The sequence below is a fragment of the Arachis ipaensis genome, chromosome B10 (assembly GCF_059453495.1).
Source record: "Arachis ipaensis isolate K30076 ecotype BB chromosome B10, ASM5945349v1, whole genome shotgun sequence".
Classification (NCBI taxonomy): Eukaryota; Viridiplantae; Streptophyta; class Magnoliopsida; order Fabales; family Fabaceae; genus Arachis; species Arachis ipaensis.
This window is the reverse complement of record NC_142435.1, coordinates 132685148-132757236: the sequence shown is the minus strand read 5'-3', so window position 1 is coordinate 132757236 and position 72089 is coordinate 132685148. Positions and strand designations below refer to the sequence as shown.

General features: G+C 36.5%; 3 protein-coding genes across 5 annotated transcripts; 1 reads left to right on the top strand and 2 right to left on the bottom strand.

Moving 5' to 3' along the window:
• Positions 1–26628: 26628 nt before the first annotated feature.
• On the top strand, positions 26629–40728 carry ABA3 (molybdenum cofactor sulfurase (LOS5) (ABA3)). Of its 2 annotated transcripts, none has more exons than XM_016324579.3 (22): positions 26629–26888; positions 27080–27178; positions 27544–27602; positions 28002–28162; positions 28675–28826; positions 28904–29030; positions 29697–29802; positions 29875–29920; positions 30481–30519; positions 30607–30763; positions 31865–31967; positions 33157–33273; positions 33442–33519; positions 33622–33723; positions 34487–34559; positions 34636–34746; positions 36367–36431; positions 37464–37615; positions 38119–38351; positions 38670–38806; positions 38958–39068; positions 39421–40728. In XM_016324579.3, exons 1-22 carry the CDS (start codon positions 26777–26779, stop codon positions 39529–39531), a joined length of 2451 nt encoding a protein of 816 aa, XP_016180065.1. In that variant the 5' UTR covers positions 26629–26776; the 3' UTR covers positions 39532–40728. The 2 variants fall into 2 exon arrangements, with proteins under 2 accessions (XP_016180065.1, XP_016180066.1); XM_016324580.3 differs by having other exon boundaries at positions 27994–28162.
• Positions 40729–41503: 775 nt separating this feature from the next.
• On the bottom strand, positions 41504–45371 carry LOC107621058 (U-box domain-containing protein 35). The gene is made up of 10 exons (XM_016323101.3): positions 44711–45371; positions 44459–44565; positions 44216–44337; positions 43892–44079; positions 43738–43801; positions 43351–43648; positions 43122–43223; positions 42615–43043; positions 41770–42525; positions 41504–41657 (listed from the first exon to the last, which is right to left on the bottom strand). Exons 1-10 carry the CDS (start codon positions 44895–44897, stop codon positions 41637–41639), a joined length of 2274 nt encoding a protein of 757 aa, XP_016178587.2. The 5' UTR covers positions 44898–45371; the 3' UTR covers positions 41504–41636.
• Positions 45372–46553: 1182 nt separating this feature from the next.
• On the bottom strand, positions 46554–49359 carry LOC107624113 (protein kinase C-like zinc finger protein). Of its 2 annotated transcripts, none has more exons than XM_016326574.3 (4): positions 49100–49359; positions 48333–48453; positions 47752–48231; positions 46554–47521 (listed from the first exon to the last, which is right to left on the bottom strand). In XM_016326574.3, the coding sequence occupies exons 2-4, from the start codon at positions 48426–48428 to the stop codon at positions 46934–46936; spliced, it is 1164 nt and encodes a 387-aa protein (XP_016182060.1). In that variant the 5' UTR covers positions 48429–48453; positions 49100–49359; the 3' UTR covers positions 46554–46933. The 2 variants fall into 2 exon arrangements, with proteins under 2 accessions (XP_016182060.1, XP_020969111.1); XM_021113452.2 differs by having other exon boundaries at positions 49093–49228.
• Positions 49360–72089: the final 22730 nt, after the last annotated feature.

Below are 72089 nucleotides of genomic sequence, written 5' to 3'. Positions count from 1 at the left end.
GAATTTTAAAAGGGTTGCATACGCGACCACTTGCACGCGACGTGGCCATTCCTTCCGAGATTGGTTCCTTGCGTACGCGAGCAAGGGATGCATACGCGAGCAAGGAAAAATCAGCCCTTGCGTACGCGAGTAATATGCTTGCGTATGCGAACCCCCTGTTTTCAGCAATTAAGATTATGTGTTTTAAAACTAAATTTGGAACTTCTAAATCTCAAATTTCATTTCTTTGGCTCTAGAACTTATTAGTAGCCTAGAAATAAATTGAAGTTAGGAATAGGTGGTAACTTGGAGGTGAAGAAAGTGTAAGAAGTGATGATTTAGGTATGAGAAAATAGGTGGCATAATTATATATATATTACTTGAATTATGAAGTGGCTAAAGAAAAGAATAAATTTTGCATCTGAGTACTCTTTCTCGAAAGTGCGACCCCAGGAGATGGTGGAAGGTGAGGATCTCCTTCTTTGTTCCTTTTTGTATTGTAAAATCGCCCCCAGCGAGATGGTAGAAGGTTAGGATCCCCTCCTTTGTTCCTCCTGGGCATATGAGAACATACCTCCTAGGTAGATGCAAGGGTTGTGGTTTTGCCCCACTTGCTCCAGGTTAGTTAGTATAGGGGCTCCCGGGTAGACGCAAGGGTTGTGGTTTTTTATTTAATTTTATTTAATTTTATTTTTATTTTTTTAATAAAAAAGAGAATAAGAATATGAAAAGAAGAGCTTGTGGTGGTAATTAAAAAGGGAAATTAAAAAAAATCAGAAGGTAAGAGTGAATGAGAGGAGAAGAAAAAATAAAAACTAAAAAGGACATTAATGAAATTAAGTTTGTTAACAGAATTAATTCAAAATTAATTTTTGTTAGTTTTGTCAAATGAATTTTTTTTAGTATTAGAATAATTTTAATATGTTCCGAGTAATGTTATCAGCGTTTAAATATTTAATTGTTATATGTTTTGTTTTTTTAACTATTTGATTATTATAACAATGATGCACTGTTAGTATAAAATGTTTTACACAGTCGTGCAATCACAATTGTTTTTTTAAATGATCATTCACACAGTCAATGTAAAATATAATTATTTTTGCTAATATGACGTGATGTGATTTAATGCACATATAAAATAGTTTTACTCTGACAGTTCATCAAAATTAAATTCAATTCTATAACAATACGCTCATATAATTAATAGTGTGCTCAATTGAATTTATGACTATTTGGATTTTTCTTTCTTTAATAAAAAATATGTTTTATATTATTATTATCTATCACTAATTAATTTAAAATTTGATAACAAATTTTAATGTTAATTTTTTATATTTAAATTTTAGATATTTTTTATTATTTAATTTTTATATTGTACTCAAATAAAATTATAAGATTTTTTATTTAATTTGTGTATTTTTAAATTTTATATTTTAAATATAATTATATTTTTATATATTTATTTATAAATTTATATAATATTATAATTCGATTATTTAAGTGAACTGATAGACTCAACGAACGGACTGGTTCTTTTTTCAGAACCTTGCCCTCAACTTCATTTCACTTGATATACTTTTTTTGGTGCTGGAAAGAGAAAAAAAAAAGAACAGAGGACAAGAAAAAAAAAGAGATTTAAGCTATGTCTTGCCGCAGGAGAGGCAACCAATCATTTAAAGGTTGGAGCCATGTGAGTCGATGATGCACCACTATTTCGTGGTACATTTTGTATTTAATTGAGTGGATTTTATCCTCTAAATTCACATTTATTCATATAATTCGCATGTTTTACATTTTCTTTCCTAATTCTGGTGTTATGATTGAAAACATGCTTCTTTGGCCTTAAATTACTAATTTTAATTCTCTCTTACTACCATTTGATGCCTTGATATGTGTGTTAAGTGTTTTCAAAGTTTATAGGGCACGAATGGCTTAGAGGATGGAAAGGAAGCATGCAAAAGTGGAAGGAATACAAGAAATTGAAGGAATTGCTGAATTGTCAAGCCTGTCCTCTTCGTACTAAATCGACCATAACTTGAGCTACAGAGGTCCAAATGAGGCGGTTCCAGTTGCGTCGGAAAGCTAACATCCGGAGTTTCGAAATGATATACAACTTGGCATAGTTTCCATGCTGTTAAGTGATGCGCACACGTGGATCATGCGTACGTGTGACCTTGCGAAAGTTCAATTGATGCGTATGCGTGGATGACGCGTACGCGTGACAGAGCCACGTCCTGGACGTATTAGAAATTACTGGGGGCAATTTTTGGGCTCCTTTTGGCCCAGTTTTAAGCCCGAAAAACACAGATTAGAAGCTGCAGAGTGGGGGAATCACAACAATCATTCACATAATTTTAGGTTTAGATGTAGTTTCTAGAGAGAGAGGCTCTCTCCTCTCTCTAGGTTTTAGGATTCTTAGTTTTATTTCTTCTCCAATTCAGATTTCTACTTTACTTTAATTTAGTTTCTCTTCTACTCTTATTAGTTCTAGCGTTCTAGTTTATTTATTTCCCTTATTAATTACTTTATGTTGCTACTTTAGTTTATAAATTCTCATGTTAAATTTGATTTTCTATTTAATGCAATTTGAAGTATTTCATATTTATTGCTTCTTCTATTATTTGTGAGTCATTGATGTTTGCAATTGGTTGTTTGGATTTAATATCCCTTGCTAGTTTTCTATGTTTTTATGTTATGCCTTCCAAATATTTGATAAAATGCTTAATTGGATTTTAGTGTAGATTTCTCTCCTCTTGGCTTTGGTTGAGTAATTGGAGACTCTTGAGTTATCAAACTCCTTTGTTGATTGATAATTGAAAGTTGCTAGTTGATTTGGATCCCTGTAAAGCTAGTCTTTCGTTAGGAGTTGTCTAGGACTTGAGGAATCAAATTGATTCATCCACTTGACTTTCCTTCATAGTTAGAGGTTAACTAAGTGGGAGCAATGGACAATTGATGTCACAACTGATAAGGATAGCTAGGATAGGACTTCTAGTTCTCATACCTTGCCAAGAGCTTTATTAGCTATTAGCTTAATTCTTGCAATTTACTTTTTTTGTTCCTTATTCAAAACCCCAAAAAGATACTTTTCCATAACCAATAATAACTGCACCTCCCTACAATTCCTTGAAAGATGACTCGAGGTTTGAATACTTCGGTTATTATTTTTATAGGGGTTTGTTACTTGTGACAACCAAATTTTTGTATGAAAGGATTCTTTGTTGGTTTAGAAACTATACTTGCAAAGAGGTTTCATTTGTGAAATTCTAGACCGTCAAAAATCCGTTCATCAAAATGGCGCCGTTGCCGGGGAATCGCAAACGTGTGCCTTATTATTGGTTATTGTAAATATTTGCTTTTTGCTTGTTTGTTAGTCTTTGTTAGTTTTAGGATTTAGTTGCTTATTTTTATTAATTTTTGCTTTTATTTGCTACTATGAATTCTCACCCATTTGGCTATGAGTTTGGTTCAACTTATATTGCAGGAAATGAAAGCTATAATGAGAACATACATCAAGGATGAGACAATCAAAGGGGGGAGGAGCCTCAAGCTTACGGACAACCTTCTTGGCAATAACCTCCTCCGGTCTCATACATGTATAACTTCAATCCTAATGCATACCAATCAAATGGATGTGGTAGTCCTTCTTGTACGTGTCACCAACCACCACCACATGCCTATGGACCACCTCCTCAACATAACTCTGAACCATCATACTCACAAGCCCCTTTCCACCATTCGCCTCCATATGACCCCAGTCCATATCCACCTAACCAATCACCATATGAACCATATGAACCATACATAGACCCACCCAAATTCCAACACAATTACCCCCAAGAACCACCACCTCAATATTCACCATCTCCATATCCTTACCAAGAAGAACCACTTTCCTACTATGAATCTTTTCTCCCAAATAATGAACCCTCCTATCCACCCCAACCTCCACTGAATGGCAACACCCTTAGTGTTATTCGCCAAGGGCAAATAAAGCTTCAAACCACACTTACCTCTACTCTCACTAGTCTCACCTCTACTCTCCAAATTCTTATATCCCGTGTGGATGCATCAATCCAAGAGCAACATGATCCCAATTATGCTATTGACACGGAACCAGAGAGAAGGGATCGGCTTAGGGACTTAATGGATCGGGTTCACGCACCCATACTTCAAAAGAAGCACGAGGAGGCCCAAAATGTGGAAGTAGAGACCCTTGAAGATGAAGGAGTAGCTGAAGAATTGGTGAGAGAAGACATCAAGGAGGAGTTTGAGTTTGTATTAGAGCAAGTGGAGAAAGCCGAAATTATAGAAGAAGAGGAAGTGGTTGACGACTTAGGAGATGCGGAACCTCCATGGGAAACTCAAGTCATAGAGCCTCCTTCCAAGACGTTTGAAATTGATGTTGAGGAGGGTGTACAACCTCCAAGGCATATCATGGTTGAAGACTTTGAAGGGGATGATCAAAAGATGAATTCAATCATTGATGAATTCTTATCTACAATTGAACCCTCTCCCACTAGACTTGACATGGAGACTAAAGAAGAAGGGGCACAACCTCCCATGTCCTTAGTAAGTGATGAAGAAAAGATTGAATTGGAAGAAAGCTACCAAGAGGAAGAGGTTGAAATTGAAGAAGCTTGCAAAGAGGTGGAAGTTGTCAAGGAAGAGCCCAAGAGAATGGAGCTTGAAATTACCTTGCCAAAGTTGTTGGAGACCTCTCCCCCAAAGCCATTACCATCCAATACAACATTCAAGTGGGTAAAATTCATATCCCCTAGCTTTCTCATTCCACTTGAATTTGGTTTGCTTGAGACAGATGGACAACTCAGAGCTCTTTGTGGTTTTAAGAGTAAAAGGGAGATGTTTAGTGGTTGGCATCACAATCTTGGTTCGTTATGGTTGGATGTTCAAGGTCTAAGTGCAATGGTTGGTATAAGTCTCAATTGAATGGGTCTAGGAGGTTGTTTGGGTGCTTCAATGAGAATTCCAAGGCCAAACCACCCGGATGAAATCATGATGATCAACTTAAAGACGGGTGTCGAAACAAGATTTGGGATCCGGAAATACATGAGGATCAATTTTGGGAGCTCAGAGCTTGTGAAGAACTCCATCAAATCTTGGGGAATTTATCTGGTATTGATAGACCTTATTGAAAGTCCAAGCATTGGTGAAAGTTTCAGGATCAGTTCAAGCACAAGCCACCATGACAAGGAGCTCACAAAATGTCCAACTTAAAGACTTTAACTAAAAGTGCTACGTGGGAGACAACCCACCATGGTACGATCTTTCATTTTTATCATTAGTTTTATTTTATTTTATTTTTTATCAGTGTTCATTCATAATTTCTGCATAATTACCTGCATTCTTCATATAAAAAAAAGTGCAAACGACGCATAAGCGTCGATGACGCGCACGCGTCAGATGGAAGTTTAAGTTTATGAAACTGACCCGAGAGTTACGCTGGAGTCGTGCTAGTAAGGTGCCTGGTGCACGAGCCAACCCACGCGTACGTGTGACGCGTGTGTGTCACCTTCAATTTGGTCAATCCATGCGTAAGCATCAACGACGCGTACGCGTGGATGGAAAATTGGCGTAAATGGTGTCTTGACCCGAGAGTTGTGCGGGAAGGAGGCTGGTGTCGTGCGTCTGGCATGATGAGATGTCACACGTACGCGTGACCGACGCTTACGCGTCGCCTCTTCTTCTGCACACCCACGCGTACGCGTGGGCGACGCTTACGTGTCACGTCGCAGATTCTATTCCTCCCATTTTTTCTCTCATTTCTTATTCTCTCCTCTTCCTCTCTCACTTCCTTCTCCTTTCACCTCTCCTCCTTATTCTCTTTTATTTTCTCTTACTTATTGTATTTACATACCTTCATTCACTGCATTTTAATTTTGTGCATATTTTTATTTTCTTTTCTAAGTTCCTATTTTACCATTGGTGTTAAATGTTCTTATTCAACTGTTGCATCTTTTCTTCCATTATTCTGATGCTTTGTGACTTGTTTTATACGATTGGGCAATATTATTTAAGTCAATGCTAATCTTTTATGACACTTGTATTCCGTTTGCATTGATATGCACTTATACTGTCTTTCATTACCCACACTCTCTTCCCCATTGTTGCAATTCTTGCACTATTGATATGCCATCTGCTTCTACTGTCTTCTCACTTGCATGTTGTAGCTACCATGTAATTGAGACCCTCATTATTTGGCATTCACCCAACTATATTTTATTTGTTTTTTATCTTTATTTTTGGGTTATTTTTCTTCCCTTTTCTCTTTTTTCAGGATGGCCATCAAGAAATGAAACGGAAAACTTTTACATGGGGCGACAGACAAGTCCATTGCACAGCCTTTGGGGGAAAGCATCAGTTGGAGCAACCCGTCCACTTGCACATCTCAGCATGCACCGAGGACGGTGCAATCTTTAAGTGTGGGGAGGTCGATACCGACTTTCGTGGGTTAGTTATTTTCTTCTCAACACCAATGTTTTATTTTCTTTGTTAGTTCATTGTTGCATTTGCATGTTTGATTGCATGTTTGCTTGATTTCGTGCATATTCTACCATTACTTGGTTGAAGTGAGAATTCTTTTTCAAGAAACTTTTTATAGCATTTCACTAATTTGAATTAAAATTTTTATTAAACTTGCTTGAAGAAATTTATTTTGGAACATGGTTTAGAGCTCGAACACACAAAACCCAGTAAGATTTTGAGTCTATTCAATTGGTTGCATTTTATCAACTAATATTTTATTTTTTGGTGTGTGTTGTTCTCTCTAAAATTGTAATCTATGTCCTGCTTAATTCTATATTTCCATTATTTGATGTATGCATGCACTTACATGATTGAGACCTTATTTCACTGAGCTTATATACCCATATGGCCTTAACATTTTTATTATCCCTTGCAAACCAATGTTGAGCCTTTAACCCCATTTATTCTTTACTTTAGCTCATCACTAACTCTAAGCATAAAACAATAATGTTCTTAATTTGAATCCTTGGTTAGCTTAGACTAGTGAGAGTGTTCATGATTTAAGTGTGGGGAAGTTGGGTTTGGAAACATTTGGTTTAAGAATTGGGTGTTGTATATCTTTATGAAAATGTGAAAGAAATGTTTAGGACATGTTCATGCATTCAATAATTTAATCATATGCATTGAGAAAAACAAAAGAAAAAAAATAAAAAAATAAAAATAAAATTAAAAAGAAAAAAAGGAGAAAAAGAAAAGAAAAAGAGTAAATAATAAAAGGGGACAAAATACCCCAAAGTAAATTGTGATATAGCAATGCATATGTATTGTACTCAAAATCGAATGCATGAATATGTGGTAAACATAGTAAATGGGTAGTTAGATTTTGTATTGTGATTACATGGATTGTCTTAAGTTAGGTGGGAAATTTAAGTTAATTAAGGATTCAGATTTTAGTCCACTTGGCCAAATACAATCCTACCTTGACCCTGACCCCATTACAACCCTTAAACGACCTCTTGATATGTGTATTTGTGCATCAAATTATTTGTTGATTGGTAGAAGAAAGGCAAGCCTTAGAAAGCAAGGTTAGTAGAGAATTGAGAGAATCGAACCTTAAACACATGAGTGATTAGAGTGTATACACTTCTGGTGAGGGTTCGATACTCGATTCTTTGTTCCCGGCTTTCATGAGCTATTTTCTTCTGCAAGTTTACTTGTACTTTATTTTGTGATTTGAATTAGTGGAATCCAGTTTATGTTTGTCTTGGAGAATTTGTTTACTTTTAACCAAGTAGGTAAAAGCATTTTTGCATGTAGTTGCACTTATATAGATAGGTTGCATTTCATAATTTCTACCATTTCCTCTTCACTGCTTTGTAGCTTCTTCTGAGCTTAGCATGAGGACATGCTAATGTTTAAGTGTGGGGAGATTTGATGCACCACTATTTCGTGGTACATTTTATACTTAATTGAGTGGATTTTATCCACTAAACTCACACTTATTCATTTAATTCGCATGTTTTACATTTTTCTTCCTAATTATGTGCTATGATTGAAAACATGCTTCTATGGCCTTAAATTACTAATTTTAATTCTCTCTTACTACCATTCGATGCCTTGATATGTGTGTTAAGTGTTTCCAAGGTTTATAGGGCAGGAATGGCTTAGAGGATGGAAAGGAAGCATGCAAAAGTGGAAGGAATACAAGAAATTGAAGGAATTGCTGAGCTGTCAAGCCTGACCTCTTTGTACTAAATCAACCATAACTTGAGCTACAGAGGTCCGAATGAGGCAGTTTCAGTTGCGTTGGAAAGCTAACATTCGGGGCTTCGAAATGATATACAATTTGCCATAGTTTCCATGCTGTTAGGCGACGCCCATGCGTGGATCACGCGTACACGTGACCTTGCGAAAGTTCAACTGACGCGTACGCGTGGCCGACGCGTACGCGTGACAGAGCCACGTGCTGGACATATCAGAAATCACTGGGTGCGATTTCTGGGCTCCTTTTGGCTCAGTTTTAAGCCCGAAAAACACAGATTAGAAGCTACAGAGTGGGGGAATCACGACAATCATTCACACAACTGTCATTCACATAATTTTAGGTTTAGATGTAATTTCTAGAGAGAGAGGCTCTCTCCTCTCTCTAGGTTTTAGGATTCTTAGTTTTATTTCTTCTCCAATTCAGAATTCTACTTTACTTTAATTTAGTTTCTCTTCTACTCTTATTAGTTCTAGCATTCTAGTTTATTTATTTCCCTTATTAATTACTTTATGTTGCTACTTTAGTTTATGAATTCTCATGTTAGATTTGATTTTCTATTTAATTTAATTTGAAGTATTTCATATTTATTGCTTCTTCTATTATTTGTGAGTCATTGATGTTTGCAATTGGTTGTTTGGATTTAATATCCCTTGCTAGTTTTCTATGTTTTTATGTTATGCCTTCCAAATGTTTGATAAAATGCTTAATTGGATTTTAGTGTAGATTTCTCTCCTCTTGGCTTTGGTTGAGTAATTGGAGACTCTTGAGTTATCAAACTCCTTTGTTGATTGATAATTGAAAGTTGCTAGTTGATTTGGATCCCTCTAAAGCTAGTCTTTCCTTAGGAGTTGTCTAGGACTTGAGGAATCAAATTGATTCATCCACTTGACTTTCCTTCATAGTTAGAGGTTAACTAAGTGGGAGCAATGGACAATTGATGTCACAATTGATAAGGATAGCTAGGATAGGACTTCTAGTTCTCATACCTTTCCAAGAGCTTTATTAGCTATTAGCTTAATTCTTGCAATTTACTTTTCTTGTTCCTTATTCAAAACCCCAAAAAAATGCTTTTCCATAACCAATAATAACTACACCTCCCTGCAATTCCTTGAGAGATGACCCGAGGTTTGAATACTTCGGTTATTATTTTTATAGGGGTTTGTTACTTGTGACAACCAAATTTTTGTATGAAAGGATTCTTTGTTGGTTTAGAAACTATACTTGGAACGAGGTTTCATTTGTGAAATTCTAAACGTTCAAAAATCCGTTCATCGGTTAATCACTATCACAAAGAGTGCCAAATTGTTGGGAAAACTCAACAGAGATTCGAACAAGAACCTGTTTAACAGCGAAAGGATCAAAAATAAAATTTTCACAACCTGTGCAATTAAATAGGCAATACTAAAGATATTCCAAGCAGCAAATATAATGGTAGAAATTAAATAACCAGACACTAGAATTTTAACGTGAAAAAGCCTCTAAAAGAGGAACAAAAAACCCACGGGACCTAGTTTAGTAAAATCTTCCACTATCAAAATAATGGGTACATAATCAGTCTTCTTAGTGACACTAGGACATCTCAACAATCAACAAAATATATCATCAAAACTGATGGAATCAACATAAACTCTCCACATGGTGGGTATCTCAAATAAGACAAAAGAGAAGGTAATACAACTAGTAAGTTTACCAGTTAAATCGGATCAAAATAGCATGCCCTTTTTCCCCAATTTCCTTCTTCGCTCTGTCGAAGCTTTTTGCGTGCTTTGTTTTACTTTCTTTCAAAATTGAAAGAAGCCTCTCTCTTTCTATCTCTCTCTCTCTCTCTCTCTCTCTCTCGTGGCTTTTGACACTTTCTTTCTTTATTTATTTTTATTTTTATTTTGTTTTAAAGGTTGTGTGGGCCCCACTTGAGGTTGAGGACCCACCAACAAATCTCTCCCTCACCAACTCAAATAGGGATAGGCTGCTCCATCAAACCCGCATTCTCTTTGTAGGAATCAAACTCACTGTAGGTAAATTCTTAGTCATCATATCTGAACCATTATTATCAATATGGATCTTCTCAAGTGCACATGACTTCATCTTAAGTGCTTGACGTATCCAATGATACCTCAACTCTATGTGCTTCGATCTGGAATGAAACATCGGATTGTTGTTAAGATGGATAGCACTATGATTGTCACAAAATAACACAAATTTCTCTTAATTGATGCCTAACTCTTGTAGAAATTTCTTCATACACAAGAGTTCCTTAGAAGCTTCAACAACAGCAATGTATTCTGCCTCTGTAGTAGACAAAGTGTAAACCCCGTAAAATTAGCGAATAATTAGTCAATAAATTAAATTTTAATAAAGAAAATTGGAAATATGAATTTTATATTAAAATAGGAAAGAACTAATTAAAACAAGAATTTTGACACTAATTTCAAAGAATTTGGCTCAAGATTGGGCCAAACCAGTCGAACCGGACTCAAACCGGGCCTGTTGACCCAACCAACTCCTTTAAATTAGTGAGCATCAGCACATTCTTCTTCTTCCTCAATGAGGAACCCGTGGAGCATGCAAGGAAAGGGGGAAAGGTTCCAAACCCTCATTTACATAATCAAACTACCATAACTTTTGATCCGGAGCTCCGATCGCTGCACCGTTTGCGGTCACGCGACCACAACGTTGAGCTCTACAAAGCCCAGTACATTCTAAGGTTAGGAAGTCACATTTTCTTCCTCAATTTTCCCATTTCCAGTTTCGAAATTCTTGGACTTTGGTATTGAGATTTTGTATAATTTTGGTGTTTAGGATCAAATTAACTTGGTGGTCTTGCCGAGTCTTGTCCCAATTTTCCATTGGTAAGGTGAGAATCCTAGAACATTAGTTAATTCTTTAATTTGTGTGTTGGGTATTAAATTTTGGATATATATGTGGTAATGTGAATTAGGTTGGTGTATATATAAATTGGAGCTTGATTGAATACATTGGAGGCTTGGTGAAGTTTGGGTATCATTGCTTGGGAAATTTTGGATCTTTGGGACTGTGTTTGGTGCCTTGGTGGTGTCTCGGGTTATACGTGGAAATCAGCCAAGGTATGGTTTAGGTTTCACGTATTTAATATATAATGTTCTATGAAAACTTAGGCTAGATGACTGATAAACCACTATTTCATGGTTTATCTTGTGCTCAATTGAGTGGTTTTTACCAACTCTTTACCCACTTATTCATAGTATTTGCATGGTTTTATATTTCCTTCCTAATTATGTGTTTTGATTGAAAACATGCTTCTTTGATCTTATATTTGCTTATTATTAATCCTCACTTATTACCATTAGATGCCTTGATATGTGTGTTAAGTGTTTTCAGATATTATAAGGCAGGAATGGCTTGGAGGATGGGAAGAAAGCATGCAAAAGTGGAAGGGAAGCAAGAAGTTGGAGAAATTGCTAAGCTGTCCAGCCTGACCTCTCTGCACTCAAACGGCTATAACTTTAGCTACAGAGGCCCAAACGACGCGGTTCTAGTTGCATTGGAAAGCTAACGTCCGGGACTTTGATTTGATATATAATATGATATAGTTTCCCTGACGCTAGGCAACGCGACCGCGTGATCCATGCGGCCGCGTCGCAGTGCCGGAAATCCAGCGTGGCGAAATTCGAAACCAGCAAATTCTGGACTGTTTTTGACCCAGTTTGCGGCCCAGAAAACACAGATTAGAGACTATAAAGTGGGGGAATACATCTATTCATGAGAAGGCTCTCATATTCACAATTTTAGGAGTAGATGTAGTTTTTAGAGAGAGAGGTTCTCTCCTCTCTCTTAGGATTAGGATTTAGGATTTCTCTTAGTTTTAGGAGTGACTCTCAATCCCAAGTTCTTTATTTTTATTTATTTTTCCAATTTAAATTATGAATTCCCCTGTTATGATTTGAACATTTTATTTAATATAATTCAAAGTATTTCAGACTTATGATTGCTCTCTTTAATTTATTAATGCCCTGTGTTTATCCAAATTATTTTCATTCAAGTAGAATTTCTCCCCTTTTGGCTTTGGTTAAATAATTGGTGACTCTTGAGTTATCAAACTCATTGTTGATTGAGAATTGGAATTCTTCAAGAATTAATTCATTCACTTAACTTACCTTCATAGTTAGAGGTTAATAAAGTGGGAGAAAAATTCAATTCTCATTACAATTGATAAGGATAACTGGGATAGGACCTCCAGTCTTCATACCTTGCCAAGAGTTTATTTTATTATTACTATTTTATTTTATTCTTTTTGTGCAACATACTACTTCCTTACTTCCAAAACCCCCAATTTACAATCTTCATAACCAATAATAAGAACATACTTCCCTGCAATTCCTTGAGAAGACGACCCGAGGTTTGAATACTCGGTTATCAATTTCTAAAGGGGTTTGTTACTTGTGACAACCAAAAAGTTTGTATGAAAGGACTTTTGAAGGTTTAGAAACTATACTTGCAACGAGGATTTATCCGCAAATTTCTAGACCACGCAAAAGTTCTCTCATCAAAATGGCACCGTTGCCGGGGAATTGCAAACGTGTGCCTTATTATTGGTTATTGTAAATATTTTATTTTTGCTTGTTTATTTGTTTTTATTTTTATTTTTGCTTTTTCTTAAGTTAAGAGGTTATTGGTTTTTATTTTAAAATTTTTATTTTATCTTATCTTATTTCAAAAATCAAATTTCAAAATTTAAATTAAAAAAAAATCAAATTTCAAAATTCAATTTTAAAAATTTTAAAAATTTAATTTTCAAATTAAAAATTTAAATAACCTTTTAATTTCAATTTGTTTTTTTTTTTAATTTCTATTTACTATGAACTCTCACCCCTTTGGCTATGAGTCTGGTTACAATAATGTTGCAGGAAGAAGAAATTACAATGAGAATTGGAACAATCAAAGATGGGAGGAGCCACAAGGATTTGATCAACCCTCATGGCAACAACCACCCCTAGTGAACTATCAACAACCACCACCATATGCCTATGAACCCTTTCCTCAACATGACTTTGGACCACCATACTCACAAGCCCCTTTCCGCCATTCACCTCCATATGACCCTAACCCTCAACCACCATACCAACCACCTTATGAGCCATATGAACCATATATAGAACCACCCCAATTCCAATCCAATCACTCCCAACCACCACCAATTTCTTTTGTATCATGTCCAAGTCCGGCAACCCGAGAAGCAGAGGATCGCCTAAGGAAACAGTAATTAAATTTCAAACAACCATTCAACAACTGGAGCAAGTATTAATTCAATGGGCTTCTAGACGCTCAAATACACAAGGATCAGCCACAGCCCCATGTGAACAGTCTAACGAAGAGCGTAGCATGAAGAAGATACTAGAGGCTCCAGTGGACAAGACAGAGCATGAATTCATACTAGAACAAGTAGAAGAAGCTGTCATTGTTCAAGAAGAAGAGTGGGTTGAAGACTTAGGAGATGCAGAACCTCCATGGGAAAGTCCAGTCATAGAACCCCTTCCAAGACGTTTGAAATTGATGCTGAGGAGGGTGTACAACCTCCAAGGCATATCACAGTTGAAGACTTGGAAGAGGTTGATCAAGAGATGGAGATTCAAGAAGAAGAAGCACAACCTCCCATGCCCTTGGAAAGCAATGAAGAGAAGATTGAATTGGAAGAAAGCTACCAAGAGGAAGAGGTTGAATTGGAAGAAGCTTGCAAAGAGGTGGTAATTATCAGAGAAGAGCACAAGGGAGTGGAGCTTGCAATTTCATTAAAAATACCTCCCCCTAAGTTGCCATCATCCTTCACAACATTCAAGTGGGTAAAATTCATATCCCATAGCTTTCTAATCCCACTTGAATATGGGCTACTGGAGACGGATGGTCAACTTAGAGCTCTTTGTGATATTAAGAGTAAGAGGAAGATGGCCAGTGGTAAGAATTGTCCTGCAAGGTTCATCATGGTTGAAAGCTTTAAGTTCAAACGCAAGGGTTGGTATAAAGCTCAACTGAATGGGTCTAAGAAGCTGTTTGGTCGCTGCAGTGAGAATTCAGATCACCTTTCACCCGGCTGGAAAAATGCAGATTGAGACAAAAACGGGTGTAAAAGTAAAGTTTGGGATCCTGGAATCTGTTCTGGCATTTGTCACCCCGGGAGCCTAAGAATCTGTTTGAAGCTTCTTAAGGGCTTTACATGCTTAGTTTGGGATCCCGGAGGACATTGGAATCACAAACATTGGTGGAGATTCCTGGATGAGTTCAAGCACAAGCCTCCATAACAAAGGACTCCCCAAATGTCCAACTTAAGGACTTTAACTAAAAGTGCTAGGTGGGAGACAACCCACCATGGTATGATCGTTCATTTTTCATTTTCATTTAGTTTTATTTGTTTTCGAGTTTTATTTTATTTTATTGAACCTGGAGTTTTGCATCACATTCATATTAACACTGCATTCTTCATTTTTCATATTACAAAAAAAAAAGTGAGCACGCGACGCGATCGCATCAGCGACGCATCCGCGTCGCAAGGAGATGGGAGACAATATTAATATGAACAGAGAGTTTCGCAGGAGCAGTGCTGGAGGCGTGCCAATGGCACAAATCACCCCACGCGACCGCATCGCTGACGCGACCACGTCATATGGGAATAATAGCCTCCCACGCGACCGCGTCACCCACGCGACCGCGTGACCTGAAATCGGCGTAAAAAGGGTGCATGGCCGAAAGTTGTGCTGGAGTTGGGCTGGACTCGTGCTGACAGCCCAAGCCCTCCCACGCGAACGCGTGCCCCACGCGTCCGCGTGCCCCATGCGTCCGCGTCATATTGGAAAAAAGGCCACTCACGCGATCGCTTGCCCCACGCGACCGCGTCACCCTGGATTTTGGCAATACTAAGATTTGAACAGAGAGTTGTGCGACCGCGAGGCTGCACTCGTGCCACTAGCACAAATCAAGTCACGCAATCGCGTGCCCCACGTGTCCGTGTCACCCAACCTTATCGCGCACCACGCGACCGCGTCGCCAGCGTCGCACAACCTATCCAGATTAGTGCCAATTTTCTTATCTTTTCTTCTTCGAATCCTTATTCTTCTTATCTTTTTTTATTTCTTTCTTCTTCCTTTCTTATTTTCTCTCACTTCCATTCTATTTTATTTAATTTATTTGCATACTTTCATTCATTGCATATTTTTATTTTTCTAAAATTATTATTGGTGTTCACATGTTCTTATTCAACTGTTATATCTTTTCTGGTATTATCTTGGTGCTTCATGACTTGTTTTATTCTAATTGGGTATTATTATTCATAAGTCAATGCTAATTTTTATAATACTGATATTCCTTTTGCATTGATATGTATTTACACTATTTTGCATTACCCACTTTCTTCCCCATTGTTGCAATTTTTGCACCACTAGTATGCAATGTGCTTCTACTGTTTTCTCACTTGCATGTTGTAGCTACCATGCAATTAAAACCCTTATTATCTAGAATTAACACCCATCTTTTATTTTCTATCTTTATTTTTGGGTTACTTTTTCTTTTCCCTCTTCTTTCAGGACGGCCACCACGAAGGGAGCGGAAAAACTTCTTATGGGGAGACAGACAAGTCCATCTGCACAATCCTTAGAGAAAAGCAACAGTTGAAACAACCCGTCCACCTGCACATCTCAGCATGCACCGAGGACGGTGCAATCTTTAAGTGTGGGGAGGTCGATACCGATCTCCATGGGTTAGTTATTTCCTGACTCAACACCAAAATTTTTAATTTATTTGTTTGTTCATTGTTGCATTTGCATGTTTGATTGCATATTTGTTTGATTTTTTTTTGCATATTTTACCACTTGGTTGAAGTAATATTTTCTTTTTCAAGAAACCTTTTAGAGCATTTCACTAATTTGAATAAAATTTAATATTACACTTGTTTGAAGAAATATTATACTGGAACATGGTTTAGAGCTCGAACACACAAAACCTGTGAGATTTTTGAGCCTATTTGAATTGGTTGCATTTTACCAACCAATATTTTATTTTTGATGTGTGTTTTTCTCTCTAAAATTGTGATCTTTGTCTTGCTTGATTCTATATTTCCATTGTTTAATGTATGCATGCACTTACATGATTGAGGCATTTGTTTCACTGAGCTTACATACCCATATGGCCTTACCTTTCATTATCCTTTGCAAACCAATTTGAGCCTATTATACCCCTTTGTTCCTTACTTTAGCACATCATTAACTCTAAGCAAAAAATAATAATGTCCTTAATTTGAATCCTTAGTTAGCTTAGACTAGTGAGAGTGCTCATAAATTAAGTGTGGGGAAGCGAATTTGGAAACAATTGGTTTGAGAATTGAGTATGTTAGAATTTTCTGAAAATGTGAAAAAAATGTTTAGGACATGATTCATGCATCCAATAATTTAATCATATGCATTGAGAAAAATAAAAGAAAAAAAAAGAGAGAAAAAGAAAAGAAAAAGAGCAAATAAGTAAGAGGGGACAAAATGCCCCAAAGTTAAATGTTGAAAGCAATGCATATGTACTGTACTTGAAATTTGAATGCATGAATACATGGAAAACATGGTTAATGGAAAGTTGGGTTTTTTGTATTATGATTACATGGATTGTTTAAGTTAGGTGGAAAGTTTAAGTTAATTAAGGATTCAGATTTTAGTCCACTTGGCCAAATACAATCCTACCTTGACCCTAACCCCATTACAACCCTTAAAAGACCTCTTGATATGTGTATTTATGCATTAAATTTGTGTTGATTGTTAGATGAAGAGCAAGCCTTAGAAAGCAAGGATAGTAGAGAATTGAGAGAATCGAACCTTAAACACTTGAGTGATTAGAGTGTATACACTACCAGTGAGGGTTCGATGCTCAATTCCTTGTTCCCTACTTTCATAAGCTATTTTCTTCTTACAAGTCTATTTGTGCTTCATTTTTATGATTTGAATTAATGAAATCCAGTTCATATTTGTTCTTGAAAGATTTGTTTATTTTTAACCAAGTAGGTAGAAACATCTTAGCATGTAGTTACATTCATAGGTTGCATTTCATACCATTCCTTTTCATCTTTATAGCTTCTCTTGAGCTTAGCATGAGGACATGCTAGTGTTTAAGTGTGGGGAGGTTGATAAACCACTATTTCATGGTTTATCTTGTGCTCAATTGAGTGGTTTTTACCAACTCTTTACCCACTTATTCATACTATTTGCATGGTTTTATATTTCCTTCCTAATTATGTGTTTTGATTGAAAACATGCTTCTTTGATCTTATATTTGCTTATTATTAATCCTCTCTTATTACCATTAGATGCCTTGATATGTGTGTTAAGTGTTTTCAGATATTATAAGGCAGGAATGGCTTGGAGGATGGGAAGAAAGCATGCAAAAGTGGAAGGGATGCAAGAAGTTGGAGAAATTGCTAAGCTGTCCAGCCTGACCTCTCTGCACTCAAACGGCTATAACTTTAGCTACAAAGGCACAAACGATGCGGTTTCAGTTGCGTTGGAAAGCTAACGTCCGGGGCTTCGATTTGATATATAATATGATATAGTTTCCCTGACGCTAGGCGACGCGACCGTGTGATCCATGCGGCCGCGTCGCAGTGCCGGAAATCCAGTGTGGCAAAATTCGAAACCAGCGAATTCTGGACTGTTTTTGACCCAGTTTGCGGCCCAGAAAACACAGATTAGAGGCTATAAAGTGGGGGAATACATCCATTCATGAGAAGACTCTCATATTCACAATTTTAGGAGTAGATGTAGTTTTTAGAGAGAGAGGTTCTCTCCTCTCTCTTAGGATTAGGATTTAGGATTTCTCTTAGTTTTAGGAGTGACTCTCAATCCCAGGTTCTTTATTTTTATTTATTTTTCCAATTTAATTTATGAATTCCCCTGTTATGATTTGAACATTTTATTTAATATAATTCGAAGTATTTCAGACTTATGATTGCTCTCTTTAATTTATTAATGCCCTGTGTTTATCCAAATTATTTTCATTCAAGTAGAATTTCTCCCCTTTTGGCTTTGGTTAAATAATTGGTGACTCTTGAGTTATCAAACTCATTGTTGATTGAGAATTGGAATTCTTCAAGAATTAATTCATCCACTTAACTTACCTTCATAGTTAGAGGTTAATAAAGTGGGAGAAAAATCCAATTCTCATTACAATTGATAAGGATAATTGGGATAGGACCTCCAGTCTTCATACCTTGCCAAGAGTTTATTTTATTATTACTATTTTATTTTATTCTTTTTGTGCAACATACTGCTTCCTTACTTCCAAAACCCCCAATTTACAATCTTCATAACCAATAATAAGAACATACTTCCCTGCAATTCCTTGAGAAGACGACCCGATGTTTGAATACTCGGTTATCAATTTCTAAAGGGGTTTGTTACTTGTGACAACCAAAATATTTGTATGAAAGGACTTTTGAAGGTTTAAAAACTATACTTGCAACGAGGATTTATCCGCAAATTTCTAGACCATGCAAAAGTTCTCTCATCAATGACCATAGGATAAGAATGAATATATGTGTATGTTGGATGGTTTAGTGCCTTGATGATAATTGTGAACTAGGTTGAGAGTTGGGTGTTATTGGATATTAGGTATGGAAAATGGACCGCTAAATGATGCTATGATGATAATTGCCATGTTGATAATAATGAATTTGTATAGGTAATGACTTATTGACGTTCTTATTGATATAAGTGTGAAGTTCATATACTAGAGTTGCTTAAATTGGAGTTTAATGGGTGGTGGAAGGATGTGAAGTGATGGGTTGTGATATTGCTTGAGTTGGTGCTGAATTTAGGCATGATAGGTTGATTTTGAAAGGTGGCTTGATAAAAATTTGAGGTTTGAGGTTTTGTGTAAAATTGATTTTTGGCCGAACTTCGATGAGCCATAACTTGGCTTTCGGACTCCCAAATGGTTTCAAACTTATTTCATATGAAAATTGGGTCTGTGAAGTTTACGCCGTTTGAAGAACGGAAGAAAAATATTTTGAAACGAAAAGTTATGCGCGTCGAAAGTTTGGTGGGCAAAATTAAAATTCTGCAGCACTTAACCAAATTTTCTTCTCTACAGAATTTGCGTACGCGGACCCTGCACGCGACGCGGCCAACCCATGCGGGTTTGGCGTCTCGCGTACACGAGTAGGAGTATGCGTACGCGACTAGTGAATTTTAAAAGGGTTGCATACGCGACCACTTGCACGCGACGCGGCCATTCCTTCCGAGATTGGTTCCTTGCGTACGCGAGCAAGGGATGCATACGCGAGCAAGGAAAAATCAGCCCTTGCGTACGCGAGTAATATGCTTGCGTATGCGAACCCCCTGTTTTCAGCAATTAAGATTATGTGTTTTAAAACTAAATTTGGAACTTCTAAATCTCAAATTTCATTTCTTTGGCTCTAGAACTTATTAGTAGCCTAGAAATAAATTGAAGTTAGGAATAGGTGGTAACTTGGAGGTGAAGAAAGTGTAAGAAGTGATGATTTAGGTATGAGAAAATAGGTGGCATAATTATATATATATTACTTGAATTATGAAGTGGCTAAAGAAAAGAATAAATTTTGCATCTGAGTACTCTTTCTCGAAAGTGCGACCCCAGGAGATGGTGGAAGGTGAGGATCTCCTTCTTTGTTCCTTTTTGTATTGTAAAATCGCCCCCAGCGAGATGGTAGAAGGTTAGGATCCCCTCCTTTGTTCCTCTTGGGCATATGAGAACATACCTCCTAGGTAGATGCAAGGGTTGTGGTTTTGCCCCACTTGCTCCAGGTTAGTTAGTATAGGGGCTCCCCGGGTAGACGCAAGGGTTGTGGTTTCGCCCCACTTACTCCGGGTTATGATAAACTATGTATAAAGATGCAAACATATTATGTATAAAGTGACTTTACAGCCATAATGAATGGTTATGAGATGTTAATAAATGAATGTGAAATGATTATCTGAGATACGAGTTTCCCTGGATAAAGTACCGTGGCTTGCCACCACGTGTTCCAGGTCAAAACTCGATACTTTGTTGACCCTACGTTAGGGTGACCGGACACGTATAAATTCCCGGGAATGGTAACCCCCCTTTTGAGTAAAGTTATATATGTATGTATGTATTATGAATGAAATGAGAAAAAGCTATGCGTAAACTCATGGGGATGCGCGACGTGGGACAGTCCAAGGGTTTAGCAAACCGGACTTGTCGGATTGGCTTGATAACCAACAGATGAGCCTTATCAGCCATAGGACAGGCATACATCATGTGCATTTTGTTTGTTTGTTTGCTATGCATTACTTAGGAATGCCTAACTGAATATATTATGTTAAATTGTTATATTTACTACTTGCACTACCTGTTTCCTACTTGTGCTTGCAATTGTCGTTTGTCTGTCTTTGCAAACTCACCAGAGATGGAGGAACGGAGAAAGGGTGGACAGGTTTAGTGTTAAGATTAAGTTTAAGCTAGGTTTAGAATTCCCTAGATAACTACCCTTTTATGGTTTCTGTTTAGTACTTTAAGCTTTATAATCTGAGTGTCGGCATTCTAGGATTGCCTCTGCATTCCCAGGACCTTATATCTTATATGCGTGGCACCTTTTACCATGTCGAGAACCTCTGGTTCTCATTCCATGCTGTGTTATTATTTTTCAAATGCAGGTCGAAAGGCCCCTCGCTTGACGTCTGGAGGTTCTGCAGTGAAGTGGTTTCTTTTGGGGTTTTTTTTGATCTTTTGATATGTGTATATGTAGATTCCCCTCTGATATACTTGTTTATTTTGCTCCTCCTAGAGGATTATGGAGAACTAGGGTTTTATATATGTATTTTGGATATCGGGTTATGTTTATATGTATGTAAATACTCTCCAGCCAGCCTTAGCTTCGCAGGCTGAGTTAGGAGCTTGTTATTTTGTACCCTTGACCCTCTACTCTTGTCATTTGTATATATATGCTAATGAACCTTAGTTTTCTTCTCACGCAAGTAATCACGTTTCCTGAGCATTGCGCTTTTATATTTTGCGATTTTTGTTTCACCTGTTTTTCAAGGCTCCTAGTTTATTATATTCTTTCTGCTATTATATGTATATATTTTATTTTTAGAGGTCGTAACTCCTCGCCACCTCTGTTTTACATCCTAGGTGTAAAGCTCTCTGTGGTAGGGTGTTACACAAAGCAACATATTTCTGAAGTCGAGATTGCCACGACACAGCTCCCTTACAAAAGTAATCATATAACCCGAAGTAGACTTTCTTGAATCAAGATCCACAGCCATATCCGCATCTGTGTAACCATCCAACACAGATTGGCCACTCTCAAAGCATAAGCAAACTCTAGAAGTGCCATTAAGATATCTAAGAATCCACTTCATTGCTTGCCAGTGTTCCTTGGCAGGATTAGAGAGAAACTGACTAACAACTTCAACGGCATGAGCAATATCCGGCCTTGTGCAAACCATAGCATACATCAAATTGCCAATTACAGATGCATATGGAATCTTCTTTATTTCTTCTTTCTCTTTCTCACTTGTAGGACATTGCCATAACTCAGCTTGAAATGACTAGTAAGTGGAGTACTAACAGGTTTGGAATTACTCATGCTAAACCTCTCTAAAAGCTTCTCAATGTACTTCTGTTGCGAAAACCACAGTTTCCCATTCTTCCTATCACAAGTGATACTCATGCCAAGAATTTTTTTTGCAGGACCCAAATCCTTCATAGCAAAGGATATGTTCAAGTCTTTCTTAAGACTTTCAATTTTCTTAGTGTCATGACCAACAATTAACATGTCATCAACGTAAAGCAAGAGAATTATAAAATCACCATAAAAGAATTTCTTAACATACACACAATGATCTGAAGAAGTCTTACTATACCCATGACCTTCCATGAAGGAATCAAACTTCGTGTACCACTTGTCTTGGCACTTGCTTCAGCCCATCTAAGCTATTCTTCAACTTGCATACAAGATGCTCCTTTCTTTTAACCTAGAAACTCTCTGGTTGCTTCATATAAATTTCTTTATCTATGTCACCATGAAGGAATGCAGTCTTCACATCAAGCTGCTCAACCTCTAAATTCAACCTAGCTACCAATCCAAGAACAACTCGAATAGAGGACATCTTCACAACTCGAGAGAAAATCTCCTCAAAATCAATACATTTCTTTTGCTCAAAGCCTTTCACAACCAATCGAGTTTTGTACCTTAGCCGTGAGACATTTTCATCCGCTTTCAATTTGAACACCCATTTATTCTTGAATGCTCTCTTACCCTTCGGTAGCATCACCAATTCAAATGTATGATTCTCATGCAAGGATTTTATTTCTTCTTACAAGGCCTTCAACCAATCTTCCTTATGCTCATCAGATATAGCTTCCTGGTAGCTCTCTAGCTCTCCAGTCTCAGTGTTCATCATATACTCATGAAGAGAGTATTTCGGAGAAGGATGACGCTCTCTAGTAGATCTTTTCAATTCAGTCACAACTGGTGGTTCTGGTAGAACTTCAACATCTGGTGGAACTTCTGCATCTGGCACCTCAGATTGAGGTGTAAGTTCATCATGCAAATCATCACCAACATTATCAACTTGTACATCTCCCTCATCAACAGGAGGTCTAGTGGAAGGACCAGGTTTATCATTAGCAGAACGTCTAACAGTTATTAGCTTATCTGTCTTCTCAAGATCTTCAATAGTTTGGGCTTCAAGAAAAATCACACCTCGACTTCTAATTATCTTTTTGCTCACCGAATCCCATAATCTATAACCAAAGTCTTCGTGACCATAACCCATGAAGATACACTATTTTGACTTTTCATCAAGTTTGGACCTTTCATCTCTTGGAATGTGAATAAAAAGCCCTACAATCGAACACTCGCAAGTGACTATAGGAAACATCTTTCCCTCTCCAAACTTTCTCTGGAACATCACCATTAAGTGGAACTGAAGGAAAAAGGTTGATCAGATCTACTGTAGTCCTCATCCCTTCACCCCAAAAGGATTTAGGCAACTTTGCATGAGAGAGCATACACCTGACTCTATCATTGATAGTGAGATTCATTCTCTCTGCAACTCCATTATGTTGAGGAGTCTTAGGAACCGTCTTCTCAAACTTGATCCCATGTCCTTTATAATACTCTTCAAATGGACCCCTGTATTCACTATCATTATCTGCTCGAACACATTTCAATATCCTTCTTGTTCCTCTTTCAACACTTGCATGAAAGTGTTTGAAGATACTGAGCACCTGGTCTTTAGATTTTAAAACAAAAGCCCACACTTTTCGAGAATAATCATCAATAAAAGTAACAAAATATGATGCACTACCTAGTGTCTTCGCATCTATAGTGCAAACATCAGTGTGAACTAAATCTAGAACACGTGATCTCTTATGAAGTCCATAACTATGAAATGATACTCTAGCATGCTTTCCAACAAAACAATGAGTACAAGTATTTAAAATTGTACCTTTTATTGGAAGTGAGTGCTTCTTAGCTAAAACGCTTAGTCCTTTCTCGCTCAAGTGACCAAGACGTATGTGCCACTAATCAGAAGAGGAATCATTAGCTACATTCACCTCTTCTTTGCACAATTTTACTTGCAACCGGTAGAGAGCAGTGAGACTATTGTCTTCTTTAGCAACAATGAGAGCCCCTTTAGTAATCTTGCATTTTTCACTACCAAAGAAAGTGCAATACCTCTCTTGATCCAATGCCTTCACTGAAATAAGATTGAACCGCATATCTGGCACATGCCTAACATTCTTCAACTACAACTTGCATCCCATGTTGGTTTCAAGCCACATATCACCCATACCAATGATATCACACACTCCTTTATCTCCAAATTTGATCTTGCCAAAATTTTCAGCAGTATAGGAAGTGAAAAATTCACGTCTCGGAATGAGTGACATGACATGAGGCACCAGAGTCCATAATCCAAGTGAAATCATCACAGACAAGATTCACATAATTTTCATCTTATGTGATAAGAACATTTTCATAAACAATAGCAGCAGTCTCTTTATCACTATCTTTATCTTTGTCTTTGTTTTTTCTCCTTGATTGTTCTCTTTTCAAGAACCTACAATACCTCTTGATATGCCCCGACTTGCCACAATGGTGACAAATGAACTCTTTTCTTGGTTTGTGCTTTCCTCTTGACTTGCTTTGACACTCTGACTTGTCAGAACTGTGAGATTTTCTACTTTGACTTTTCTCACGTGACTCTGAAACAAGTGCTTCTGACTGGAAGGAGGCATTAGTCAAACCTTGCTCTCTTCTTCTAGCTTTTTCATTCAACATGCTCTCTTTAACCATTGCTAACGTCAATTTTCCTTTTAGAGCTGAGTTAGTCAGTGTCACAATCAGAACTTCCAAACTATCAGGCAAACAGCTCAACAACAACAAAGCTTGCAACTCATCATTTAAAGTGATGTCATTATTTGTCAGTTGGTTCACTGTCTCCTGAAAAGTGCTAAAGTGCTCCAGCATTAATTTACCTTTAATATACTTCATATTGACAAGCTTCCTAATAAAAAATACTTTGTTTTGCACATTCTTCCTCTCATATAACTCCTTCAATTTTTTTCACATATTCTCGGTATTCGTTTCGGTGTCAACATGTGGATACGCGCTAGAATCAAGCCATTGCCTAATCAAAGCAACTGTCTTCTGATTCAACTTCTTCCATTCAACATCGGATTTAGTACCTTTGGATTTATCCCCTTCCACAGGATCATACAAGTCCTTACTATACAACATATCTTCCATGAGGTTCTTCCAAATCGAGTAATTTTGGGAATTCAGTTTGACCATATTTGGTCAATGAGTAGTTTCCTCCATTTAATCAGCACAAAGATAAACAACCAAAGCTCTAGATACCATTTTGTTGGAAAAACTAACAGAGGTTCAAACAAGAACCTGTCTAACAATGGAAGCACTAAAAATAATTTTTTCACAACTTGTGCGATTAAATAGGCAATACCAAAGATACTCCAAGCAACAAATATAATGGCAGAAATTAAATAATCAGACACCAGAATTTTAACGTGAGAAAACTCTCAAAAGAGGGATAAAAAAATCCATGGGACCTAGTCCAATAAAATCTTCCACTATCAAAATAATGGGTACACAATCAGTCTTCCTAGTGACACTAGGGCATCTCAACAATTAACAAAATACATTATCAAAACTGATGGAATCAACATAAATTCTCCACAAAGTGGGTATCTCAAATCAGACAAAAGAGAAGACAATACAACTAGTAAGTTATATCTTAATGTTCATCTCTATACTAAGAATAACATACTAATATTTCATGAAAATTGGAGCAAGTTTACCAGTTCAATCGGATCAAAATGGCATGCCCTTTAAAAAGCCTCTCTCTCTCTCAACTAAATTGATTAAGAGTGTATTCCAAAAAATTTTAACAAATTTTATCAAATCAATTTTAAATGCCAGGGTTCTTTTTTTGTTTTGATTCTCTTCATAAAGTATAAAATTTTTTGAGCAACTATAATATTTTCTGGTATCTCTCATCTAGCAATGAATCCTTCTTGTAGAGAACCAATAAACTCATGAAAAAACGGTTGAAGTCTATTCACAAAAACCTTGATCATCAGCTTATAAAAATATTGTACAAATTAATCGGTCTAAGATCCTTCAATATATTAGATAGCGTTTGTTTTAAAGTATTGGGACAGAAATTAGGAGACTGAGACTCAGTATTTTATTTATTAGTCCAAAAATTGGTATTAAATCCTAAAATTTCAGTACTTCCAAAAAATAAGAATACAAGAGACTGAAATTTTTGGAGATAGAAACTGAAATTCTAATAACATTTTATACCTAAAATATTTTTATTTCAATTAATTAATTCTAATTTTACTCTTTATACAAATTAAATTAAAATTTTATTCTTATTTTAATCTCTATCTTCTACTTTATACTAAATACAATACTAAAACTTATTTTAATTTTTATCTTTAAATTTCTGTCTTTCAATTTTTATCCCTCCTTCGAAAGCTATTGTATTTTTTTTTTTTTCATCTTTCTTCTTATTTTGTATTTTCTCTAACTATCCAAACAAAGGCAATTAGACCACGTAAGTCAGGTCCAACACATTACACTTTACACAACTCTATCACAAGTACATGCATTAAATTTCAATTAAATCATTATTAAAATATCTCATCACCGATACTCTAATACAGATTTGAGATTTCTCATTGATTTCCCATTAATAAAATCATAAATATTTAGAAGATAATAAAAATTAATTTAAATTAATTTATTTTATATTTTTAATTATTTTTAAAATAAATATATAATATTAAATATAATAAATATATAATTTTAATTATTATATACATAAAATTATAAATATTAAATTAAATTAGATCATTTTAGATTATTGTTTGCCAACATTACGGGAACAGAATATAGAAATTGGCTCTTGAGGATCCCCAATACTATCCCGAACGCTCTGTGGAGACTGGAGAAAGATCAAGAGTTGAAGCACAACCATCAATATCGGGTCTTGTGAACCAGCAATTATGGATGCTGCTAAGCAAGAATTTCTGAAGGAGTTTGGTGAACATTACGGCTACCCAAACACTCCCAAAACCATTGATCAAATTCGAGCTACTGAATTCAACAGATTACAAGGTACTCACTTTCTTTTTTCTTTTTCCTTTTAGTCAAGCTATGCAAATTGGAAGGATAAGGTTCAATCTTTTTTAATTAAAAAAAAATTGGCTTTAGTTTTAGCTATCATATTATCATTTTCAAATAAAAGTAAAATAGAATTACTGTTTCAACTATATCTTATTTCGTGTGTTGCAATTTTGGAATTGTAGATCTTGTGTACTTGGATCATGCTGGTGCTACTTTATACTCTGAGCTGCAAATGGAATCAATTTTTGGTGATCTCACGAGTAAAGTATATGGAAATCCTCGTATCCCTCATAATATTTATTGAGAAGTCTACTTATCAATAGATTACACTTTTTTGTTTGTTTGTTTTATCATTGTTCCTGCATAGGAATGGAAGAACGACGAATTCTTTAGTAATATATGATGCGGAGTTAAACTTAATATAGTTGGTAGTTGACAGACAATAGATAGAGATATAGAAAGACATAGAAAAACTATTGAAAGAGACTTAGATTTTCAAGGTTTGAAGCTAAATATGATTTATCATAGCACGTTATGGTGTGGTCAGACTCGTGGATCCAATTTTTTATTAGAGGGCGGTAGAAGTTTCTGGTGGTTGATAGATGTAGTAATGTTGTGTAGTGGAGGTCCTTAATGTTAATACTAGATAGCCAAAGTGATTCCAGCTCTGCGACTCTTGAGATTGTGAAGGATGCTCGCCAACAGGTACATTCACTTTCGCAGTTATGACTTTTGTTTTCTATGCATTTGAATTGCTGTGATTCAATCATGATAATTCGGATTAGATTGTTTGCTGAGAGATCTCTAGGATCTAGAAAGAAGTTACTATGAATGTCTTATGCAAAGATTCATGTTCCTATCCTCATGCTAGATAAATTTCTATTGGTGATTGCATGTCATCCACTATTACTGGAGTCTGGATGCAATGCAGGGCTTATCTTGTTACGTTTGATTGACTTGTATGGGCCTTGTTGAATCACCGATATAGATGTGTCCGTCTAGTAGTTTCATACGAAGAGATTACTGTTTGATTAGCTCTTTTTGTACTTTTGATATTTGTTCTTATCTACATCTTCACGTATATTTTGACTATCAGTCATACAGGTCCTCGATTATTGCAATGCATCTCCAAAAGACTATAAATGTATATTTACCTTTGGGGCAACAGCAGCACTGAAGTTAGTTGGAGAGGCTTTTCCATGGAGTTGTGACAGTACTTTTATGTATACGATGGAGAATCATAATAGTGTTCTTGGTATAAGAGAGTATCCTATACCTACCTTATTAAAAATGAAAATTCAATTTTATAAGGATATCCTTTGGCTTTGATCAGGAAAGTGCTAAGTAATCACTCCCTGCAATGTGCGGCTGTAAGACATAATGGTATTCTAGTGTGTACTATCACTGTTCAGGTGACACTATTCCATTAGATTTAGTAAAATAGGATAAGATTTGAAATCAGTTAAATGGACATCGTTAGATATTTCTACTGCTCTGATGTGACTCCAATTCAAATTTTCTGTTCAGTGGGACTTCAACACTGAACTATTTCATGTAATTTTTCTGTAGTAATTTGACTTTCTTGTGTTTGTATTCGGAGAATGCTTGTTTCTTTTTTCACCTTCTTTTCTGAATCTGTTATTGTATCTAATCACTTCCTTGGAAAAATGTTGTTGTTGCTTCTGATAAATTTATTGTGCTATTAAATATTCCATTATCATTGCTCTGCTTAGGTGATTAATAAGTTCAGCCTATCCATCTCCTTAACTAGTTTTAGATATGCTCTTGGTCAAGGGGCTGCATCCATAGCTGTAGATATTGAAGAAAATGAGGCTCCTGGAGTATCTGGAGAAAACATTGCTATGAAGATATCACCACACCAAGTACAAAGGAGAAAAGTAGCTGGGTTGCTGGAGGGAAAGCCAGATGGTAAATCTTAAGATTATGAATTTTTTTTTCTCCCTAGGTTGTAGACTACCTTTCTTATATCTGTTTCTCTAATGCAGGTCATGTGTATAATTTGTTTGCATTTCCCTCTGAGTGCAACTTCTCAGGGTTGAGATTTGACCTTGACTTGGTCAAGATTATCAAGGAGCACTCGAGCAGGGATTTAGGGATTTCTTCAGTTTGCAAGTAATATACAAAGTTGTTTGTCTTATTATCTTGTTATGCATGCCTTTAAATATTTGTGTAAGTAGTATGAAAAAGTGACTTCACTCATGCATATTTAACCATTTGCCATTATAGTTCAGCGAGATTCATTAGATAATGAAGTTGTTTGTCAAATTGAATTTGCATTTGAAATTCTTGCATGATTCAATGTAATGGTTTGTGACAATGAAATATACTCTAGTTGTTTGATGTGAAATTGTGTGCATGCATGATGATGTCCACTTTTGTATATGCCAGATTACTAGGTACTTGAGGTTCAATAATCATAGCGTCAGGATTCATGTGAGCATTTAAGACTTCCAAATATCACTTGTTGGTGTTATAGAAATTTTTGGTTTCCAATTCCATTTTTACTGCTTTTTAAAATGAGGAGAATCCAGTACACGAACTTCAACTTTAGTCCTTTGTATGATTTCTTCCATTATTTTTCTTATCCATTGTTTTACCCGTTCTTCTGACGCGGGAGAAATCTCCACAATGATAGAAGACCTATATATATATATAATTTGTGTTATGCCTTGTCTCTTTCTCTCTCTATCTAATACATATTCATATATTGAGATGCTTCATTTATTTTGTTTAACTTTGTTAAAGCATTGATCTTATATTTACTATTTCTCTCATAAGAAATGGACAATGGATGGTCTTGATTGATGCTGCAAAGGGATGTGCCACCATGCCACCTGATTTATCCAAATATCCTGCAGATTTTGTCTCAATCTCATTCTACAAGGTATGAGTTTGTAAGTGTTTATTTTGTTTTTATCTAGGGCTACTTCAAAAACTGATCTTGTGTTCTTGTCAGCTCTTTGGCTATCCAACTGGGCTTGGAGCTCTTATTGTTCGAAATGGTAAGCTACCTATCTTTGAGAAATGGAATAATTTGCTGCACTTTACTGACACTATATTTCATTTTCTTATTTATTTCTCAGTGACATTTAGTAACAAGAAAGTTATCTTCATTGGTATTATGTCACGAATAGATGATTCTACTGATGTAATGTGTATATGCTTTAGAAAGAAGCCTGCATCCTATGGATGGACTTGTTGCTATATCATATTTAATACCAAAATGGGAAACAAAATCTTTGTCCCTTGAATGAATGTCATTACTCATTACGCTGACCACATGAGGGTAATGCACACACAAACACAAAAGAAAAAGAAAAAAAGAAATAAAAGAAAAAAGCTACTTCCAATTGTCTAGGCTCTTAGAATGCTTCCTAATAATAGTTTATAAAAAAGAAATAGCTCTTGTGTTCATTTACTAATTATTGACTGGCATCTTGTGCTCTTTCATGATATCTCCTCTTTTCCTTCTATTTTCTAAATGTATTCATTGATAATGGAAATTTTATTTATGGTATTAATTATCCCTTGTGAAAATTTGCCTCGTTATTTATCATCACAGACTCTGCCAAGTTGCTGAAGAAGACTTATTTTAGTGGAGGTTTGTGGCTTATTGGTTACAATTGTATCCCTGTCTGTGATTCTGTGTTTAGTACTCAGTTATGTGGTTGATTGGTGGCCATCACAGGAACTGTTGCTGCTTCAATTGCTGATATTGATTTCATTAAAAGAAGGGAAGGTATTGAGGAGTTGTTTGAGGATGGTACAGTTTCATTCCTGAGTATAGCATCTGTCCGCCATGGCTTCAAAATCCTGAGATCTCTAACTGCATCTGCAATATCACGGTATGCAGAATAGGATAAATGCCTTCAAAAAAAAAAATTAAAAAAAAACCCTCGCATTTCCATGCAGGAGACCTTTACACCTATCACATGATATCTTGATCTTATTGGTCGTATCCTGATATATGCTTATGCTTTCAATGGAAAATCTAGAGATGCTTTTTGGTGTTAGGATAAAGTGCCAACAAGAGCATAAACTAGATATTAGTCTTCCAGTGAGTGATTGGATGTACATTCTAAGATCAATCATGAAGGTATTAGAAGGAAGGGAGGACTAACACCAATTAAGAGAAAGATGAGATAGTCTTGCCTAAGATTGTTGGTTGTGTGAGGAGTAGGTCAATAATAGCCTATTAAGTGGAGTTCCCCAATAAAGGTTAGCAGAATTAAAAAAACTGTAGAGGAAGAACAAATTGAAAGACCTAAATTTAATTTTTTTTTTTTTAAGAAAACTAATTGCCATAATATAATAGTATTGTTTGATTGTAAATTTGTAATTGACCCCACCTTGTGAGAATGATTGTTGTTGCTATAGCTATTTATGTATAGAGATATGCTACTGCTTTTTGTACGTCGTGGTACTTGGGCACCCTCCACCCCTTTCTCAATTACAATTTCAACTGTTACACTCAAGATGGGAAGCTTACTAACAGTAATATTGAGACAAGGTAGGCCTAGTTCAAGTTCAAGAACTTCTCACGATGGGAGGATTGCTCAAGCTATTATAGAGGGTATTTCGGCCATATTTTGTTGAGATTGTAGGTTTTAGATACGGAAGAAGGAAAAGAGAGAGTAAAGATTATGAATATTTTGATGAGTATAATCTAATGAATGAGGTGTATTCAAAATAAGAAATGTTAATTCCTATTTATAATAATACTAAAACGGTAATCATAGTTAAATACGGACAAAGTCATAGGATATTCTCTTAATTTCTAACAGCACATATGCCTGCCAATACAACACTTGACATCTTCTATGTGGTCTCTGCAACAATGCTCAATCTACATGCTTGTTTCGCTTTCTTCATTTGAATACCTTGATCTCTCTGTCATTGATTTATTATTATTCTTTTAAAATTTTCAAAATTTTGTTGCCTTGTAGACATACAAAATCTCTTGCCTTGTATACAAGGAAAATGCTTTTGGCTTTGAGACATCACAATGGATCTAATGTGTGCATCCTCTATGGACATCAAAGTTCAATGGTTAGTTAATACATAATGAATTCTTTAGTTGTTGTCCAATTTATAGTTTTATTACTTCTGTGCGACGTGAATGACTTGAAAAGCCCTGTGTTCATGAATTTATGTGCTGAATACACATAATCTGTTCCCTTAGACATAGGGTGATCAATTGAGGAAAAGCGGATATCCGATTGCCTATTTACAAAGCGATTGTATAATGTAAACACTTCTCTTAAGCTAAAGCAGACATGTCATGCATCTAGGTTGTTACATATGTATGCTACCCCATAATTGCACACAGATTTGGTGAAGATATCTGCTAGTTTATCTGTTTAGAATGTTCTTCCTTCTAGCACAAAGATATTCAAAGTTAGTGCATCTTGCAACCGAATGGGTGGTACACGATATCTCTGAGATGACCTGCTTGTGCTAGTTTTTGGAAGTTTATCTTCCTAGGGTTCATCCTATTTAACTTCTCTTTTCATTTTGACTATAGCTAACAGTTTAGGATCAAATTTTAGGAGGATAACTGGGTCAGCAGTTTTCCTCTTTCTGAGGCTTTTCCAAGGCCTTTTCAGCTTTCCACATGCCCTTGCATAGCAGGTGTTGAAGTTGGTGCTTAATATTTATGTCACTATTTTTGTTTTTCCATTGTTTAGATACAAATTATCTATGGAACAAGCTCTTTTAGACACTTATGCATAGAACCAGATTTTCCCCAGGGACCTGCGTCAGTTTTTATGTACTAAAATTTGAAGGCTTTGATATGCATAAACAAGTTAAAACTCTGACAATGTTTCATTTTTTGCTATCCTTCAATGTTTGAAGGAAATGTTAGAACTTCATAGCAGATTTCTCCTTTACACAACTCTTGGGATAAGGATACCTTCTGAACCTTCTCTGTAAATTCTTAAAATTGACTTAGGTGTTCGATTGGTGAATATGCAGAGAGATTGACATGTGTTTTTTACATGACTCAATATTGTAGTTTCTTTCTTCTTGTGTGGGTATCTTGTCCTCTTTCTATGTAGTCTTTTCTTTCTCATAAATTTCTTTTTTATGAAAAAATTGTACACATAACTGTGGGGTTATATAAGATATAAGGGAGCTCTTTTCTTAGTTTCTAATTTATCAAATAAGGTTTGCATGACCATATCTTATTGAAATTGGAGTTCTCTGTGCTGTATTCATTAAAATTTCTTCCATCCAGGAACTGTGTTATGAAATGGGTCCTATTGTTTCATTCAACTTAAAAAGGCCAGATGGTTCTTGGTATGGATACCGTGAAGTGGAAAAGCTGGCATCTCTTTCAGGAATTCAGCTAAGGGTATGACTTATGAATTTCAGTGTCATATTTTTCCTTAACATTAAAATTTTCTACTCATCCATTTTTTTGGTTTTGGGGGGGGGGGGGGGGGGGACTGTTTATTTGTACTTTTGCTTTACAGTCATCAATTGAATGCTGACTAATAATCTCCACCTGCTGTCTATTTAGACAGGATGCTTCTGCAATCCAGGTGCATGTGCAAAATACCTTGGCTTGTCTCATTTAGATCTTTTATCAAATACGGAGGTATTTCTATTTTCTGCTTTAACTTGCTCATGACTGTCTGTGATTGGTCTATATGTGATGTTATTGTATAATAAAAAACAATGACAATATTTCTGCATTTAGGCTGGCCATGTTTGCTGGGATGATCATGATGTAATCAATGGAAAACCTACTGGAGCTGTAAGAGTATCCTTTGGCTACATGTCAACTTACGAGGAGGCTAAGGTTGGAATTCTTTTACATTTTAATTTCTTTTTTAATCACACTCTCTCTGTTTTGAAATATTGAAAGTTTGAAACTTTTGATTCTTGGTTCATTTTCATTTTTTCTTTTTGAACAAATACCAACTTAATATGGGAGGTGTGCAGCCTAGAGTTATGACTGCTTTTATGGTATGGATCTAAAACAATCATTTATACTAATATTTGTGTCTTGCATGGATCAAATTAGTCACACCTCTTCTTGCAATGTTCAATTGTTAATTCTTTGTGGAATAAGCCATTGTTGGCCAATCGGATTTATCTGACCCTCTATAGAAGCGTTTCTGATAATAACTCTTAGAGGATATGCAAGAAGAAAATAGGTCGAAATCCTGTAGAACTGTGTACAAAATTCCATAGCGCATTTAGGTGGGTGTTTGTTGTGATATAGAATATGTTTCTTGCTTCTCTTTGCTTTGGAGCTCAGCTAAGGTGTTTCAAAGGAGCATCTGTTATATAAGGACCAGGTTGCGAGGGCTCAACACCATTCTTGATTGTATCCTTGGGGTTTTGATTTTTTTCCCCCTTTTTTTTTGGTAATTTCTGTAATTGCCAATGCTCACTAGTTTTTTGTTGCTAGGCTCACTACAATTGTTGCCAATTTCTAGTTCTGTTTGGTTTTATGCTTCGTGTAACACTGAGATGTCAAGATTTTGTTGACTTAACAAATCTAAATCTCACTTCTTTTCGGTTTTAATATAGTTTTCCCTTTGTTTTGTGGATTTCAGAAATTTATTGATTTTGTAGCAAGTTCCTTCGTGTCATCTCAAAATGACATTTGCCATGGGAATCAATTGGAAGGTCTGCCCCCACTTCCAAGATAAATTCTATCATATTTCCAACATATATTTTTTTACGGATTTACTGTCACCTGCAGGCATTGAGAAGGGTTCCCCGGATACAGGTTGTCATCTTAAGTCAATTACAATATACCCCATAAAATCTTGTGGAGGGTTCTGTTCAAGAAGCTGGCCTCTTAGCAAAAATGGTAATTATTTGGGTTAAGTATGATTTTGGTCTCTAAGGTTTTGGCCGAAAATTAAAATCGTCCTTAATGTTTTTTACATTCAAAATCGTCCCTAACGTTGAATTTTGTTTTAAAATAATCTTTTTTATCTAAATCTTAAATTTCTGGACCAAATTACCCCTAAGAAAATAATTATAAAATTAAAAAGAAAAAGGAAAAGAACAGAGAAAGAGAGAGAAGCTGTTCTTCTCAATCACCACAACATCATCATCATCGACATGTTCCCGACACCGCGAGCCACCACCACCCTCACTCTCGGACATGTTCTCAATCACCACTTCATCATCATCATCGACATGTTCTTCTCGACCCAGCCCTACACTCTTCGAGATGATGGCCAGCGAGCCCGACACCGCGAGCCACCACTGCCCTCACTCTTAGAGTCAGATCCAACCACCTAAACCCCATGTTCCCGCAGCCCTGGCAACCAGTTCAACGACGCCGTTTCCAGTGACATCAAGCTCACTCTCACCTCCAAGGATGGATGGCTTTAGTCTCTCCACGAACATTTATGGCCAAATTCTTGGTGCCAAATTCATCGTTGGTTGGAAGGAGGAGGAGGTGCAGGTGCGGCGATCGGGGTTGGGCAGGGCAGCAGTGGCATAAAGGAGCGTGATGGAGAAAGAGAGAGAGAGAGAGAGGGAGAGTGAGAGAGAGAAAGAGAGAGAACAAGTGTGAGGGCGGTCGTGGGATGTGGGAAGAGGAGGGAGATCTGGCGAATATGGAGGGTAAGAGAGGATGTGGAGAGAGAAGAAGAAAGCTTTCTGCAGAAGAGTTTGATAAGGAGAGAGAGCAACAAACATAAGGGTATTTTTGTCCGAAGAACGATTTTGAATGTAAAACACCCTTAGGGACGATTTTGAATGGAAAAAAACCTTGGGGACAATTTTGATTTTCGGCCAAAACCATAGGGACCAAAATCGTTCTTAACCCTAATTATTTACTTTCTTATTGTTTTTTTTAGCCCTTTCAATAGGGAGCTACTATAATTATTTTCAAGTTCTATAATAAGAAAGGGAGAGTGAGAATAGATATGGATACCACTAGTATGAGACAAGTTTTTCTTAGCTAGTTTATTTCATGTCATGCTGTCCTGCTTATATTAAAAACCTCTTTAATTTAGAAGAGCACGAAGACAGTCATAAACCCTACCAACAATAAGACCAATAACCTAACAGCCCTGACTAAATAATTTACGATTGAGAGTACAACAAAATCAATAATAACTCCAAATTACTTACTAAATTAACATATATATTCTAAAAGTACCTGAAGATAACGAGGTTATTTCCTAAAATAGTAACTGTTTAATCTATGATGCTCTTCTGATGGCTTTAAAACTTACATAACCTCTCATGTAAGAGTTTGGAAGCGCATATAATGCACCAACTTAATCTACATTATACCCAAACTCAATTTTTAATTAGAAGAATTAGTACAACATGAACCAAATGCATAACCATTTTTGTCCAACTTTTACTTGTTTCTTTATATTTCAATTTTTAAATTGAATGCAGGAGTTATCCTTTTCTTTATAATCTTAATCCTTTAATGGGACGTTCTTCTGTGAATCTTGAGCAGGACTAAAACATGATCGCGAATGGATTCTTATGAGTCTAAGTGGTGAAATTCTTACACAAAAAAAGGTAATTTACTATGCATCTATAGACAAAAAGTAGAAAATAGAAATGTTGCATCAATTTCCATTGTGGTTTGTCTTAATTAGACCTGATATTTCATGTTTTGGAATTAGACTAGCACACTTTACATTTCACCTGGATATAACATTGTCACTCTCTGTTGGTGACATACTTTAGTAACACTAAAGTTGAATGATCATGTGATAATGGAACATATCGCTTATGATTACACAGTTAAGAAACTACCAAGTTACTGTTAGCTTTAAGGATAAATTCCCCGAAGGGCTGCAGTATATAGGGCGCAAGAAGTTCAGCGACAGTTTTGTAACTAAGCAGAATCAGGGAGTGGGAGAATTTAGTGGGTCCTCCTGGCCTAACTAGTGCAGAAATCGAGAGTAAGGGAATGCCATGCTGGCATGTGGGTATGTGCATAGTGCGTGTGTTTGCTGGCAGGTTGGATTTGGGAAGGAGAATGGGGCTGCTATAGTGCCCTGTGCCCCTGTTTCTCTTTGCTTGTTGCTAGTTGTCTTCTCTTTTCTCTTCAACTGTGAGCTGAGATCTAGACTCTCAGTGTTACTACTACTACTACTACTACTACTACTAAATACAAAATGAACTCATTGGATGACCCTCTAAAAGGCCAACTTCCTGCCATGAAAGATGTGAGAGTTAAGCTCCAAACCAAAGCACCAAATAATGGCATAGACGGCATGCTAACCACAAAGGTTTGGTTTTCCTGCTCCCGGAGGCAACAAACCTGGTCAACAAGAACTGATCCAAATTTTAAGGACACACCTAAACCTCACCAAATATACCAAACAATGCATTCCATGAAAAGTTAGCCATAGAGGAACGCAAAAGAGATGTATAGCTGATTCAAACCAACTTACCTCCTATTAGACTCAAATATGATAAATATCTTTGGCCTGTTTTAGGCTTCTTGTATCACTTCAAGTTAATTATAATTTTATTTATTAATATTTCAAGTTATAATACTAAAGATTGTAAAGTTTTGACATTTTCCATCTTGATTTTTAGGTTCCTGAAATGTGCTTTATCAGCACCTTTATTGACCTCAGTCAGGGAATACTATTTGTAGAGTCTCCACATTGCAAAGAAAGATTGCAGATCAAGCTTGAGTCAGGGGTTAATCATGGTGCTATGGAAGAACTTGAACTATATGGTCAAAGGTATATGGAATTATGCACATGATTTATATTCTTATCTAAGTACAATCTTGCAACTATATCATTCATATAGCTTTGCTTATGTGGACTTTCACCAAAAAATAAAAAGAAATGAAAAAGATATAGTATTCAGAATTTCCAATTGCGTTTGTCACACCATTTTCGAACCAATATTCTAGTATTATATAGCATATTATTATTATAGAAAACACCAAGTTTACAAGATGAAGCTACAAATATTTATATGGGGACATCTGAGAAATTAAATGTCTACTTTTGCATTGTTACATTGTAGTCATAGCTATAAAAGTATTCTCATGTATTATTTTGGGTGATTTCTTTAATTTAGTATTTCCATGGTGCAGATTAGTTAAATCTCTGAGCATGTTAGTATAACATGAAGTTTGTAGTTTATTGTTCTAGCTGATGTTTTATATGATAGCTTTTAAGATGGTATTAAATTGTCTTATTGTTACATTTTTTAGTTTGTGGTTTTGATTGCATAGGTACAAGGTATATAATTACAGCAAAGAAACCAATGTATGGTTTAGCGAAGCCATTGGTAAACCCTGCACTTTGTTTCGGTATTCTAGTACCGAGCATGATTTTATGTTGAACAAGACGAAAGGTGTAGCAACCTGTAGAGATACTAAGAGCACGCTAAATTTTCCCAATGAAGCACAGTTCTTACTTGTATCTGAGGAAAGTGTGTCTGACCTAAATAGACGACTATGTTCAGGTGTGCTTTTGTACCTTATTATATTATAGTATGACATGCAAGTCCTTTTCATTTTTTTGTTTCCTACTATGCTATTGCTTCCATTTGATTTAGAATGCAATCTAAGAATTTGACTAGCTTGTGGACAAAACTTGTAGAACTCGAACAAAATGTAATGGATTGCATTTTCATTAACTGGTTATTGGATCCATTCATAAGATTGCAAAGTGATTAAGAAACAAAAAAAGAAGGCTAGTGATATTCAAGAAAATCGACTTCACTTTTCAATTTTACCCTTTGTTGATCACTGTGTTTTCCAACTATGGTTCATGGTACCAGATGTACAGAAGGACATATGTGTTACGGCAATGCAAGTCGATGCAAGTAGGTTTCGCCCAAACCTTGTCGTATCCGGAGGCAGACCTTACGGTGAAGATGGATGGAGAACCATTAGAATTGGAAATAAGTATTTCAGAGTAAGTGATGATAAACTCTGAAATTATTTGACATAGCCAAGTTTGTGCCATTATATAAAGATGGCCCTTTTTAACTTTTGTCTGCCGTCTTCCTATGTGTTTCATTCGTTCCATTCATTTTGTTCTCTCTTCTTTTTATTCTTTCCGTCAGTCGCTAGGGGGATGCAATCGATGCCAGATGATCAACTTTTCACAAAATGCTGGAAAAGTGCAAAAGTCAAATGAACCATTGGCAACTTTGGCATCATACAGGAGAGTAAAGGTTGGCCAAGACTATTTTTTTTCTAGGGCGATTTGCACAACATATCTTGAGATTTGATGAAATTTAACTTGACTCTCTTCGATTTCTAAAAATATACATTGATCTCCGTTGAGATTTAAGTAATCTTACATTTGGTAGCTTGATACAAAATTTGATATCAAGCACCCCTGAAAATATAACACCAAGAGAGATTCAGGTGAGGTTAATGTAAACTGGACAAATACAAGGGGGTCACAATGAATTTCGCAATATCTGAAAGGAGGTTGTTATAAGTTTTTTAACTTTCTGTCTTGTTGCTGGATCTCATTTCCATTCTCTTATGAATCAGTGTTCTATTTTTGACATGTAACAGGGAAAGATTTTGTTTGGAATACTACTCAAGTATGAATCTAGTGATGAAGAGCAGCAGCATGATGATTCCTGGCTTCATATTGGGCAGCATGTTCATCCAGAGTCTATTTAGTTTAGCAATTAGCACATAATAGGTGTAATGACCTAACTTTCAGTACATCATGACCAATGCTAATCGTTAGGCGCTACCATTTAGTTGACTTATGGGACTCTAGACTCTGTATTACTTATATAGATATGAGTCAGTTGGTAATATCATAAGTTAGTCCAGTTTCATCATTTTTGTAATTGAGATTTAAACAGACAAAAAAAACTGATACATCCATACAAAAGCATATAAAGAGAAAGTAGATATCATATATGGGTGCCTCGGCCCTCGAGGGCTCAGTTTTATACATCAACAAAAAATCACAAGTCATAGTGAACACATCTGACCGAATTACATACTGTTCAGGAGTACATAATATACTTATATACATATATATTATACATGACACCTCAGGATTTGGCCCACACAGGAGTCCCTAATCTGAAATGGAAGTCATGATTTTCTGATGAGTTTTTCAGAGGAGGAGGATCCGTCTGAGGAGATACCAGCGTGGGAGGATCAGATGGCAGCAGATTTAGCTTCTAGCTCATCTGAAGAGAGTGTGGCTGGAGGAGGTGGAGAGCCGGGGCAGTTGCCCAATGGCCCTCTGATATGTCTGCATGCAGGGATTTCTTTTGAGGACACCTAGTGATGATCTTGCTAGTTATTTTCCCCTCTCTTTTGATAGTATTTGCTGAGTGGTAGGACCTTTACTGTTTATAAGCTAGCCTGGTTCCAGATTAGGAACTCGTGCATGAGCCAAGTCCTGTAGTGTCATGTGTAATATATGTATATAAATATATTCCGTATTAACTTCCGAACAATCTGTAATTGGGTCAGATGTATTCACTATGACTTGTGACTTTATGTTGATGTATAAAATTGAGCCCCCCGAGGCACTCATGTAGTTTATCTATTTTCTCTCTCTGTTGTTTTATGGATGTATGATTTTCTGTCTGTTTAAATCTCAATTACGAAAATTATAAAACTGGACTAACTTAACATATTACAATAAATATGACAGGCTCATATCTATATAAGTCAGAGTCTAAGGTCGACTGAATTTAGTTTATTCACTAAAGAATGAATAAATTAAAGTGGCCAAACTGAATGTATAGTCATACACTCATACCACATTAATCTCCTGGACTCTATATAGGAAGCATGTGATGGGGTAAAAGTATATTTGCCTTAGAGCTAATGTATTCTATATTTTGTTAATTTCTATGTTGTACATTTCAGTAACATAAGAGGAGAGTAGATAGTTGTCATGTAATATGAGAATGTAATCTTAGAAATGTATATTGGACTTGATAGTATTTGATGTATATTGGCTAGAACAAAAATTCAAATATATTTTCCGAGTTTGATTGGGTCTGATCTTGATAACCAGTTAAGTTTTTCTTTCGTTTCAAAATAATCAAATAAAGAGAAACATAGATTGCGATAATAGATTAATTTTGGGGACATAAAATTGTATAAATAGATACAATTACACTAAATAAACAAAGACATCAATCAATACATTGTTGGAAAATAATTAATATTGCTTCTATATCAGAAATGCATAAAAATTTTGAAATTCTAAAATATTTTAAATTCTACAAACGTATTGAAATAGAGTATACGTGATTTTTTACCTAACTATAGTAGTCATTGACTTATTGTAAGAGTTAGCATTTTTTAATTATACTGTAATATTTGATTGGATGTGTAAGAAAATTTGCATTAATAATACTAGTGAATTAGTAGGCACTAATGTGCTTATTGATTATATTTTCCATAGATATTAAATTGTTAAAAAGATTTAATAAATCATTTGATAATATATTGGAGATCGACCTGTTATTTGTTTTTTTCTTTTTTGGTGGTGAGTACTATTGATTTTTGCACAGATAACTTATTACAAAAATTTAATTAAATATCTTTTAATAAAATTTAGCTAAATATTTTAGTACATGAATCATATGATTTAATATATAAATCAAATCTTACGTTTGCTCATTTCACCAATCATTTTGATGCATATTTTAAAAATGAAGAATCAAGCTATTACATACATTCACCTAAATAATGTACAAATCAACGAAGGAATTTTCAATTTTCTTGTTCAAACACCAGTTAATGTGTTAACTAGAGGGACCTGAATCCTGCAAAAAGGTGAGTCAATTTTAATGTTAGTAACATGGTATAATCTGATACCTTGGGAAGCAAGTTTCCAACATGAACAGAAAAAAACATGGAAGGAAAGAAGAAACTTACCATATTCAGAGAAACTTGGCCCTCCGACGGTGCGTCGAGAGAGTTACCAACCGCAAAAAATGGATTGTCTTTATAAGCTAAGTCTCTTAGCCTGTTCAATTCTGGCAAGATTTCCTTGGCCAGGTCAGGCCTGTCTTTCCTTCGTAGCTCGGCGCACCGGATTGCCAACTTTGCAAAGCTCATGGCCTCCTCTATTGGCCAGTCAGGCACCGTTGGATCAAGCATCTGCTCAAAAGTCCCCTTCTCAATGGATCTTTCGACGCTATGCGCCAAACCCATTGGTGGTCTTGCTGTCAAAATCTGCAAAAAAATGACTCCAAGGGAGTATATGTCTGATTTCACCCCAAGCATTCCTGTCTGCTGGTACTCAGGGTCGATGTAGCAGAAGGTTCCGGCCGCAGATGTCATGTGATATTGTGTCACGCTGTCGGCCACAGATGGAGGGACTAGCCTAGCCAAACCAACATCACTGATCTTGGCCCCAAAGTTGCTGTTGAGTAAGATGTTCGCCGGTTTCAAGTCCCTGTGGACTAAAGGCTCCGGCTTTGTCTGGTGAAGAAATAACAAGCCAGTGCCAATCTCAGCAGCAATTTTGAACCTGATCTGCCAAGAAAGTGAGGGAGTGTTGCCACGACGAAAGAGGCGATCTTCCAAGCTTCCCTGAGACAAGTACTCGTACACAAGGCAACCATATTCCGGACAGGCCCCTAAGAGAAGAACCATGTTTGGATGCCGTATGCAGCTTAGTATCTCAACCTATATAAATAACAAACATCATATCCCTTTATTTTGATTTGTAGTTGAAGTGTTTCATGAATGCAGTTGTGTTTAACTTCTATGCTTACCTCTCTTTGAAATTGTGCTCTTCCTTGCGCAGCATCAGGACGTAGAACTTTCACTGCTACCGGCGTGTGATCCAAACAGCACTTATAAACTGGACCATAACCACCTTCTCCAATCTTGAGTGACTCCTTGAAAAACTCTGTTGCAGCTTCGATCTCCTCAATCGAATACTTCCTGTACCTAATATCTAAGTGTGATAAAGCATCAATTGCTTTTTTCTTCTCTTCTGCTTCTTTAATTGCTTTCATTTCTGCATTTAGTCTCTTCTGTGCTTCCAACTCTGCTATCCTCTTTTGTGCTTCAGCAGCCTCAAGGGCTGCTCTAGATCTTGCCTTCTCGTTTTCTGCTATCGCCAACGCGGCTTCCTCTGCAAGCCTTGCCTCTTCCAATTTCTTCTCTTCTTCCAGTTTCCAACGCTGAAGTTCTACCGCCTGTCATGAGCAAGACTTGCATCAGATACTCGTGTTGTGAGCTTTCTAGAGACAAACAAGAAAATGAATGATTCATACCTTCTGTTGTGCTGTTAGTGCTTCTTTACACGCTGTGTTGTACATTTCCATTGTTTGCTTGAGCTCCAACCTCAGTCTTCTCATTTCAGCCTCTATATCATCCTATAATTGCAGCAAACAATTAACCACGTCACGTTATATTTAGAACTACTATTCCCACCATTGATCACTTTTCCTTATAAAACAAGTAACTATAAGATACTAATGTACATTGTCATCTTTTCCTTACCACAGCTGCAGATGTAGAAGGGGAAACATTCTCGAACGAGATGATAGATGGGAATTCAGCAGGAAGGCTAGCATCCAAAGACCTCCTTTGAGGCACTGACTCAAAACTATAGTTTGTATCTGGTTCTGAGGAATATGAAAACCGAGGGTTGGAGTAGGACGTTGTTGTTTCTGCAGTATAAAACGAGGGGACCATCCGTTCTGAGCTTGGCCTACCATTACTTACAAAGGATATGTCAAGATCCGGTGCAGAATGTTCCGTGTACCTATCATGATATCCTTTCCTAGTGAATGGAGACCTGCATTCAAGAGCATGTATGTTAAGTATGTGAAGAACTAGTTATAGCACAACAAAGACAGTTGCTAAGTAGTGCATAATGTCATTAACCGGAATTCTGTTGTTCCCTCCTGCGATCTATGTGGCGTTCCCTCATAAGAGAACCTTTCATGCTCTGAAAGAAAAAAGTACATTTCTTAGAAAGAAGTGAATTATGACACTTAAAGAGATGCAAAATCAATGGTTCTTGAAAGGATCAATATACCTCTCCAACCTGGAGGCATCTGCACTTGTAAGTTTGTTTGTTCTGAACTAAGCTGAACAACAGATGGTGGAGCAGGACGGGAAGCAGATCGCATCGATTGAATCTTCCCTTTGGAAACAACATAGACTGTACAGAAATCTGGTGCACCTTTCGTTACTGATCCTGGGATATCGGATACCTTGAATCTTCTGATGAGGGTGAAAAAGATTTGTTAGGAAGTGAAATACTTATGCCTATATTCTTAGTAATGCATATTCATACATAACCATTATGAGACTATCAATTTGCAAAATCATTATGTGACATAGAAAGGGAGACACATACTTGAGCAAACCGGTTTTGGATGAAGATCCAAGAACCAAATGCTCAATTCCTGCTTGAGTGGCATATTCGACTATCGCTTTGGCAACGTCTACATCTTCTATTAGGACGTCCTTGCATTGTATCTGTGGTTCATCCAACAATCATGAGATTCTAAAACTGTGTCAAGAATTTTTAAACTAAAACCATTGCTAGAATCTCTGATCTTTTCAGCTTTTTTCCCCTCCTTTAAAGAAATACACTTACATCTTTCCGTGTGCAGAAGACGCGATATGGGAGGAAAATGCTTTTGTTTTGGGCATCAGGTTCTCTGCCAATAGATTCTTTACCGGTGATGAATCCGGTGAATGATCCTGCAATCAATGAACAAGGCATAGGTGAAAACGAAGACCAGAAAGAAAAAAACTCAATACAAAAATGCTGTGAGGATACACTGGTGATATCATATCATCAAAGCAATGTTCCATATGCATCAACTAACAAAGAAGATGTACTCACTTGGGGTGAAAGAAGGCGCGGAATTAGAGTTAATCTTGACATGGATGAGAATCACAGTAGCACCTTTGTTGAGGAGATGATCAATGGCCCATTGGAGTGCATTCCTGCTTCCTTTTTCTTTGTCTATTGCAACCGCTACTAATCCATTTACACCATCCTTCTCTTGTTGACTCCTTGGCAACCACATTCCTCCCTCTTCCTCTTTGTTCCAACAACTCTCTCTTTGAAATCCTTCAAAGCTTCTGTGATGATATTCAATATGATAACATCAAAGAATCAAACTACAGCAACCAACCAACCCACCCCAGAAGGCAAGAATCCTTTATTCCTCTTCCCTTGTAAAGATGTTATCAAAAGTTTAATCCTTTTTATGCCATTTCATCTTCCCTTTTTTCTGGGGTGGTTTTTGCTTTGTTGTACACACTTCAATGGATAAAACAGTGTGTGAGTGTATTTCTCAGAGGCTGTTGTTATTTCTCTCAATTCTGACTCATCTTTTCAACCGCTATGAGGTGCAAAAGGGCGTTTTCTATGTGTTTGTTTGTTTGTTTGAATCTTTGTCTCTGGTTTCTTCTGTTCAAACCTGAAACAACAGCAGATAGGCCATTTTTGGCGTTTGTTTCTTCTGACTATTTTTGAGCTTTTAACATGAATCAATGTTAACAGCCACAACAGATTGTTCTATTTTATATTCACCAGATTTTGCGGGCATGTCTTTGACTTCTTCTGTGGCAATCAAAATCTATTGCTCAATGATATCAAAGGTATTTATTAGAATAATCATTATAAACTGTGACGTGTATAATGTAACTTCTTATATACAAAATTTATCACAGCTATCTTCTTTCCAACAATATAGGGGGGAAAAGGAAGAAAGAAAAGGAAAAACCATACAGTTAAAATGCTACAAAGTCAGAATTTTATATATATAATTTTGGACTGAATTCACTGTTATATATATATATGTGTGTGTGTATACACACGTTCCAGTTTAGCTCCAACACTGAGCTTAAAGTTGTGGCCTGCTCAAGAACGCCCTTTCTAAGGACATACCGACCCATAAAGGACATTATGGTCCAGCTCTCAGGTTGGGCCTAAAGCTGTGGCCGGCCCAAAAACGCCCTTCTTAGGGGCATGTTGACTAACAAAAGACGTTAAGAATATATAAAGAAATTGATAAGATCCATTCCCGATAAACCTGTGCCGTACCATCTGACATCATCAGCACAAATGACATGCCATGTGGGGAAAGCACATGACGTGACAAATAATTATCGAAAGTGATTTTAAAAAATAAATATGAATTTATTCGGTTAAAAAATTTTATACATACATTTAATTACTTATCACCATATCAACAAAAATAATTACTTTTAACAATCAACGTGTACAATTATCTATAGAACAAAAAATAATTTACGCTATCAATGCATCAAAATTTAACTCTCTAAATTTTTATAAGTTAAATTACTTCCTCAAATTTTCATTAAATTAAATTGGTCACCCAAATTAACTAACATACATCACTTAGTAGTATAGTTCTTAAACCATTTTTTGTCTTCACACCATGTGATTCCTGTAAATGTGGATTGTTAAGTTCCATCACAAACGCATCATTTTGTTCCATCCTACATGGAATTTAATACGCTACACCAGCATGGGTTAGAGATCAATTTAACTTGCCATGAAATTTGAGGGAGCATTTACTCCTCTTTTACCTTATTTATGTTGATATCAACAGAGGTGAGGCCACATGTTAAGATGGAAAATAGAGTACAAAATTCTACATTAAATGTACATAGATTATAAGCCCTTTGCAATGAAAAGTAAATAAACTGATAACTTGAGCATAAAGAAAAATAAATATATATGTCAACAATAATTATTTACCCACACAAATGTATGTTCCCTATAAAATATCCAAAATTTTCTTCTTTCATATGTATAACAGTATAAGGTTAAGGTTTTATCAAATTACTACTATTCAGAGGCACCCACATTCAAGATAATGGTTTTAAATTAAACCACACATTTCTTATAACAAACACTCTGCACTTAAACTTTCTAAAAAATAATTCTATTAACTTTCCCCTTACAAGAATTCACCTCATTTACCTTAATTTTGATGACAGGTTTTAACAATTTCTGAAACTCCTTCACTACAAAAGTAACCAATCCATATATCTGTTTGCAAACTTACTTCGATTGCATTCTCCACCAATTTTAGTTTTTGTTGACCTTTTCTACACAACTTGGGTGTAGATCATAGTCACAAACATCACAAGAGAATGCCCAGAATTTCCCTTTCTCTTTACAGGAATCACATACATATGCTTTGGCCATATCCAACTTCAGCACATGTTCATGCTTGACATCCTCGAACTGTTGCGGCAAAGCCTCTCCTTCCTTTCTAAGAGCTGCTTCTAGATCCCTTATCCGTGATTCGGTGAAGGGGAATGCTTCTGCACCATATGAGGAGACCATAAACTTCCCATTGGTACTAGTCACTTTGCCATCTGGTCCGACAAAGACCAAAGCCGGAATTCCTTTTATGTCAAAGATCCTACAAAGGTCATGCCTAGTTTTGTCCTCGTATGGGATGGCGAGCCATGGCATATTACTTCTGTTGACATTGAACTCCTTCAGGTCTCTATCTGTCGAGATTAAAACAACCTCGCAGCAGTCACCTTTTGCAGCCTTGAGATTTTTGTATAAATCCATGAGTTGGACAGTGAATGCGCGGCATGGAGGAGACCAATAGGCACAAAAGTAGAGGCCTATAGTTTTACCAACTAGTTGAGATATTGGTACCTGCAATCATAAGACAAGTCTTATGCTATGAAACACAAATAAGGACCCAATACTAAACAAAATTTCAGAAACATTGTAAGAATAATGGACATATAACAGAATTTCTATCTAAGAGAGAAAATACTAATCTAAAGATTAATATAATTTATTGTAAACACAATAAATGTACTTATGCCATATGTGAATAACATAATGCATAATAAAAACTCCAGGCAAGGTCACTAGGCTACCTTTCTATCATCTCCAGTGATAAGAAAGTCGCGTCCCTCGTCTGCCAATAATTCCTCCAAATTTGCTTCTTCGCGTTTCTTTCTATCCTTGGCTTTCAATTCCTCATATCTCTTCCTTGTGAAGGGAAAAGAATCAGCACCATAATCCTCAATGGTCACAATTAAATCGTCTTCGACTATCGTTCCATCAGGATATAATGGACGGAATGATGGGATTCGATCAACTTGGTATCTGTTGATGAATCTTCTATGCAACTTTGCATCAAACGGGACAGCTAGCCATGGCATACTCTTCAAGTGTTCCTTAAAACCATCCTCATCATGATCAAAAGAGATGAAGATAATCTCCAAATTTAGGCCTCTCTTTCTCAGTGTACCATAGAGTTCAATCAAATGGGGAATGAATGCTCTGCAAGGTCTGCACCAATTTGCAGAGAAAAAGAGGCAAATGATTTTCCCATCGCATTCCGACAAGGGTACCTATTCTCATTGTTCAAAGATGGCAAGTATTAGCTATAGTGACTAAGATCATAGAATTGCAAATCTTGGTTAGAGAGAGGGCTCTGCAGAAACTAATATACCTTCCCTTCACTTGATACAAGGAACTCAACACCTTCAGCAGCAAATATCTTCAAAATATCATAGTCATCAATATATTCAGCTTGAAACCCTGCCATAGATACACTGCAAGGGCAAACAGACCTGAAGATAGAATACAAACAGTTCAGACACTTCAAAAATTTTCACAAAATTTGTCTAAAGCACTTCACTCCTTCAATTAAGATTTGGGGGTATTCAGAATGAATAGATCAGCTATATATATATAGAATTAAAAATATTTTTCACATAGGATATCCAATCGTATATTGCCGCATCAGCAAAAATCAGACAAATTCAAAAGTCAAATTAGCTAACAATGTAAAACTCTTCTACACCAAGTAAATGCATAGCAATTAAACTCCAAGAATATTTGAGAACAAATATGCAGGATATTCCCCTGAAGGATGATGCTTCAGTCTTTGAAACTTATAACAAAGAGGTTGCGTATAGGTTTTCCTAATTGAAGAACCACGTATTCTTCTTCCATCACATCATACAGTGATTTTTATGATCAACGAATGACTTAGCTAATTGTTTATATTACAATATCAATAACTAAATTCTGAATATGAAAGTTAGCAAAATCATTGCATTCAAGAAATATCTCATAAACATTTCATACTAATTTGATCAAAAGAACCATTTTTTATAACTTGAGAGACATGCATAGAGCTTCATGAAGAGCATAAACCCCGAATCAAATACATGCATGCTTTTGAAGATTAATCGAAGTGTTATTACTTGTTACCTTGCAGCAGAAGCTGAAGCTGAAGCTGAAGCTGAAGAAGAAGAAGAGCACAGCACCAAAGATTTTGTTAGTGGATAAAGGTTTGAGTTTTCTTCACAAAAGCAGAGATTTTATTGATATTGGTGGAGAGCGGTGGGAAAATCAGACACATTTAATTTAATTAACGTTAATTAACAATTAATTTTAATTATAATTAAATAACACTTTGATTGTGACTTGGGGAATACTAGCACTACATACATAGGAGCTAAACTAGAATAACTGTTTCTAATTTTGATACTAACTTTTAATTATTTATTTTCTTGTTACTATTTTAGTATATCTACAAGTACTAAGAAATTAAAATAGATTAATAGAATAAATGCTTTTAGTTGTGTTTTTTTTTATCATCTCGTGTTCTTTCATTAATTGTTTAACTAGTTAACTACTTTACTTCTCTACTGCTAATAAAGGAACTAAAATAGGACAACTGCCAATTTATTCTATTTTTTTATTAAGAAAATTATTCTATTTTTAATATAATATAAAAGATATAAATTAATATACATTTACTACTATAAATAACACTTACCTAGTATAAAGCCTATTAAATTTTTAAGATTTAATTATTTTATTAGTTTTTATATTTTAAATATTTTTAATTAAGTTTATATATTATTTTTAATTTTATGATTAAATTTTTTCTGTATAAAGAATATTAATGTTAATAGAATATTTTTTTTGTTAATTCAAAATACTCAAAAATAAAACAAATAATTATCTTTTTTTGTGAAAAAAAAATTACTCTCCTATCTGTGGCATATAAAGTTGATATTAATTTTTTTCACAATAAATTTAAGCTATTTTTTTGGGTTAATAATGTCACGTGACAAATTTTAATAACTCGATAAAAGATAAAAATTAACTAATCATATTTTAGTAAAAATTTTAAAAAATTAAAAAGAAATATTCTTATCAATTATTATTTGATTAAAACATAAAATAATAATTAAATGTAATAAACATACATTAAAAGTGTTGTAATAACAATTATAAAAAATTTAGTCACAAATATTCAAATTTTATAACTTACACATGTTAAAATTCTTATTATTATACTATTTGGTCTATTTATACATATTACACAAGACTCTTGATACTCTTCATTTCTTAGTCTCACATACCAATTATTAAAAGTTCTTTCGAATAAGTTTAAATTTGACACGTCTTCTTATTAGATATATTTAAATATATTATAATTATAAAATTATTTCATAATTTTATATTATATTTTTTGTATTTTTCATTCTCATTCATTTATTTTTCTTTAATTATTTACAAACTAAAAAACACTACATGAGAAGACAAAATATAGCAATCAAAGTAAATGTAAAAATAAAAACAAAAAAATAAAGAGATAACTTTGTATAATTTTAATACAAAAAATTATGTCTTTTTTAAAAATAAATAGATTTAAATAATAAACTAAATTTTAATTTATATTACATTTTAGTTGAATAATTATATGAAATTATACACTGATGAGTTTGAAAAACTCCAAATTAAATTGATGATGATCAAATACTATTAACAAAATTAATTACAAAATTATTAATTTGATCTTCATGTTATAGTTGCTGATTAATAATTTTGTTTGTTTTGCAGATTATGTATATTGGGCATAAAAGCAAAACAAATCCCAATTGTGCTAAGAAAATATAATTAGCCTCGTGTAAAATTGACATATTAAGTGGCTGAATTATTATTGTGTCTTGGGTCGAAAGAAAGAAACGTTAGTTAGCCCATTGTGAATCTAATATTCAGCCTTTATTACAAAAATATCTTAATTATTATGGCTGAATTATTGCTATGATTATTGGGCCAGTTTTATTTAAACAAGCTCAAAGTTAATATTTCTACAAGACCAAGAGGCTTGGTCCGAAATTGAAAAGAGAAAGAAAGCATAGGTTGCATGCTTTCAACAGATCCCACTCTCATCATAAGATGGATTTCAAATTTTGATTGAATGCATATTAATGCAGACATTGGAAATAGGAAAGAGAAAGAGAAATTGATTTGATGGCATTAATGATGTCCCACGCCACTTAGCAAAAGGAAAGGAAAATTAATTCATTTTAATTTCTTCATTCAAATCACATTGAAAGTTTTCTCTCTTCTCTCTCTTCTTTCTTCAAACTTCGGTCACTTCACAGGAAATATGGAAGAAATTTTAAGCTATCAGAAGAAGGTAGAAGAAGCTAGTAGCAAGGCCATTATGATGATGGCATCAAGAAAAAGTAAATCTGAAGTATGGTGTGGCTGAGATCTTTGCCACAAAAGGTAAGATGTGGTGAAGTCTGAAGTGATCTCAAGCTCTCCATACCAAAAATGGTGGAGATCCAACTCGGTCAGAGGAAGAAGATCCTTGGAGGCATGGCTCGTCTCTGCTTTTGCTCAACCACTACAGGAGGTAACTACAATAGCTACGTGGAGGATGAGGCAGAAGTTAGGGCAGATGGAGCTGTCATCATCAAGAACTCATCAAAGGATAGGAATCCTTCTTGGAGTGCAAGTCACGGATTGATGAAGCTTGGTGCAAAGGGAAGACACAGAGGTAATTGCATATTGGGTTTTATATTCGGTTTTCTCTCTTCTCTCTCTGGCCGAACCGGTTTTGGTTTGAAGAAGAAGAAGTTTAGCTTGGTTCAACAGTTTCAACCGTGGAGGCTTCCCCTTCTATAAATAAGGGAGAACAGCCAGGGTTTGAAGCAAGGAGTAAGAGTGCAAGGCACAGAGTTCTCATAGCTACCTAAGCTAACAGAAGTTCTTCTCCCTCAATGTTCTTCATTTTGTATTTTTCTGTTTAATTTTGTCTGTCTTGAGTCTCATGGAAAAAGGCAAACAGTGAGGTTTGTAAGAAAAAGTCATAGAGCGAAAAAAGGCAGAGTATACAAAATTAAAGAAAAAAGCCATAGATGTCCTAGAGGTCCTTTGTACATCTGTGTTGTATTTCATGATTCTGTGGGAATCCCCTTGCAAGTTGGGTTAGCACTTAGCAGTTGAAACCTTGGTAGGTGACCAAGTCAAGTTCAGGATTGGGGTTTAGATTCTGGACTTGTCCCGGATAGAAAGGGTAGTTCCTAGGGAGAATTGGTGTTTGTAATCATGATGATTATAGTGAAATTCCATCATTGTTGTGATGGAGACTGGATATAGGCTGCATTACACTTGGCAGCTGAACCAGGATACTTCGTGGTGTGATTCTCTCTATCTCTTCTACTCCATTTCTGTTTCTGCTGCATAGGAGACAAAACTGAAAATTATCTCTTGCCTGGTTACGAGACAAAAAGAAAAAGTCTCGTGGCTAGGTACGGGACAAAAAGCAAAAAGTCTCCTGAAGTTATCTCTAAGACCAGCAAGTGTTATTAAGCGAAAAAAAGGGGCTAAGATTCAACCCCCCCCCCCTTCTCATAGCCACTGATAAACCATCAATTTGTATCAGAGCTTGGTCTCAAAGAGATCAAGCTTTACAACTTGGAGAAAAGATCCAGATGGCAGAGAACAGTGGCTCAAACTTGGTGTCCTATAATCTGATAGAAGGACAGTCAAGCAACAGACCTCCTCTTTTCAATGGGAAGAACTACACCTAATGGAAGAAGAGAATGAAGATTTTTGTCCAAGCAGTAGATTACAGACTATAGAAGATCATCCTGGAAGGTCCTCAATATCCAACCACCACAAGTGCTGAAGGAGTGGTCTCCCTTAAATCCGAAGCCAGTTGGACCGAAGAAGACAGAAAGAAGGTGGAACTCAATGCCAAGGCTATCAACTTGCTCAATTGTGCAATCAGCTTTGAGAAATACCAACGGGTATCACGATACACAACGGCAAAGAAAATTTGAGACAAACTTCAAGTTACTCATGAAGGAACCACCATAGTGAAGAAACCAGGATAGACATGCTAAACAGAGAATATGAAATGTTCTCAATAAAGGAAGGAGAATCAATAGATGAAATGTTTGAAAGATTCAACATCATCATTGTTGGCTTGGATGCTATGGGGATTAAGTATCTTGATTCTGTGCTTGTGAGAAGAGTCTTGAGATGTCTCACAAAAGAGTGGAAAATAAAGGCATTGATAATATCTGAGAGTAGTGGTCTTGATTCCATGACATATGATGATTTGAGAGGAAATTTACTTGCATTTGAAAATACATATTTGAAAAAAGATACAAAAAAGAAAGGAATAGCTCTCACATCTGTTACTAACCCCCTGGATGATGAATCCAGTGATTATTCTTCTGAAAATGAGTTTGTTTTGTTTGCTAAAAAATTTCAGGAAAATGGTGAAACTCAAGGAAAGAAGCAAAGGAAGAAGCTCTAGGAAACAAAAGAAAGATTTTAGCAAGTTGACCTGTTACAACTGTAAAGAAACTGGCCATTTCAAATCTGATTGTCCTAAATTAAAAAAGGAAGATAAGCCTAAGAAGGGAAGGAAGAAAGGACTGATGGCTTTTTGGGAGGACTTGGAAAACGACTCAGAAGATGATGAAGAATCTGAAACCAAGTCCCAACCGTGTCTCATGGCAGATCACGTTGAACATGTAGTATTTCATAACCCTGACACTAAAGATCTTCATCTCATGATAGACCACCTTTCTGAAAAAATATATGCTTCTTGCTTGATAACCAAGATCTTGAACAATAAATCACCATTCTTAAAGCTGAAAATGGCTTTCTCAAAGAAAAATTAAAGGAGTCTGAAACTGCTGTTGATCTTGTTGAAGAAAACAAGCAGTTAAGAGCTCAACTTAACAGCTGTGAAAGTAATCATTCTGTGGTAGCATATGTAAACTATTTTAAAGAAAATGAAGAATTGCTTAAAGAGGTCAAAAATCTCAAAGAAGACTGATGAGCGGATATTTTATACGCTTTTTGGGGTTAATTTCATATAGTTTTTAGTATGTTTTAGTTAGTTTTTAGTTTATTTCCATTAGTTTTTAGGAAAAATTCATATTTCTGGACTTTACTATGAGTTGTGTGTTTTTCTGTAATTTCAGATATTTTTCTGGCTGAAATTGAGGGAGCTGAGCAAAAATCTGATTCAGGCTGAAAAAGGACTGCTGATGCTGTTGGATTCTGACCTCCCTGCACTCAAAGTGGATTTTCTGGAGCTACAGAACTAAAAATGGCGCGCTTCCAATTGCGTTGGAAAGTAGACATCTAGGGCTTTCCAGCAATATATAATAGTCCATACTTTGCTCAAGGATAGATGACGTAAACTGGCGTTCAACGCCAGTTCTCTGCCCAATCCTGGCGTCCAGCGCCAGAAAAGGATTAAAAGTTGGAGTTCAACGCCAGAAATGGATCCAAACCTGGCGTTGAACGCCCAAAAAAGCCTTATGCACGTGAAATGTTTAAATCTCAACCCCAGCACACACCAAGTGGGCCCCAGAAGTGGATCTCTGCACCATCTGTCATAGTCTACTCACTTTTTATAAACCTAGGCTACTAGTTTAGTATTTAAACAACTTTTAGAGACTTATTTTGTATCTCATGACATTTTAGATCTGAACTTTGTACTCTTTGACGGCATGAGTCTCTAAACTCCATTGTTGGGGGTGAGGAGCTCTGCTGTGTCTCGATGAATTAATGCAAGTATTTCTGTTTTCCATTCAAACATGCGTGTTCTTATCTAAGATATCCATTCGCGCCTAACTATGGAGAAGGTGATGATCAGTGACACTCATCACCTTCCTCAATTCATGAACGTGTGTCTGACAATCACCTCCGTTCTACATCAGATTGAATGAATATCTCTTAGATTCCTTAATCAGAATCTCCGTGGTATAAGCTAGATTGATGGCGGCATTCATGAGAATCCGGAAAGTCTAAACCTTGTTTGTGGTATTCCGAGTAGGATTCAGGGATTGAATGACTGTGACGAGCTTCAAACTCGCGAGTGCTGGGCGTAGTGACAGACGCAAAAGGAGGGTGAATCCTATTCCAGCATGATCGGGAACCTCAGATGATTAGCCGTGCTGTGACAGAGCATTTGGATCATTTTCACAAGAGGAGGGGATGTAACCATTGACAACGGTGATGCCCCAACACACAGCTTGCCATAGAAGGACGTGCGTGCGTGAATCAGAGGACAAAGGAAAGCAGAGATTTAGAAGACAAAGCATCTCCAAAACTCCAACATATTCTCCATTACTGCATAACAAGTAACCTTTAACCCATGCTCTCTTGTTTATTCGCAATTCAACTGATAAATACAATTGACTTCCTGACTAAGAATTGCAAGATAACCATAGATTGCTTCAAACCAACAATCTCCGTGGGATTCGACCCTTACTCACGTAAGGTATTACTTGGACGACCCAGTGCACTTGCTGGTTAGTGGTACGAGTTGTGAAAAGTGTTATTCACAATTCGTGCACCAAGTTTTTGGCGCCGTTGCCGGGGATTGTTCGTGTTTGAACAACTGACGGTTTATTTTGTTGCTTAGATTAGGAAAATTTTTTTTTTTGGTTTAGAGTCTCTTATTATCGTTCTTAGTTAAAAATATCCTTCTTCAAAACAAGTGTTACATTTACTGCCCAATTGGCTAGAGTGTTGGTCTAAGTCCGTAGCAGTTTGGTACACTCTTTTTAAAATCTTTTTCAAAAATAATATTTTCTCTATTAAATTTTGTGCCAAACTTTAAGTTTGGTGTTTTCTTGTTGATTTCCCTTTGATTTTCGAAAATTTTAGTTTGATTTTCTAAAAATTTTAAGTTTGGTGTTCTTTCTTCATGTTCTTGTGTTCTTGTGAGTCTTCAAAGTGTTCTTGAATTTTCCCTGTGTCTTGATCTTAAAATTTTAAGTTTGGTGTTCCTTGGTGTTTTTCCCTCCAAAATTTTCGAAAACAAGGAGCATTAGATCTAAAAATTTTAAGTCTTGTGCTATTTTATTGTTTTTCTCTTTCCTCACTAAATTCAAAAATATATTTTCTCTCTAATTTTAAAACTAATTTTCGAAAATCCTTTTTAAAAAAAAATTCAGATTTTTTTTTAAAAATTTAAAATCTTTTCCAAATCATATCTTTTTCAAAACTTCCTTACCATTTTCTCTCCCCTCATTTTTTCGAAAATCTTCACCTATTTTATTTTATTTTATTTTAATTTATTTTATTTTCGAAATAAATAAATAAAAATAAAAATAAAAATATTTTTTTTTTACATCATCTCCCTTTTTCCATCATGGATCTAAGTGGAAATGAACAGTCCAGGAGGACTCTGGGGTCATATGCTAATCCCTCTACTGCTTCATATGGGAGTAGTATTTGCATACCCTCCATTGGAGTCAGTAGCTTTGAGTTGAATCCTCAGCTCATTATCATGGTGCAGCAAAATTGCCAGTATTCCGGTCTTCCACAGGAAGAACCTACAGAGTTTCTGGCACAGTTTTTACAAATTGCTGACACAGTACATGATAAGGAAATAGATCAGGATGTCTACAGACTATTACTGTTTCCATTTGCTGTGAAAGATCAAGCTAAGAGGTGGTTAAATAACCAACCTAAGGCTAGCATAAGGACATGGAAACAGCTGACAGAAAAATTCCTGAATCAATACTTTCCCCCAAAACGGATGACACAGCTAAGGCTGGACATCCAAGGCTTTAAACAAGGAGATAATAAATCTCTTTATGATGCATGGGAGAGATACAGAGAGATGCTACGAAAATGCCCCTTTGAAATGTTTTCAGAGTGGGTTCAGTTAGACATCTTCTATTATGGGCTTGCAGAAGGAGCTCAGATGTCTCTAGATTACTCAGCTGGTGGATCTATCCACATGAGAAAGACAATTGAAGAAGCCCAAGAGCTCATTGATACAGTTGCCAGAAATCAGCATCTGTACCTAAGCAGTGACCCTTCCATGAAAGAAGAGGTGAAAATAGTAACTGCTGAACTCAGTCCTGTGAAACAAGCTGCTGAATTCAATCAGCAATTGGATTTTCTAACAAAGCAGTTAGCTGAATTCAAGGATAAACTACAAGAGACAAGGATGGCTAATATAAATGTGGAAGAACAATTGAAGCAAACCAAGCAGCAGCTGTCAAGACAAATAACAGAAGAATGCCAAGCAGTTCAATTAAGAAGTGGGAAAACATTAAATACCCCACCTCAAGGCAGCAAAGAGCCAAGGAATGAGCAAACCATCCAAAATTCACCTGAGGACAGTAAGAGCCCAGGGAAAAGCAATTCTGGCGTTAAAACGCCAGAAATTTGGTGGAAGGCTGGCGTTGAACGCCCAGACCCTGCCCAAAACTGGCGTTTAACGCCAGTAACAAGCAAGGACTGGCGTTCAACGCCAGAAACAAGCAAGGATCTGGCGTTGAACGCCCAAAATGGGCAAGATCTGGCGCTGAACGCTCAAAATGGGCACAGTTCTGGCGTTCAGACGCTAGGAACAGACAATGAGTTGGGGTCTCACGTCACTCCAGCTTCTAACCCTGGCACTCAATTGCCAGTGAGGGATCAGACACACACAAATGCTGATAACAACCCCTCTAAAAAGGCTTCTTCAACCACTTCTGTAGGCAATAAATCTGCAGCAACTAAGGTTGAGGAATATAAAGCCAAGATACCTTATCCTCAAAAACTCCGGAAAGAGGAGCAGGATAAGCAATTTGCTCGCTTTGCAGATTACCTCAGGACTCTTGAAATAAAGATTCTATTTGCAGAAGCACTTGAGCAAATACCTTCTTATGCCAAGTTCATGAAAGAGATCTTGAGTCATAAAAAGGATTGGAGAGAAACAGAAAGAGTTCTCCTCACTGAAGAATGCAGGGCAGTCATTCTGAAAAGCTTTCCTGAAAAGCTTAAAGACCCTGGGAGTTTTCTGATACCATGCATATTAGAAGGTTAATGCACCAAGACAGCTTTATGCGATCTTGGGGCAAGCATCAACCTAATACCTGCATCCACTATCAGAAAGCTTGGCTTAACTGAAGAAGTTAAACCAACCCGGATATGTCTCCAACTTGCTGATGGCTCCACTAAATACCCATCAGGCGTGATTGAAGACATGATTGTCAGAGTTGGGCCATTCGCCTTTCCCACTGACTTTGTTGTGCTGGAAATGGAGGAGCACAAGAGTGCTACTCTCATTCTAGGAAGATCCTTCCTAGCAACTGGACGATCCCTCATTGACGTCCAATAGGGGAAAATAACCCTGAGAGTCAATGATGATGAGTTTAAGTTGAACGCTGTCAAAGCCATGCAGCATCCTGACACATCAAAAGACTGCATGAAAGTCGATCTTATCGACTCTTTGGTAGAAGAGATCAACATGGCTGAGAGTCTCGAATCAGAGTTGGAAAATATCTTTAAAGATGTTCAGCCTGATTTAGAGGATTCAGAGGACATGAAAGAGCCTCTGAAAATTCTTCTGGAAGAAGAAAAACCTCCTAAACCCGAGCTCAAGCCATTACCACCATCCTTGAAATATGCATTTCTGGGAGAAGGTGACACTTTTCCAGTGATCATAAGCTCTGCCTTAAATTCACAGGAAGAGGAAGCACTTATTCAAGTGCTAAGGACACACAAGACAGCTCTTGGGTGGTCTATAGGTGACCTTAAGGGCATAAGCCCAGCTAGATGCATGCACAAAATCTTATTGGAGGATAATGCCAAACCAGTGGTTCAACCATAGAGGCGGCTAAATCCAGCCATGAAGGAAGTGGTGCAGAAAGAGGTCACCAAATTACTAGAGGCTGGGATTATTTATCCTATTTCTGATAGCCCCTGGGTGAGCCCTGTCCAAGTCGTCCCAAAAAAGGGAGGCATGACAGTGATTCATAATGAAAAGAATGAACTGGTTCCTACAAGAACAGTTACAGGGTGGCGCATGTGTATTGACTACAGAAGGCTCAATACAGCCACCAGAAAGGATCATTTTCCTTTACCATTCATAGACCAGATGCTAGAAAGATTGGCAGGTCATGATTATTACTGCTTTTTGGATGGCTACTCAGGCTATAACCAGATTGCAGTAGATCCCCAGGATCAAGAAAAAATAGCATTCACATGTCCATCTGGAGTGTTTGCTTATAGAAGGATGCCATTTGGGCTGTGTAATGCGCCTGCAACCTTCCAGAGATGCATGCTCTCTATTTTCTCTGATATGGTGGAAAATTTTCTGGAAGTCTTCATGGATGACTTCTCAGTATATGGAGACTCATTCAGCTCCTGTCTTGATCACCTGAAACTTGTTCTGAAAAGATGCCAAGAGACCAACCTAGTTTTAAACTGGGAAAAATGTCACTTCATGGTGACTGAAGGGATTGTCCTTGGGCATAAAATTTCAAACAAGGGAATAGAGGTGGATCAAGCAAAGATAGAGGTAATTGAAAAATTACCCCCACCTGCCAATGTTAAGGCAATCAGAAGCTTTCTGGGGCATGCAGGATTCTATAGGAGGTTTATAAAGGATTTTTCAAAAATCGCAAAACCTCTAAGCAATCTGCTAACTGCTGACACGCCATTTGTGTTTGACACAGAGTGTCTACAGGCGTTTGAAACGCTGAAAGCTAAGCTGGTCACAGCACCAGTTATTTCTGCACCAGACTGGACATTACCATTTGAGTTAATGTGTGATGCCAGTGATCACGCCATTGGTGCAGTATTGGGACAGAGGCATGACAAGCTTCTGCACGTCATTTATTATGCTAGTCGCGTTTTGAATGATGCCCAGAAAAATTACACAACCACAGAAAAAGAATTACTTGCAGTGGTTTATGCCATTGACAAGTTCAGGTCATACTTAGTACGATCAAAAGTGATTATATATACTGATCATGCTGCTCTTAAATATCTACTCACAAATCAGGATTCAAAACCCAGGCTCATCAGATGGGTGTTGCTTCTGTAAGAGTTTGATATAGAAATAAGAGACAGAAAAGGGACAGAGAACCAAGTGGCTGATCATCTATCCCGGATAGAGCCAGTAGAAGGGACGCCCCTTCCCTCTCTTGAGATCTCTGAGACCTTTCCGGATGAGCATTTATTTGCCATTCAGGAAACACCATGGTTTGCCGATATTGCAAACTATAAAGCTGCAAGGTTCATACCCAAGGAATACAACAGGATACAAAAGAAGAAATTAATTACTGATGCAAAGTACTACTTGTGGGATGAACCCTATCTCTTTAAGAGATGTATAGACGGAATAATCCATAGGTGTGTGCCTAGAGAAGAAGCACAGAGGATCCTGTGGCATTGCCATGGATCTCAATATGGAGGCCATTTCGGAGGTGAGCGAACAGCCACCAAGGTCCTCCAATGTGGCTTCTATTGGCCCACACTCTATAAAGATTCCCGAGAGTTTGTACGTAACTGTGACAGTTGCCAGAGAGTTGGTAATCTGCCTCATGGTTACGCCATGCCTCAACAAGGAATTTTGGAAATTGAGTTGTTCGATGTATGGGGAATTGACTTCATGGGACCTTTCCCACCATTATACTCAAACACTTATATTCTGGTGGCAGTTGACTATGTATCAAAATGGGTTGAGGCCATTGCCACACCCACCAATGATACTAAAACAGTGCTGAAGTTCCTCCAAAAATATATCTTTAGCAGGTTTGGTGTCCCTAGAGTACTAATCAGTGATGGGGGCACTCACTTCTGCAATAAACAGCTTTACTCTGCCATGGTTCGGTATGGAATTCGCCATAAGGTGGCTACTCCATATCATCCACAAACTAATGGGCAAGCTGAAGTCTCTAACAGAGAATTAAAGAGAATCCTAGAACGGACAGTAAGTACCCGTAGAAAGGATTGGGCACGGAGCTTGGATGATGCTCTGTGGGCTTACAGAACAGCATTCAAGACCCCTATAGAGACCTCTCCATACCAACTTGTGTATGATAAGGCATGTCACCTGCCCGTGGAACTGGAACATAAGGCCTACTGGGTAACCAGATTCCTAAACTTTGATGCCAAATTAGCAGGAGAAAAAAGATTGCTCCAGCTAAATGAGCTAGAGGAGTTCAGATTCACAGCTTTCGAAAATGCCAAGCTTTATAAAGAGAAATAAAAAAAGTGGCATGACAGAAAGCTGTCATCTAGAATCTTTGAACCAGGACAGAAGGTTCTGCTGTTTAACTCTAGACTCAGGCTATTCCCCGGGAAATTAAAATCCCGGTGGAGGGGACCATACGTGATTACAAGTGTCTCACCATATGGTCATGTGGAGCTTCAAGATATTGATTCTGATAAGAGGTTCATTGTCAATGGACAGAGAATCAAGCACTATCTTGAAGGCAACGTTGAGCAAGAGTGCTCAAGGCTGAAGCTAGACTTAAAGCTCAGCAAGGTCCATCTAAAGACAATAAAGAAGCGCTTGCTGGGAGGCAACCCAGCCATGGGGCATCAATCCTCTAAGCATTTTGTCCTATTTTTATTTTTATTTGTTTATATAGAGTTCATTGATAACAAGGTAAAGAATCAATTGCATAAGTTCACAGAGTTACAGAAGGAATCTGTACACAAAACAGAGAAAAAGAGCTCACTGGCAAGAAAAAGCCAGTAAGAGCCCATTTTGGGCGTTCAGCGCCCAAAAGGGGCAGCCAGTGGGCGCTGAACGGCAGTAAGGATAGCAATCTGGCGTTCAACGCCAGAAAAGGGCAACAACTGGGCGTTGAATGCCCAGGGGAACAGCAATTGGGCGTTGAACGCCCAAAACAGGCAGTGTTTGGGCGTTCAAACGCCAGGATGATGGGGAGGAGGCAAATTCCTTTTTCTTCATATTTTTTCATTTCAATCTTGATTTTCTTACTTCAATTAATGATTTCTTGCATAAACATGTTAAGAACCCTGATTTCTAAAATCCCTAATTTCTAAAAACCCTACCTTAAAAATATCAAATATATCTTAATCCATAAGCACAAACCCTCTTTGCAAATTCAATCCAACTCTTTTCAAATCTTTTTAAAAACAAATCTATCTTTTCAACTCATCAATATCTTTTTCAAAAAAATAAAATCTAGATCTATCTTTTTCAAAAATCTTCTCTTATCATATCTTCTATCTTATCTTTTCCAAATCAATCTTTTTTATCATATCTTTATCTCTTTTTTTTTTCGAAAATCCACCCTCCCTCCCTTTAAATTTGGGTTCGGCCTCCCTCCCCTTCCATCAACAATTGCACCTAGCTCTCCTTCTATCCCTCTCCTTTCTTTTCTTTTGCTTGAGGACAAGCAAACCTCTAAGTTTGGTGTGTTTATCCGCGATCACTAAGATCATGGCCCCTAAAAGAAAACAACCCACTCCAAGAGGCAAGAAAGAGAGCGTTCCAAAACCACTTTGGAATCAAGGGAAGTTCTTATCTAAAGAACATTCAGACCATTACAACAAAATAATGGGTCTGAGATCAGTGATCCCGGAAGTTAGATTCGATCTGAAAGAAGATGAATATCCGGAGATCCAGGAGCAAATTCGAATCAGGAACTGGGAAGTCCTAGCTAATCCTGAAACAAAAGTGGGAAGGAATATGGTCCAGGAGTTCTATGCTAATATGTGGCAGACTGACAAGCAAAAACTATCTGGAACTGCTTTCTATGAATATCGGACCATGGTCAGAGGAAAGATTGTTCATACCATCCCTGATAAGATCAGAGAGATCTTAAAGCTACCTCAGCTGAAAGATGATCCAGACTCCTTCAACAGGAGAATGATGAGAACAGACAAGGGCCTGGATAAGATTCTAGAGGACATATGTATCCCTGGAGCCAGTAGACCACCAACACAAAGGGTGTCCCAAATCAACTCAAGAGAGAGGATCTCAAACCAGTCGCCAGAGGATGGCTGGACTTCATTGGGCATTCTCTGTTGCCTACTAGCAACCGTTCTGAAGTCACAGTTAAAAGAGCAGTGATGATCCATTGCATCATGATGGGAAAAGAAGTGGAAGTTCATCAGCTGATCTCAGCTGAATTCTACAAAATTGCTAACAAAAATTCTAAAGAGGCCAGGTTGGCTTATCCAAGCGTGATTTCTCTGCTCTGCAAGGACGCCGGAGTAAGGATGGGAATAACTGAGTATATCTCAGTTGAGAAACCAATCACCAAAGCATCAATGGAAAAATAACAAGCACAGGATGATCCCACCAAGAAGAAAACACAGGAATTTCTCCCAGAAATCCCTCAATCTGAATACTGGGAGTATCTTGAGACGTCTGTCACCAAGATACGGGAAGCTATGGAGCAAATAATAAAAGAACAGAAGGAACACAGTCAAATGCTGACCTATATGTTTAAAGAACAAGAGGAGCAAGGGCGTGACTTAAGGGAATTGAAGCGCCAGAAGTTATCTCTTGAAGAATCAAGCACCCCACGGATCAGAGGAACACCCATTTCCCAGAACAAAGGTTGTTAAATTCCAATTTCTGCTTTAACTCTGTGATAGTGTCATTAGAGAAGTTCACCTTAGGAGTCATATAGTAGTAATTAGTATCTATTTTGATTTTATCTCCAATTAAGCCATAGTTTATTTTTCTCATCATCAGCAAACATGAATAAAATAGTAGATTTTTTGAATAAGAGGCAATAAAATTTCGAGTTTTAATAAGAGAAATTCTAATTAGTTACATGTAGTGGCAATACTTTCTGTCTTCTGAATGAATGCTTGAACAGTGCATATGTCTTTTGAATTTGTTGTTTAAGACTGTTAAATATGTTGGCTCTTGAAAGAATGATGAACATGAGACATGTTATTGATAATCTGAAAAATCATAAAAATGATTCTTGAAGCAAGAAAAAGCAGCAAAAAAAAAAAAAACCAATAGCCCTTAAAACCAAAAGGCAAGGGTAATAAAAAGGATCCCAAGGCTTTGAGCATCAGTGGATAGGAGGGCCTAAGGGAATAAAATCCTGGCCTAAGCGGCTAAACCAAGCTGTCCCTAACCATGTGCTTGTGGCGTGAAGGTGTCAAGTGAAAACTTGAGACTGAGCGGTTAAAGTCAAGGTCCAAAGCAGAAAGAAGAGTGTGCTTAAGAACTCTGGACACCTCTAATTGGGGACTTTAGCAAAGCTGAGTCACAATCTAAAAGGTTCACCCAATTATGTGTCTGTGGCATTTATGTATCCGGTGGTAATACTGGAAAACAAAGTGCTTAGGGCCACGTCCAAGACTCATGAAATAGCTGTGTTCAAGAATCATCATACTGAAATAGGAGAATCAATAACACTATCTGAATTCTAAATTCTTATAGATGCCAATCACTCTGAGCTTCAATTGATAAAGTGAGATGCCAAAACTGTTCAGGAGCAAAAAAGCTACTAGTCCCGCTCATCTAATTAGAATCTGAGCTTCACTCAAAAACTCTGAGATATTATTGCTTCTCAACCTATTAGTCTTCTATTTTATTTGTCTAGTTGCTTGAGGACAAGCAACAGTTTAAGTTTGGTGTTGTGATGAGCGGATATTTTATACGCTTTTTGGGGTTAATTTCATATAGTTTTTAGTATGTTTTAGTTAGTTTTTAGTTTATTTCCATTAGTTTTTAGGAAAAATTCATATTTCTGGACTTTACTATGAGTTGTGTGTTTTTCTGTAATTTCAGGTATTTTTCTGGCTGAAATTGAGGGAGCTGAGCAAAAATCTGATTCAGGCTGAAAAAGGACTGCTGATGCTGTTGGATTCTGACCTCCCTGCACTCAAAGTAGATTTTCTGGAGCTACAGAACTCAAAATGGCGCGCTTCCAATTGCGTTGGAAAGTAGACATCCAGGGCTTTCCAGCAATATATAATAGTTCATACTTTGTTCAAGGATAGATGACGTAAACTAGCGTTTAACGCCAGTTCTCTGCCCAATCCTAGCGTCCAGCGCCAGAAAAGGATTAAAAGTTGGAGTTCAACGCCAAAGACTTAGCCAAGTTCACTCAAAGTTCTGAAAATTTAAATCAAATCTTGGCTAGTCAAAAATCTCTTTATGATAAAGTTGGCTTGGGTTTTCACAAAACTTTTAAATCTGTTGAAGAACATTCTTTTGAAAATATAGCTTCATCTTCTAATGATACAAGGTATCAAAACCCAACAAGCTTTAACAAAATAGCAACTCCAAGATTTTGTAGACTATGCAACCGGAATGGTCACTTTCCCATTCAATGTTTCTTTGGTGAAAGAATGATTGGTAACAAAGTTTACAAAATTATTTTTGATTACAATGGATTGGGACAAAGAAGATGGTTTAACGTGAAAAGATCCAAGAAGATTTGGATACTTAAGTTCACTTGAGCTCATTTTGTAGGTGTGCCTAACATCCAAATGAAAGGACAACATGTGGTACATGGATAGTGGATGCTCTATGCATATGACCGAAAAGGCAACCTTCTTTATTATGCTTGATGAGTATGATGGAGGATTTGTCACTTTCGGTGATGATGGTAAAGAAAAAATAGTGGCCATTAAAAAAGTTGGTAAAAGCTTATCATCTTCTATAAATGATGTCCTTCTTGTTGATGGTTTGAAATACAATTTACTAAGTGTAAGCCAATTATGTGATCTTAGATATGAAGTTATTTTTAGAAAATTGGTGTGCTTAGTTATTTGTGAAAAATATGAAAATATTTTGTTTGAAGCTAAGAGATGTAATAATGTGTATGGATTGACTCTTGAAGATTTAAAAGATCAAAATGTAACATGCTTTACCTCTCTTGAATCTAAAAAATGGCTATGGCATAAGAAATTGGGTCATGCAAGCATGTACAAATTTCTAAGCTTGTTAAGAAAAACTTGGTTAGAGGAATTCCAAACATTAAATTTGATAAGGATATTACTTGTGATGCTTGTCAATTAGGCAAACAAGTAAAAACCTCCTTTAAACCAAAAGATGGAATTTCTACCAAGAGGCCTTTAGAAATGTTGCACATTGATCTTTTTGGTCCCACAAGAACTCAAAGCTTAGGAGGTAAACACTATGGCTTGGTAGTGGTAGATGATTATTCTAGATTCGGTTGGGTACTCTTCCTTGCTCATAAGAATGATGCTTTCCATACTTTCTCAACCCTTTGTAAAAGAATTCAAAATGAAAAAAGATTTGAAAATTGCCCACTTGAGAAGTGATCATGGAAAAGAATTTGAAAATCAAGCCTTTGAAAAATTTTGTGAAGATTTTGGAATTGCACACAACTTTTCATGCCCTAGAACTCCTCAACAAAATGGGGTAGTTAAAAGAAGGAATATAAGCCTTCAAGAGATGACTAGGGTTATGCTTTATAAAAATGATGTTCCAAAATTTTTGTGGGCTGAGCTGTAAATACAGCTTGTTATATTTTGAATAGAACAAGCATTAGGAAGGATTTAAAGAAAACACCTTATGAGTTATGGAAAGGAACTCCATCAAATCTTAAGTATTTCCACATTTTTGGATGCAAATGCTTTGTACTTAACAATAAAGAGAATCTTGATAAATTTGATCCAAAATCTTATGAAGGAATGTTTGTTGGATACTCTACCACTAGCAAAGCATATAGAATTTATCTCAAAGATCATAGGACCATAGAGGAATCCATACACGTTTCCTTTTGTGATACTAATGAAATTTCCAGTACCTCTTTAGATGATGATACAGGTAGTGAAGCAGATACAAGCCATCAACCAAGTAAAGAAAGTCTCAATGCTGTCCCAAGTGAAGAACCTGTCTGTCCAGTTTTATCTCATCAGGATGGAGAAGACATTTCTGTTTTGTCTCCTGAGCCAGTAAGAAAATCTGGAACAGAACCGCCTGCTGAAGCTCATCAAAGCTCAACCTTACTCTGGAAACCAAGAGAATGGAAGTCTATGGGGGGTTATCCTCATGATTTTATCATAGGTGACCCTTCCCAATGAGTAACCACAAGATCCTCATCCAAGAAGCAAGTCAAGCCAAGCAATGTTGCGTTCTTGTCCCAAATGGAGCCTAATAATGTGAAGCAAGCTCTTGAATATCCTTCTTGGGTCAAAGCCATGCAAGAAGAGTTAGCTCAATTTGACAAGAATGAGGTTTGGACACTAGTACCTCATCCGAATGGTAAGAAGGTAATGGGTACTAAGTGGGTTTTCAAGAATAAACTAGGTGAGGATGGTAAAGTTGTTCGTAACAAGGCTAGATTAGTGGCCCAAGGTTACGATCAAGAAAAGGGTATTGATTTTGATGAGTCTTTTGCTCCGGTAGCAAGAATGAAAGTAATTAGATTGCTTCTTGCCTATACTGCCCATAAAGGTTTTAACATGTTTCAAATGGATGTCAAATGTGCTTTCCTTAATGGCTTTATAGATAGAGAAGTGTTTGTGGCATAACCCCCCGGTTTTGAAGATAAAAAATTTCCAAATCATGTTTTCAAACTTTCAAAGGCTCTTTATGGCCTTAGGCAAGCTCCAAGAGCTTGGTATGAAAGGCTTAGTGCCTTCTTATTGGAAAATCACTTTCAAAAGGGTACCACCGACACTACTTTATTTATTAAAGTATCTAATGATGACATTCTTCTTGTTCAAGTTTATGTGGATGATATAGTGTTTTGGATCGACCAATAAATCCTTGTGTGAAGAGTTTGGAAAACTCATGACTAGTGAGTTTGAAATGAGTTTAATGGGAGAATTAACTTTCTTCCTTGGTCTCCAAATCAAACAAACTCCTAGTGGCACTTTTATTCACCAAGAAAAGTATGCTAAAGAATTAATCAAGAAATTTGGCCTAGAAAATTCCAAACCTATGGGAGCACCAATGCATCCAAATACTAAGCTTGATAAAGATGATGATGACAAAGATGTGGATGAAACTCGATATAGAGGAATGATAGGTTCATTCATGTATCTTACCTCCTCTAGACCGGTCATTGTTCAAAGTGTGGGTGTATGTTTAAGATTTCAATCTCACCCAAAAGAATCCCATCTTTCAGTCGTAAAAAGAATCATTAGATACATTAAGGGAACAAGTGACTATGGCTTATGGTATCCTAGATCTAATGACTTTTGTGCAGTAGGATTTTGTGATGCAGATTATGCGGGAGACCAGGTGGATAGAAGGAGCACCTCCGGAATGTGTTGCTTTCTTGGAAGCTCACTTAACATGTGGTCAAGCAAGAAACAAGTCACAGTTACTCTATCCACAACCGAAGCTGAATATATATCTGCCTCTGCATGTTGTTCACAATTAATTTGGTTAAAAACTCAGTTAGAGGATTACAAATTAAAGATCAATAGTATACCTTTGTTTTGTGATAATATGAGTGCTATTAACATCTCTAAAAATCCTGTTTTGCACTCAAGAACAAAGCACATTGAAATTAAATATCATTTTATTAGAGAACATGTGCAAAAGGGTACTATTGATATTCAATTTGTGAAATCCGAAGAACAACTTGCGGATATTTTCACTAAACCTTTGTGTGAGGATAGATTCTGTTCATTAAGGAACAGCCTGGGAATGATAGATTTAAATTCTGTTGATAATTTGTAATTTTTGATGAATCTGTTGGTTTTGTCTCGTAGGAAACCAGGAGACAAAAGTGAGGACGTGATGAATTGGTATTGATACAGGGGAGACTGATTCGGATACTAATGATCATGGGTCCCACCTAATCCTTTTTAACTTCAGTCACAACCCTGGCCCGTTTTTGAGTTCCTCATTTTTTTTATCATACTTTTTAGGAAGTTGTCATATCAAATCTTGTAGGAAGGAGTTGTTGTCAAATCAAATCTTTTCCCTTCCCTCATCCCTTGATTCTAGGAGCTAACCTTTCAGTTTTTTATTTTAAAATCTTTCCTTGTTGATAACCGCGCATAACCTTCTCTCTCCTCTCAACTTAATGGTCATTAACTACCTAATCTTCTCTCTCCACTCAGCATTTAATGCTTCCATAACCTCCCACCTCTCTCTATTCTCTTCGGCCTCTATTCATCTTCCCTCTCCCTTCTCTATTTTTTCTTAACATGAAAAAGAAGGTTGCTCCAAGTAAAAGTAGCCGATCCCATACACCAAAAAATCCTCCATTCTCAACCCTCAAACGCACACGCATATTCATATACATTCCACATCTTCTTCATCCCCCTCACCCTCCTCTAAACAAACAAACACTATGAGAAAAAAAGGTGATAGCAACGAAAACTTCATCCAGAAGAAAGCTGAAAAAAGAGAAAGATCCAATTGAAGAAGAAGAAGATGAGTCTCACACATCTATACCTCATTCACCTCCAAAGAAAGCAACTCCACATACTTCTGCCTAAAGCTCTCAGAAGACCAAAGGTTATGTGCTACGTAACACAAGAGAACCACCGAATATGAAATCCCTGGACTTCAAGAATAAATACAACAAAAATCATTCACATTTTGATCCAGGAAGATTTAATTCTTGTACATCTTATGAGTTTCACAAAGATGTGTTGAAGAAACGTCACTTGTGTGCATCACACATAGTAAACCTGGACTCTCTTGCTGCTAAAGGAATCAACTTTATCACTTTTTTTGAGAATATGAAGTGGACTTCCCTGTTCAAAATTCAGAAACCTGTATACCCTGCCTTGGTTCGAGAGTTTTATGCAAACATGAGGCTGATTGATGGAGCAATCCATTCCTATGTGAAGCGGGTTTACATGACTCTGAACAGAGAAACAATAAGCGCTGCTCTGGGTTATGTTGATGAAGGACCAGCAGCTTATATGTCAGAAAAATGGGATTCTCAAGTTGGAGTCACATATCAGATTGCTCTGCACCAAATCTGTGAAAATCTATCTGGACTGGATGGCACGGTTCCAACTCACAAGGCCCTTGATCCAGAAAGAGCATTGCTGCACAGAATCATTACTCACATTCTGACTCCACAGAGTGGCTCATACAATAGAGTAACTAATTCTGATACCTTTGTGCTTTTTGCTATTATTACTTCATCTCCTATTTTCTTTGCATATCTCATGGTAAGGCATATGTAGGAATGTGTTAGAAGTACAAAAAAGGCTAACCTTCCCTATGGCATATTTCTTACCTGCATCTTTGAATACTTCAATGTTGATCTAACTAATGAAGATGTAGAGAATAAAGTTTCATCAATTAAGGGAGGAGGAGTTTCAGGTACTATGAAAGGCACCAAAGGAAAACGGTCAATGCCCTCTGACAGTGATCTTGAGAGCCGCCCAGCCTAGCCGTCCAAGATGGCAAAATCGATCAAGGAGGTCCTCACTGAGTTTTCTAACATGTCCAAACTGATGGTGGAATCTTACAAGGCTACTCGAAAGCAAGCATACGAAAATGAAAAGGCTTGGACAAAGTGCCAAGAAAGAGTGGGTATGATGCTTCAGAATTTTGAAGAAGAGATGGGGGCTGCCGATAAGGATGATGAATCTGAGTACAATCTTTTTGATGATTGACTTATTTGTCTCTTGTTGAATTCTGGTTCTGTTTGGCTTATTTTGGTACTTTGTAGGATATTTGGATACTCTAGACCATTACTATTTTGTTAAACTCTTGAATATTTTAGTTTTGGTTATATTTGTGTATGTTCCATTGTCATTTTTTTTGCAGGTTCCCCTTTGATGACAAAAGGGAGAGGAAAGCTGAAAAAATTGAAAAGTTGAAAGAAACAGGGCTGAAATCTTTTGTGATTCATGATCACCCCTGTGCATAAACTACTTGTTCCAATAATTATGATCTGTTTTGTTGAAATGGTTGCTGATAATCCCTTTATGTTCTGAAATATGAATGAATGCTGGATAAATTTTTTACTTTGATATGAGTATGTTTGATTAAAAAATATTTTTCTTGCTGTAAACTGATAATTATTTTAATCTAATATGATGGCTAGAAAATGTGTTTATTTAATCAAATGATTTGGTAACAAATTTTTGGGAATTATCAAATGTGTTTTTTGTTTTTATGTACTCTGTATTCAAAACATTTTTTATTGTGATTGAGCAAAAAATCATTTATATGATAACAAATTAGTTTTGTTTATCATTTCACTTCTACTCATAAATCAAGTCATTCAACATTTCAAAATACCATATGTTGAATACATGGTGGCTTTAGGCTTGATAAAAATTGTTACAGGAAAAGCTTTCCTTGGTAAAATGGCAAATATTAAGGGGGAGCCATGTAACAATTGGAAAGGTGAAGGGATCCTAATATTCAAAGGAAGTACTCTAAATCCCTAACTTCTTTCTATTTTAATTTTTAATAATGTTTGTCATCAAGGGGGAGATTGATGAGTTTGGAAAACTCCAAATTAAATTGATGATGATCAAACATTATTAACAAAATTAATTATAAAATTATTAATTTGATCTTCATGTTATAGTTGCTGATTAATAATTTTGTTATTTTGCAGATTATGTATATTGGGCATAAAAGCAAAACAAAGTCCAATTGTGCTAAGAAAATATAATCAGCCTTGTATAAAATTGACATATTAAGTGGCTGAATTATTGTTGTGTCTTGGGCCAAAAGAAAGAAACATTAGTTAGCCCATTGTGAATCTAATATTCAGCCTTGGTTACAAAAATATCTTAATTATTATGGCTGAATTGTTGCTATGATTATTAGGCCAGTTTTATTTAAACAAGCCCAAAGTTAATATTTCTACAAGACCAAGAAGCTTGGTCCAAAATTGAAAAGAGAGAGAAAGCATAGGTTAAATGCTTTCAACGGATCCTACTCTCATCATAAGATGGATTTCAAATTTTGATTGAATGCATATTAATGCAGACATTGGAAATAGGAAAGAGAAAGAGAAATTGATTTGATGGCATTAATGATGCCCCACGCCACTTAGCAAAAGGGAAGGAAAATTAATTCATTTTAATTTCTTCATTCAAATCACATTGAAAGTTTTCTCTTTTCTCTCTCTTCTTTCTTCAAGCTTTGGTCACTTCACAGGAAATATGGAAGAAATTTTAAGCTATCAGAAGAAGGTAGAAGAAGCTAGTAGCAAGGCCATTGTGATGATGGCATCAAGAAAAAGTAAATCTAAAGTATGGTGTGGTTGAGATCTTT

Excerpts from the sequence above, each read along its gene's own strand:
- ABA3 (XM_016324579.3), top strand. The coding sequence starts at position 26,777 with ATGGATGCTGCTAAGCAAGAATTTCTGAAGGAGTTTGGTGAACATTAC. Across the intron at positions 27,179-27,543 it reads TAAAGTATATGGAAATCCTC|ATAGCCAAAGTGATTCCAGC; the intron begins GTATCCCTCATA and ends TGTTAATACTAG. Across the intron at positions 29,803-29,874 it reads TCTCAATCTCATTCTACAAG|CTCTTTGGCTATCCAACTGG; the intron begins GTATGAGTTTGT and ends TGTTCTTGTCAG.
- LOC107624113 (XM_016326574.3), bottom strand. The coding sequence starts at position 48,428 with ATGGCAGGGTTTCAAGCTGAATATATTGATGACTATGATATTTTGAAG. Across the intron at positions 48,232-48,332 it reads TTGTATCAAGTGAAGGGAAG|GTACCCTTGTCGGAATGCGA; the intron begins GTATATTAGTTT and ends CAATGAGAATAG. Across the intron at positions 47,522-47,751 it reads TCACTGGAGATGATAGAAAG|GTACCAATATCTCAACTAGT; the intron begins GTAGCCTAGTGA and ends TTATGATTGCAG.
- LOC107621058 (XM_016323101.3), bottom strand. The coding sequence starts at position 44,897 with ATGTGGTTGCCAAGGAGTCAACAAGAGAAGGATGGTGTAAATGGATTA. Across the intron at positions 44,338-44,458 it reads TCTTCTGCACACGGAAAGAT|ATACAATGCAAGGACGTCCT; the intron begins GTAAGTGTATTT and ends GATGAACCACAG. Across the intron at positions 42,526-42,614 it reads GAGCACAATTTCAAAGAGAG|GTTGAGATACTAAGCTGCAT; the intron begins GTAAGCATAGAA and ends TTATTTATATAG.